Here is a 70,501-nt window from a genome sequence, read left to right on the forward strand (position 1 = left end):
CTCATTCAGTCATCCGGTCTCTTTCCAGGACTGAACGAGCAGACAAGATGGAGACCTCCGGCCGAAGTTCAAATAAGTGTATCGTATGTTTGCAAGCTGATGAATCAACGCAAATGAACTTGACACCATCCAAATCATCCCTAGAAAAACTCAAAGACTTTGCAAAAAAACGCTCTTCTTTGGGGGAAACTACGATTTCTCCTGTTTGGGAAAGGATAGTAAGTCTTACAGATGAACAATATTTTCAGTCTGTTTTTCATTGGGCATGCTACAAACAGATTGTAAATAATGCGAAGTTGAAAAGGGCAGAGAAAAGGGTTCTTGATGCATCATCATCATCATCAAAGACAGCAGTCCAACCAAAGAAAGGACGGCCTTCAAGATCGGTTTCACCGTCATGCAGCAAAGGAGATGTACCAGGGCGACTAAGAAGATCAAGCTCTGCACCGAATGCCAAAAATTGTGTGTTTCAATGCAAAAATGCACATAGTGGTGAACTACATAGAGTAGAAACAGAGTCTATGGGGAGAAGATTAATGTTCATCAAATCAAACACAAAAGATGAAAAATTACGTGTGGCGTTAGCTCATGTTAATGAGCCTACAGATTGTTCTGCATTTGACTTGATGTATCACAGAAATTGTCTAAGGGATCATGAGCGAAAGGTACAGGGCTACTCCAACTCAGAGATGAGGTCCAAATTAAACATTGGCAAACATATTGCTGATATTGACATATTGAATGCTGTGAAATGTTCTTTGAATGAAGGGTTTACTGTGACGATGAATGAAGTTAATGAGTTGTACGTTTCATTCCTTGCTGACAATGACATCGACCCCGGACCTTATCACCACAAAAAACACCTGAAAGCAATAATATCAGAAAACATTGAAGGAGTAAATTTCATAAAATCACATCGTGCCAATGAAAGTGAACTTCTCGTAGGTGAAAAGCTGCTTGGAAAAACTGTTTCTGAACTTCATGAGCAACAAACAGAAGAAGCTGATGTTGAATGTCTTCAGGAAGCAGCTACGATACTAAGAAAGGCACTTGCATCTTCATCTGCTAAATGGAAATTTACAGGTATCCAGTCGATGTCAGAATTTCAGCATCCTCCTCTACTGACCAGTTTCCTTCGTTGGGTTCTCTTTGGCACAAAATGCGTAGGCATTAAGGGAAGACGTAGCCAATCATCAAGAAAAGCAGTCAATCTTATGGCGCAGCAAATGTTGCTTAACTTCAAGACTGACCGTCAAGCAGCATATTCACCAGAATCAGATGCCGAATTCAGAAGGAGGCATGAAACGCCGTTATCAGTAGGATTGGCACTCACAATACACAAGAAGACAAGAAGTAAATATCTAGTTGATCTTCTATCCCATTTGAACATTGGATGCTCGTATGATAAGGTGCTGCAAATTGAAAAGCGGATTGCCAGTGGAGTTGCAGAAAGGATGGAGACATCTGGTGGGTTTTGTTTGCCACCTTTCATTGAGAAAGGAAAGTCTCTATTTTTCGCAGCGGACAATATTGACTTCCTTGAAAACACTGCCGACGGTCAGAACACTCTCCATGGTACCATTCTGGTAATCAATCAGAACCAGGGTGGGGATAGTGACTCAACCACAGGTCTCCCGGTCAGTGAACCACTCCGGATTCCAGACGATGTCAAACCCATTGATGTAGACATCAAACTACAGCATCCACCATCTCTTGAAGTCAAAACAATCACTGCCAGTTCATTTGAGTTTGGCTCCTTTCAGCATGCCATCAGCGAAAATGAGATGTATGACAAGGCGTGGTTCATGGCATCCTTTTCTACAAGGTCAAATACAACTTCAAGTGCAACACACCCTGTAGCTGCAAATGAATCTCTACACATTGATATTTCTCAACTGACTGAGCCTCTTGATAGTCAATCACCGCTTACAGAACAATCAAGTGATGATGAGACTAGCCTCCACGTCCATTCTGATCAGAACAGTGATACACAACCTGAGGACGAGCAATCTTTGGAGTCGGTTACTTCAGGTGCAACTTTTGAACATTACCTTGTTTCGGATATTGAACAGCCTATGGCAATGACAACTCCTAGTCTAGACGATTCAGGTGGGAATTCCAGAGTCCATGGAATTGAACAAAGTGAAGGAAGCACTAAAACTTCTGAAGGACCTGGTGTACACTCATCAGCCAAAGCACTGAAGAAGACAGTAGTGCCAACCTGGGCAGCCACCAATTCCTTACTCGTTCAGGCACAGCAGAAAGGAAATCAATCCTTGACAAAGAGTGCGATTGTTGCTCCTCTGTTACGCCGACCTCCCACTGACTATTCATCTCTCTTTACAATCTTAAGTCTTGCTCAAGGGATATCAGCTGCTGTGGTTGGTCCTCATAAGAAAACAGTCATCACCCTTGATCTTGATTTGTATGAGAGAGCAACCAAACTTCAATCTTCCACAGGGAACAAGAACTGGATTCTTCGAATTGGTGAACTCCATGCCTGCTTCGCATCACTGCACGCAATTGCAAAATATCTTGAGGACAGTGGCTTGGAATCTATTAGCATTGAAGCAGGCCTCTTTTCCCCTTCAACGATCCGCCAAATATTCACTGGAAAGTGGTTCAAACGTGGTATTGAATTCCACATGACCAACATCATGGCGTGCTATGATCTCCTGTTTGAAGCATCAGTACATCATGAGCACTTGGACAGCATGATTAAGAAATGCGAAGAGCTTCGTAAGAAGTTACACGAGAGAGATAGTGACATTAAACAGGTTTTTGAGGAGGTAACTTCGATGATTAAAGAGCACTATCAAACCACAATCATCCAAGAGAATGACGAGATGGCAACATTCTTACTCAACTACATGAAGCAAGTTGAGAGTTTACTGCATGTGATTCGAGCTAGCAGACAGGGGAACTGGGAGCTGCATCTCGCTTCCATGGAAGAGCAGGTCAAGTACTACTTTGCACATGACTTATACAAGTATGCTAGGCTCGTGCCAATCTACCTTCTTCAAATGCATTCGCTGAAGACATCTGATCCTACTACTTGGGATGCACTAAAGGCAGGGGACTTCATGGTCACTAAATCTGGCATCCCATTCACGAACCTATTTGTTGACCAAACATTGGAACAGCTGATCAGGGAAGTGAAAGTAGCTGGCGGCATCACTGGAATAACACAAAATGAAGAAGCACTGGGTAGGTTTTTCCTGATTGCCCCTGAATTGGTCATCCTCATTCAAGACTTCCAAGATGCTTACTGTTGTACCACCAATGACTCTCAAACTACGAAGGAGCACTATCAGCTCAGTGGTTCTGTGGCTCTTCGCATGCACAGAAATTCCTCAACAATCAAGAAAGCAATCATACGACACTGCGAGGGCAATCCATTTGAAATCAGGTCAATGAAGCTGATGAATATGGTATCTAACATGCAAGTTCCTGAAGCTTTCAAGGAGGACATTCTTGAAAGAGATGTAAAGGGAAAGATCATGTTCCAAGAATTTGTATCTGACAGAATAGTTGAGTCATCGGCCAAGAAATCTATCTGGGACCCAATGAGGAAGGCCAAACTGAAGACATTCAGCTCTTGCAGAAAGAAGACACAGTGTAAGATTGGAGCCAAGCTCGTCAAGCTAAGAGAGGATCGCCAACTTCTTGCAAGATTTCTCGTTGTTCAGCAGTCCAGACCTGGAATGATACATTCACTGGGTGACACAATTGGAAAATATGAATTTTCTGTCATTCCTAGGTCGCTATTTACCTCAGATGGCCTTCTCCTTATCCCATCAGACAAAAGCTCTTTCATCCATGCCATAGAAACCTATGGAACTGAACCGAATAGTCAGTCTGAAGACCAGATCAATGAGCAGCAAGATTCACCCAACATAGAGACATCAGGAGAAGACAAGAAAACAGACAAACTGTGCATCATCGATGCCATGGCAGTTGTCCAGGCCATAAAGAAGTCCCCATCAATGGTTGACTGCTCCGACTTTGCTGCTGCTTTTGTTAGGAGCATAAGGAAAATTGCATCCCAGTACGATGAAGCACGTGTTATCTTTGATAGATACATTGATGATTCCCTCAAGGCACAGACTAGAGGGAAAAGGACTGCAGGTATTGAACCAGTGAAGTTTGATATCAAGGACAATACCAACATCAAGCTCGTTTCACTGAAGACTCTTCTGTCTCACAACTACACCAAGTCGCAACTGACAGAATATCTTGGAAAGGCTGTTCTGCATGAGTATACAAATAGTAGCAAGAACGTTGTTGTCGTCTACGGAAATGCTACATATTCCAACAAGCCAGATATGTTTGATCCAGAACTCACCCATCACACACATGAGGAAGCGGATACACTCATCCCATTGCATGTACTGGATGCTACCTCAAAAGCAGCAGAGAACATCATAGATATTGATGTTTATTCTCCAGACACTGACGTCTTTGTATATCTGATGGATCTTTGTTCTACACACAATGTCTTAGGTCGCCTTTGCTTCATCACTGGAAAGGGAAATGCGAAACGTACAATTGACATTGCTGAGAGATGTTCTGCAGTTGGTAGCGAAAAAAGCAAAGGTTTGCTTGGTCTACATGCATTCAGTGGTGCCGATTGGGGTGGTAAATTTGCAGGCATCTCAAAGAGCAGATGGATCAAGCAGTATTTGGGCCTTGACCCAGAATGTGACATAGTTCATGCATTCCAAACATTAGGTGAAGAAGACTTCAACCAGGAAAGTGTGTTATCAGTCTTGGAAGACTTTGTCTGCAAGGTGTATGCTAGAAACAGCAAAGCCACAAAAGTGAGTGACCTTAGATGGGAGTTATTCAGGGCAAAAAATCTTGAGGCAGAAAAGCTCCCACCAACCCTTGGATCCTTGACACCACACATCCAGAGGGCAAACTTCGTAGCCAGAGTCAACAAGGGATACAAAGTTCCAAAACCAAAGCTGCCCCCTCTAGATGGAAATGGATGGGAGCTTTCCCCAGAAGGAACATTCAGTGCAACCAAGTGTTTAGAGCTTCCTGCGCCGAAGGCAGTCATGGAATTGGTCAAATGCTCATGTCGGAAGGAATGCAAAAGCCATTGCTCTTGCAAGAAGAACCATCTGCCTTGCACAGCCCTATGCAAGTGTTGTGACTGTGAAAATACACAGGACTATGATGTGAATGTGAATAGCCCCGATGTTGACTAGGTGAATATAAAATTGTAGATTATAAGAAATTGTTGTTTCAATGTCGCAACTAAACTCACATCCATAAGATTAGTTGTCATTTTAGACACAGTTGTAAGGAGGTACATTTGGTAGACATTTGGTCTTTGAAATCACAATCGCATGATTTATCAGTCTCAGGTTATGCCATGCATTATATGTCATTATTCAATTCAACATATCGCAATATAAAGCAGGAGTTGACTGCCGTGATTGATTCTAGAATCACATGCCTTCCAAAATGATTGATTTCGCATTTTAAGCGCTCCAATACCCAATATGTGTTACAAATCTGAAATACCATATTATGGCGGCCATTTTGAATTTCAAGATGGCGGCTAATTAGAATGGTCATCATTAAACGAAGCATGTATTTCCTTTTAAAGCATGTATATCATCATAATGATGATACTATAACAAGTTTTAACCTTTCCATGCACTTCTAACTTGATATTCAAGTTGAAATAGGCTTAACAATGGCGGCCATTTTGAAATTCAAAATGGCGGCTTATCCGGAACAAAACACAATTTCATGGAAATTTGTATTACTATATCAGACATCAATGCCATGCTTTTTATCCGAAATTTGAACCTTCTATGATGTCTATAATATGAAATAATGCTCAAAATGCAACTATTTATGGCGGCCATTTTGAAATTCAAAATGGCTGCCCAAGACGTGGTCGAAAAAAATGGTACCAAAATTTTTTAGATTCAGCACCCCGAAATTGACAAAGTTAGCCAAAAAAATTAATTTTGGCACGATTATCTCACGGGATTTCATAGTAGCCTCTACTACATTTACAAAATGTGATTTACAAAATTCTATCATGTCTAAAAACAAACGAATATTTTCTCCAATATATCTATTTTTCATAAAACCAGTTTGATCAGAACATATTAAGAGTGGAAGTACCTTTTTTATTCTATTTGCTATTATTTTAGCTAATATTTTATAGTCTGTGTTTAATAAAGAAATTGGACGCCAATTTTTCAAATATAAATTATCTTTTCCTTGTTTAGGGAGTAAAGTAATTATTCCTCTTCTCATTGATGGGCAAAGTTCACCATTTTCAAAACATTTATTAAATACCTGACATAAGTCATCTTTTAACTCTTGCCAGAACACTTTATAAAAATTAGCAGAAAGCCCATCTGATCCGGGCGTTTTATCATTGGGCATAGACATTACTGCTTCAAAACATTCAGCTTCTGTAATAGGACCTTCACATAAAACTGCAGATTCTTCTAAAACGGGTAAGTCATATTCATCCCAACAAAATTCATTGTTTTCCTTTTCCGTTCGTCTAGTTGAATACAGTCTTTCATAAAAATGCTTTTCTTCTAACAAAATATCTTTTGGCTCAATCACTAGTCTCCCATCGACAGATAATCTTGTTATATGTTTTTTATCAAAATTCCGTTTTTCTAAATTAAAAAAACATCGTGTATTCTTTTCCCCTTCAGCTATCCAAGTTGCTCTTGTACGAACCATTACACCTCTTATGTAAATTTCGTGTAAACTAATCAGTTCTGTTTCATAAACATCAATCAATTCTTTCAATTCATCATTTCGAGGATCCAAATTTAAACGTTGTTGTGTTTTTTCGATTCTTTTTCTTAATTCATCTATATTTCGATTATTTTCTTTTTTATTTAATTTAGACAAATAGGTTATTTTTTGCTTTATTTTGAATTTAAAATATTCCCATTTCCTTTCCATTTCTGTTTCCTCAGTTTCATTTAAAAAAGAGACAATGGATAGTCTAATTTCCTCTTTTATCTTTTCATTCATCAATAGAGAAGAATTAAGTTTCCAAAAACCAGGTCCTCTTTTAGGAACTGATCGATTGATTTCAATAGTTATAGCAGAATGGTCACTGCGATAGCCAAACTTGATATCACATTCATTAACAAACTCCCGTAGACTACTAGAAATAAGAAAATAATCGATTCTACTCTGAGAGCCATTATATTGCCAAGTATATTGAATCTTAAATGGGTTTTCAACACGCCAGATATCAATCAAATCATAGTCCTCTTTTAAAATTTCAAGGCAGTCATAGCATTTAGGGTGATATTGTTTTGAAGTTGGGTGTCTATCTAGAAAGGGGTTTTGCACCGTGTTCCAGTCTCCCCCAATAATTAGAGGCTCGGATCCATACGTTCCTAACATATCATGTAATTTGTTAAATACATTACAATCGTCGCTATTGGGACCATATACATTAACAACAGTAAAATGTGTATTATCATGCATTACATTTAATAAAAGAATTCACCCTTGATCATCTCTGTGGATTGAGGAAAATTTCAAATTACTATTTGATTTAAACAAAATACATACTCCTGCGCTGCACGATGTACCATGAGAAAAATAACATTTAAATCCCCATTCACTTGCCCATATTCTCTCCGATTCTTTAACACTATGTGAAGAAACAGTCAATGAAAAGTCGTAGTAGGGTTGACTTGCTAATTTATTCTATGTCAACTAATTCCATCACACTTGCTCCGTGAAAACTGTATGAACAAAACATGATAAAGAAAAAGAACAGATTATAAGTAATTGTTCATACAGGCATTTTCGAATACATGTGTATAAATAATATCATCAGTTCGCCTATTAAATGCAGTGATTAATAACAAATGAATTTCTTCTCTTTGTCTCTTATCATTTGTGTATATGCAATTATCTATAAACAATACCTTCACTCAAGTCACGTGACCAATATTCGTGGTAGATAGTTTGAATCACAAAGACTTATTAGCATAACGCATATCAATGACTGCGTCCTTCTTATAGCGGACACGTCATTCGTATCGTTAATATCGTATACCTATTTACGTGCATACAATTAACATTGCCTTACGTAGCACCCTAGCTTACACTCTATATCGTATATATCGTATACCTGTTTTACGTGCATCTAATTTGCATATATAACGTCCACTACAGCCGTATACGGTATCATACATGTCCGTGCATACACTAATACTACACACACCATTCATTATCACTTAAGCATATTAGATTACATTCATATCATCATTTCTCATTATTTATACTATTTATACTCGTTATACATTAATATATCGAATTAACGAACCTTCTTGCCTCCTTATTGTTGCAAACGGGTTGGCTTCGTATCAATAACAGGTGTAATTTAGGACAAGATTTCGGTGCGAACATCCAATTCGTTGCTACTGCTATGTCGGAATTAGGAAAGCGTAGATGGCGCTATTTCAGCCCATGACGTAAGTCAGAATACTCCTTTTTGTCAGATAAACTAACTCTCATAAACGATCACATTAACATGGCTCCTTTAAATTAATAATTAATTTACCCCTTTTTAGCTTCATAGAAATGACTTGGATTATTTGTTCCTTATCAACATTAATAGTTCAAAATATATCAATATATGTATACATATAGATCTACATCTCAAAATTTCAATTTCTACTTATCTTGAAACGTACATGATCAATTGCGCATGCAGGAAAACAAATCTTTATTCAAGATTTACAGTTCAAATTGTATCGTGAGATTACTTCATCTCTAGTACAGAGCTTGTACCAAGTATCTTATTACAGCATCTGAGTTAAATTAAATTTAACCGCGAGTCTCAAACACTTAGACCTTGCAACTCACCATTTATGACTAGCAATTAGCTGTATTTGCAAGTACTGGATTTAGAAATCGAGAAAATAACCTGGATCAACTCTCAGTTCAAATACTCTGCATGAATTTACGTTGCAAAAGGGGGGTTTCAATTCAGGTTCACATCTAATGCTCATTCATGTATACAATACATACAAGCATAATGATGAAATTGAACTGAAATACCCTTTAAATACATTCTTATAAGTGCAATCACATTGTAATTTTTTGCAAGGTAATTAATGCGATAAAATGAGGTATATCAACTTAATTTCCGTTTTCTACAAATATAGTTGTCATATGCTCGATCTTCCAATTTGATAAGATTACATTTTTTCAAACAGAGAACAAAAAACAAACAGCAATAAAGGTCATTACAGCTCATTCGGAAATGTCGTCAATCCACAAAAAGAGTTCTTGTTGTTGTTCAATCAGATCAATTAGTTCAAGAGTTTACTCAGTTCAATTAGACTTCATTTCAGCTGATGTGCGTCTGTAGTTACAGTTCCAGCCTAGTCTTTGTTATAGACCAATTACAGATATTCTTGGTTCTAAAACTTCAATTAGATTATTTGACTAGTCTTATTCTAGACTTTCAGATTTTGCGGGTAATTCGAATTTTGGATAGTCTTATGTTCAGACTTCTATATTTACTTAAATCTATCAAAACCTATTTGTGAGGGATATTAATTTCCTTACAGTATTCAAGGCTCCTTGGTCGGGAATCCGTCCTGGTCTTCACGCGGAAGCAGCAAAACCAGTTTGTGTATCGGACGCTCTAGTTCTTTCACAGGTCCTTTACGCTTACCGCTGTCGTCAAGTTCGAAGTCACCCTTTACGAGCTTCACTTTACGAATGAGTCCATCGGTAGAAGGAAAGACCTCGCTTATCCTTGCTAGGGACCATTGATTTCGTGGCAAGTTCTCCTCTTTCATGATGACGATATCCCCAATCTTAGCATCCCGTCGGGGCCGAGTCCATTTCTGGCGTGTCTGTAAGTTCTGGAGAAACTCCTTTCTCCAACGATCCCAGAACTCGTTGATCAGATGTTGTACCCTCCTCCAACGCTTTCTGGAGTACAAATCAGCGTCCTGAAAATTGCCTGGTGGAGGAAGTAAGACTTTCGACTTCATGGTTATGAGATGATTTGGCGTAAGAGGAGCCAAATATGTTGGGTCGTTCAGGTCAGTCACAGTCAGCGGCCTGCTATTGACAATTGCAGCCGCTTCATACATCAGTGTTCTCAGTGATTCATCATTGAGTTGTCTACTCGATTGATACAGCAAAGTTTCAAGCACTCTCCTTGCAGATCTTATTTGGCGCTCCCATACTCCACCCATATGGCTTGCCGCGGGAACGTTGAAAGTGAACTGTACGTAGTCACATCCTTCTTTCATTAGAGTGCCTTTGACATGTTCGTGATTCATTTCTGACCACGCTTTCCTTAACTCTGCTTCTGCGCCAACGAAGTTCGTTCCCCTGTCGCATCTCAGTTGACGTATTGGACCCCTCAGAGCAGCAAAGCGACGATATCCCTGAATGAATGAGTCTGTAGTCAGACTATTGAGTGTCTCAATATGCACGGCTCTCGAAGGCATGCATGTGAAGAGGAGTCCATATCGCTTCATCTCCTTTCTACCTTCCTTTATCACCCATGGGCCAAAGCAGTCGATGCCACAGTAAGTGAAAGGTGCTGCAGGTAACACACGGTCAGACGGTAGATCAGACATCTTCTGTAATTGTGCGGGACTACGTAGCCTATTGCATATGACACATTTTCGTATGAAATTGGCCACTCGATTACTGCTTCCAAGAACCCAAAATCCATTCTCTCTTATCTGGTTCAATGTCATGCCTCTTCCTTGATGAGCAGTCAACTCATGACAGTGACGTATCACAAGGTCCGTTACGTGGCTTCTTTGTGGGAGAATCAGGGGATGCTTTCTGTCATATGAGTCGTCTCCCCTTCGAATTCTTCCTCCAACTCTTAGAATTCCTTTTTTATCCAGGAAAGTGTCAAGTCCATGGAGACGACTTTCTTTCTTTATTTGACGTCTTCTCTGCCTGTCATTCAGATCCTGTTTCCTCTGGATTGACTTCAGGATTTCTATTTCTTCCCCAAAGGCTTCACTCTGGACGTGTCTCAGTATCTCAGTTTCTGCCTGTTGTAGATTCTGCACCGAGACTTTGCCTTGGGAAGTTGAGTCATCATTTGCCTGTCTTGTACGTTTTCTTTGACAACGTTGTTTCAGTCTTGTGATGAACAGCAGACAATAAGCCATCGCCCTCTTTGCTCTATACCATGTCGGGAATCGGTCTAGGCGACTCAGATCAAACTTGGAGTCACCCATTACAGTCGCGTTCACCATAGACTTCTTCACCTCGGGGTCACCTGGTGAAACCTCGAATTCCTCCTGATCATCAGCGCGAGGAACCGTCTCTTCCCATAGAAAATCTGGGCCAGTGAACCAGTTCGAAGTGATGAGTTGGTCAACGGTAAACCCTCTGGAAGCTCCATCTGCTGGATTGTCCTGTGTTCGAACGTGCTTCCACTGCGATGATTCTGAGTGTTGTCTGATCTCACAGATCCTATTTGCTACGAACACATGGAACCGCTTCGATTCATTGTTTATGTATCCAAGTACCACATTGCTGTCTGTCCAGTAGATATGCTCAATGTCCTCCAAGGCTAACTCTCGCTGAAGAAATGTGCTCACCCTAATGGAAACAACGGCAGCTGATAGTTCCAAACGGGGTATTGTTACTGCCTTGAGCGGGGCAATCCTGGACTTTGCCATCACCAGGATACAGTGGACTCTTCCCTCTCCATTCTTAATTCTCATGTATGAGCATTGGCCGTATCCCTCGGAACTAGCATCGGAGAAGTGGTGCATCTGCATGGTCGTAACCTCACCGAAGTCTGCAGGTTTGTAGCATCTCTGTATTGATAGGGAGTCAAGATTATGCAGATCAGTTGTCCATTTCTCCCATCTTTCTCTGAGATGATCTGGCAGGGGGTCGTCCCAATCAGCAGACATCTTACACAGCTCTTGCAGAATCTGCTTACCAGGTAAGACAATCGGGGCTAGTAATCCCATAGGGTCATAGATCGACATCACGGTTGACAGTATTCCGCGCCTGGTTAGAGGTCTGTCATCGAGTGTGACTCTGAATTGGAACGTGTCAGATTCCACACACCATTGCACCCCAAGTGCCTTCTGCAAAGGAAGCTTATCCTGTAGGAGATTAGTCTTGGTAGTGCCCTTTGCTCTATCCTCTTCCGGAACTGTTTCCAGCACTTCTTGGGTGTTTGAGATGAATTTGTGCAAGTGGAGGCCTCCTTTCTTGCACATCTCTCTGGTTCTCGAGATCAGATTCTTGGCCTCTTCTTTGGTAGGAACAGATATTAGCCCATCGTCCACGTAGAAGTTATGATGTACAAAGTTCTTTACATCCTCTCCAAATTCAATAGCATGGTCGCTGGCAATCTGTTTCAAACAAAAGTTTGAGCATCCTGGAGACGACGTCGCCCCAAACAAATGGACAGTCATTCTTAGCTCATGGGGCTGTTGCAGAAAGTCTCCATCCTTCCACCACAAATACCGTAGGTATTTCCTATGATCTTCCTTCACCTTGAATTGGTAGAACATCTCACGTATATCGCAACAAAATGCGATTGGTTCCAGTCTGAACCTGCAAAGTACTCCCACTAGTGTGTTAGTCAGATCTGGTCCAGAAAGAAGCTGCTTGTTGAGAGATTCCTTTCCAAATTCTGCACTGCAATCAAACACAACTCGTAACTTGTTGGGTTGTACTACCCCATGATGGGGAATGTACCATGCTTGGCCGTTCTGCTTGTCATATTCTGGTACACTTTCAGCATATCCTTTCTCCAAGAGAGCATCCATCTTTTCCGAGTATTTCTGATGATACTCAGAGTCTCTTTGAAACTTTCTCTTTAGATGACTCAATCTCCTTTCCGCCATGAATCTGTTGTTGGGAAGGTTGACGACATCTTCTTTAAAGGGAAGAGGAGTCTCGTAATGACCATCATCTGTGATATGGACATTCTCCGACATGATTCTCATAAATCTTGTATCATGTTGCGAAAATGGTACCTCACTTCTGCTCTCTGAGAAATCTCTTTCCATCAGCTTCAGAACAGACGAAGGGCTGATCTCTTCTTTGATTGTAACGTTGTGAGTGAACGTTACTCTCTTCTTGATGGACATGTCTCTTTCCGCTAGTTCAGCGGGTATTTCACGTGCTGTCAAGCGATGACTGTGGCCAACGTGATCATCGGGGTTGTAGTGCTGTTCATCTTGACTTGTAACACCCACTATGCTCCATCCCAAGTCAGTTTTCATTCCAAATGGACCGTCATCGTCTTGGGAGGGAATCACATCTCGAGGAGTCAGAGCTCTTCCACAATCATAGCCGATCAACAACCCTATTTCACAGTGCTTCAGAGGCAGAAGTTGGTCAGCAATTGGAACCAAATGTGGGAAAGAGCGAGCTACTTCAGGAGTGGGGATGTGTTCTCTGTTGGCTGGCATTATGTATCTAGTGTATGCAGCTGGAAGGTGTATCACCTTTTCACTGTTAAAGGCTCGAGCTGTGAGTCCTTTAATCTTCTCACTTGGAATCCTTTCGTTCTTGGTCGACATTGTAGACAGAAGAAGGTTGACCCTCAGTCCATGAAGTCCTAAGGCATCCTTTGTAGAATTCAATATGAAGGTGGTATCCGATTGAGTATCTAATAGTGCGTATACGAGCCTCTCTTCCTTCATATTCTCATGAGACAGCCAGACTGGCACGATTGCCGCGCTTTTCGCATAACTTGTGGCGTTAGAATTAACAAGTGTATGTGAATTTGAAGATTGTATTTCTTCCTGGTTCGATGTCCTTTCCCTTTCTTCTGAAGGTCTTCTGTCAAAGTGTAGTGGCGTAGGATGACGCTTGTTGCACTCTCTGCATTTGCTTCTCACTCGACATTTTTTGGTCAGATGACCTCTCTTGAGACACCCGTAACACAAGCCCTTTTCTCTTATGAACTTCTTCCTCTCGGACATAGGCTGATTGACAAAGGCTTGACAATCCTCAAGGTGATGATGATTTCTACAGAATATACAGAATGATTTCCGTTCTGGCCTCTTTGTCTCATCTTGGATGGAGCTGGTTCTCATAGTTAACGCTCTCATGGATTTTCCTCTGTCCTGTTTCGGTTTGTCCTCCTTCAGGCTACCAATGGACGTGATTGGGTCACATGCAATGTTACTCTCTTCCTCAATGAATGATGAGAAGGTACCGAATGAAGGAAATGTACCATGTGACCTCCTATGCTCATAGACTCGTCGGCTCCATTTAGTAACAAGCCAATCGGGAAGTTTTGATAGGAGTTTCCTATTCTCACGTTCGTCATCTAACTGTCGGAGGTTGCCGATCTTTTCTATTGCTGTTTGGCATTGTCGTAGGTAATCAGAGAATCTACGCAGTCCTCTGGAATCCTTTGTAGGTATCTTTGGCCAGTTATCCAGTCGGTCACGAAATGCATTCGAAATGATGAATGGATCACCATATCTCTGTTCTAGTTCACTCGTAGCTCGATTGTATGCCATATCATTGTGTATCAGAGAAAATCCTTGCACGAGTTCGAGAGGTGGGCCACGTAGATACTTCTTTAAGTAGAAGAATCGATCCCTTGCAGGAATACCTTGATGTTCCATTAAGATGTCGTAGGCCTGTTTCCAACTAGGGTATTGCAGTGGATCCCCAGAAAAGATATCTGGTTCTGGCAGTGGCAAGCGACTAATCTGTAGCTGAGTCAGCAAATTTAACAAGGGTTCTTTAGTCGGCAATTCTGTAGTCGGAACATCTTCAGTTGGCACATCTTTGGTCGGCACATCTTTAGTCGGCACATCATCCTGGCTTTCAAACGAGCATTCATTCACCCATTTTTGACAGGATGATAGTCTTTTCGATGAAACTTTAGATTTTCTTGACGATTCTTGTTCGAGGAGGTGTTCTTGTACTCCTTTCATCAGCTCTGAGTGTTCTTGTTCGATGTTGTCGAGCCTTTCATGGCTGTCATCGTCGATTCCTGCCAACTCCAATAGAATCTGAAGGTCTTCTTGAGCGGATATGGCCTTGTCCATCACCTGCTGCAGAGCGTCCCTACCTTGTCGAATAACTTTGACATCACTGATGTCGCTCAAGGTAGCTCTTAACTTATTCGACGCTCTACGCCAAGCACTAATGGATCTCTTAAATTCCTTCCCTTTTGTTTCAGCTTGATACTGCAGACCTTTCTCAGTGAGTTTGACTTCTCGCTTTGACCTTGTGTCCACAGCTTCAGCAACAGGGTTTTCCTTCTCCTTGTCCCCCATCATGTCCACTTCCGACATCTTGTACCAAATCACGTAATCTGAATCACGACGTCATCGCAGGTTGCAAGTCGTAGTGAAGTGAAGTTTTCACTGAAGAAACAGTCAATGAAAAGTCGTAGTAGGGTTGACTTGCTAATTTATTCTATGTCAACTAATTCCATCACACTTGCTCCGTGAAAACTGTATGAACAAAACATGATAAAGAAAAAGAACAGATTATAAGTACTTGTTCATACAGGCATTTTCGAATACATGTGTATAAATAATATCATCAGTTCGCCTATTAAATGCAGTGATTAATAACAAATGAATTTCTTCTCTTTGTCTCTTATCATTTGTGTATATGCAATTATCTATAAACAATACCTTCACTCAAGTCACGTGACCAATATTCGTGGTAGATAGTTTGAATCACAAAGACTTATTAGCATAACGCATATCAATGACTGCGTCCTTCTTATAGCGGACACGTCATTCGTATCGTTAATATCGTATACCTATTTACGTGCATACAATTAACATTGCCTTACGTAGCACCCTAGCTTACACTCTATATCGTATATATCGTATACCTGTTTTACGTGCATCTAATTTGCATATATAACGTCCACTACAGCCGTATACGGTATCATACATGTCCGTGCATACACTAATACTACACACACCATTCATTATCACTTAAGCATATTAGATTACATTCATATCATCATTTCTCATTATTTATACTATTTATACTCGTTATACATTAATATATCGAATTAACGAACCTTCTTGCCTCCTTATTGTTGCAAACGGGTTGGCTTCGTATCAATAACAGGTGTAATTTAGGACAAGATTTCGGTGCGAACATCCAATTCGTTGCTACTGCTATGTCGGAATTAGGAAAGCGTAGATGGCGCTATTTCAGCCCATGACGTAAGTCAGAATACTCCTTTTTGTCAGATAAACTAACTCTCATAAACGATCACATTAACACTATGTGTTTCTTGTAAAAGAAATAAATCAAATTGCATGTTCCTAAACCAATCAAACATGCATCTTCTTTTTAATCTATCTCCTAGACCCCTTACATTGAGAGAACATATTTTAACATGAATTGTATAGTCAGCCATAATCTGTTGATGCATAAATAATTTTACAGTCGAATGAAATTGTTTTAAAGTTAATGAAGCCAATTGACATTATGTAGTACACGAAGAATAAAAACAGCAAAACAAAACGAAATAAGAAATGTTGTGAATTGCTGTCAGGCCTAGACTTATAGGCAAACAAAAATAAACATACAAATCTAACTACCCATGACAAATAAATTAATATAACAGAGAAAGAGGAAAACGGCAGGGCGACCACTTTCCGTCTACCTGACATAGTTGTAAAGCTCAGGAGAGGAGCTATGGATATAAAAATATCATAGTTGTCGGCACATTAATATGACAAGTAATGGTTCTTGTGTGACTTAAAATATGAGGCTATATTTTCATGAAATCATTTCAGTAAATCATTTTCCCGTCACTGTTGTGAAGGTCGGTCAACCTCAGTGTTTTCAAGGGGCCGGGTTGATCCTTGGGGCCATCTTTATATTTGATTACACGGGGCACTGAGTTGGGTATGAACGCGAATTTGTTCTGCGAACGGAGCTCTTTTACTTTCGTCATAAGTCTATTATGGTCGATCCTTGTATCTTTGTGGACGTCATCACTGATACCTATTCGAGACCCACGGATCTTAACATCTTTAAGTTTGCTGCTTTGTTTCAATATCGCTACTCTGTCGGCGAAACGCAGAAGCTTCACGTATATTAGACGGGGTCTTGATTGGGGTTGTTTCTCGCTTCGCTGCTCAGCTCGATGGACTCTTGCAGGTGTTCTGTGAGCACGTTCTATTTCCACATCTTTCATATGCAAATAGGTGTTGAAAAAATTACGTGCGAATGTTACGCAATCACTGTTTTCGCTCGCAACTCCCTCTTCTCCTTCGGAGATGCCATGTAGAATCACGTTGTTTTGTTTACTACGGTTAACTAGGTCGACCACGCCTCTTCTAAGCTCATTTACATATTCATAGCTAGCTTTCGACGCTTGAATATTTTGAACTTCTTCTTTGATTTCTCCCATTTCTGATTCCATATACTCAGTTGCATTCTCCAAATTTTGAATTCTCGTATCCATTCTCTCAAACTTGGTCTCAATTTTACTCATTCTCTCAGATATAGCGTCAATTTTAATATTAATCTCATCTAAGACAGAGACCTTTTCCAGAATGTTACGTAACATCGAGTCGCTACTGGTACCGTATGTAGGTTTACTAGTACGTACCGTACTTTCCGGGTCTCTCGATGATTTGGGCGTGGCAGTCTTGTTGGTAGAATCCATTTCTTCAGCTTCTTCTTCGTTTTTTTCCTCGGAAGTGGCTTGACGTTGTCTTTTAAGTTTATTCTTGCCCATCCTTAGTTGAATTGTCACACTATTTATAGAAAAGACTTGATTATTGCCGAAATTTCATCTTTTAAACTGGAGCTCCATAAAAAACCTACAACTTAGCTCGACATCAAGGGCGCCCTCTCATCGACAATCTTAAAGCAGTCCAATACGTAAATAATTTTCCTGTTGAGTCTAATTGTAATGTTTGTTTATGGAATGCGTATTCTGTCAGGAATAAAGCTACATATGTTACTGAATATGTCAGTGAACATGATATTGATATCATGTTTATTACTGAAACCTGGTTAAATTCACAGGATGATGTGGTAATTGGGGAGTGCACTCCTGTAGGGTATGCTTTTATAAATTCACCAATAATTGCAAGTACGCGCGGGGTGGCATTGGTGTATTGTATAAATCCGCTCTTAAGTTGATGATAAAAAACTCAGTTTTGACTTTTTCCACTTTTGAATGTGCACACATTACCGATTTGTCATGTTCGATCAATGTTTTCATTGTGTATAGACCACCACCTTCTTCAGCAAATATACTTACAGTTTCTGATTTCCTGAAGGAATTTGATGAATATGTAAGTGAGATATCACTATATCCAGGAAAATTGATGTTATTAGGAGACTTTAATGTTCATTGGGAAGATATGACTAAAAATGATGTGCTACAAATGAAGAATATCATTACATCTGCAGGGTTTATCCAACATGTTCAAGGTCCAACACATAACCTGGGTCACACTTTAGACTTAGTTTTTACCCGAGATGATTCAGTGATACTAGGCTGTCATACAGTCGATACATGCATTTCTGATCATTACATGATCTGCTTTTCGCTGGCTAAACAGAAATCAGAGCCAATCTCTATTACTTCTTCCCTACGCAACTATCGCAAGATCGATAAAGTTCAATTCACTAATGCTTTACATGAATTAGTGTCATCTCAACCTGCAGGAACAGATAGTGAATCCTTATTTGATTGGTATGTTTCTGGAGTCACTAAGGTACTTGATACCTATGCTCCATCGGTAACCAAGTCTCGCCCTTTGAAGCTACGTAGACCTTGGTTCAACGAGTCTGTGCTTGTGGCACGCCAACATCGCCGTAAAGCAGAACGGAAATGGCGAAAAACAAGACTGGACTCAGATCGCAAATTGTTCATAGAGGTTAATAAGAATGTATGCCAAGTCATTGATATTGCTAAAGAAGATTTTTTGAAAGATAAGTTGGGTTCATGTACTGTCAAGGAGGTATATCAGATTATCCATTCTCTTTAAAATAAATTTTAAATGAATACAGAAACTCAAGTTTAATATGTATTACGGAAACTTGGCTTCGTTCAGACATTCAATCTAACAACATTGAGATAAATGGTTTCTACTCCATGAGATTGGATCGTTGTTTGGAAGAGACAGGAAAAAAGAAAGGAGGTGGACTCTGCATATATGTTAACAAACAATGGTGTAGCAATATTACGAATAGATCGAGTATTTCGTCCAAAGATATCGAACTGATGTGTGTCTCATTTCGCCCCTTTTATCTGCCAAGAGAATTCCCCCAAGTCAATGTACTCTTAGTTTATATACCTCCGAGCTCAGATAAAGAAATTGCCAAACAAATTATACAGGAACAAGTGAACGAACTCGGAATACAGTCCGCCGATGCCCCCGTTATCATATTAGGCGATTTCAACCATTGTGACCTGGAAACTGTTATGCCCCATTATTACCAATACGTTGATATAGCAACAAGGGGAGAAAACATTTTAGATAAATGTTACTGCTCAGTTAAGGATGCCTACAAGTCTTTTATTCGACCTGGGATTGGTGCTTCAGATCATCACACTGTCCATCTTATGCCAAGGTACAGACAAAAGATTAAACGTGAAAAGCCAAGGAAAAGGGAGATAAACGTGTGGGACAATGAATCGAGTGAAATGCTACAAGCCGCATTTGATATCACTGATTGGGACGTATTTCGTGACGAATGTGATGACATACATGAACTAACGGATACAATAAATAGTTATGTCACTTTCTGTGAAGACTTACACATTCAATCTAAAGAAATCAAAATCTACCCTAATGGCAAGCCCTGGTTTAATGGAAAGATAAAAGCAACCATAAAGGAAAAGAAGAACGAGTTTAAGAATGGAAATCATGATCGGGTGAAAGAACTGACTAGAGAAATAAAAAGACAAGTCAGTGAAGCAAAGCGAAAATATGGAGAAAAGCTGGAAAGGTGCTTCAAGACAAATAATCCAAGGAATGCATGGAAATGCTTAGAAGCAATGACGGACTATTCCAACAAAAAGCATGGAAACACTTTCGAGCACGAAGAGAATGCAAAAGAAAAGGCAAATGAACTTAACTCATTCTTCTGCCGCTTCGAAAACCAAGATCGTCAAGAAGAGCTCAACGAACAACTAACAGCGTTGCGTAACAGAGTAGACGACCGCGAGCCTTTTGTGATCCATGAATCAGATGTTCGCAAACGGTTCAAGCTCATTAACCCTCGAAAAGCATCGGGGCCTGACGGTGTGAATGGACGAGTTCTGAAGACCTGCTCGTCCCAACTCGCCGTCCCATACGCTATGATATTCCAGACGTCGATCTCCGAAAGAGTAGTACCTGCCTGTTGGAAAGCGTCCGTAGTTACGCCAGTACCCAAGAACAATCGCCCCAGCGCGAATGGGGATTTTCGCCCTATCGCACTGACATCGGTTGTTATGAAAAGTCTGGAAAGACTAGTACTTGAAAAGCTGACAAGCTCAGTTCTTCCGCTACTAGATCCAAACCAGTTTGCATATAAAGCGAAGCGTTCCGTTACCGACGCAGTTCTTACCTTGACAAACACGCTGTACGAACACTTAGATAAGGCAAGGTGTTATGCCAGAGCAACTTTCATAGACTTCTCGTCGGCATTTAACACTATAGAACCCCTCATCCTACTACAGAAACTTCAACATCTACAAGTTCAGCCATCTCTTATATTGTGGCTGCAAGACTTCCTACATGAAAGGACACAGAAGGTCAAGGTCAACGGTGTTCTCTCTGACGAACTTATCACAACAATTGGTACCCCACAAGGGTGTGTCCTCTCTGCGACCCTATTTACCCTGTACACCAATGACTGTATATCTAATTCTCCATCTGTTCACATACTTAAATATGCAGATGATACAGTAATAGTAGGATTGATTGAAACTGAAAATGAACTTGATTACAGAGCTACCATTTCCATGTTCGAAAATTGGTGTAGGGAAAACTATTATACTGCTGAACTCAAAGAAAACAAAAGAAATTGTTTTTGACTTTAGGCAAAAGAAAGCTTTTGAACCCATTGATAGACCTGTATACTTTAATGATGATACTATTGAGAATGTTGACAGTTATAGATACCTAGGTACAGAAATCGACAATAAGCTGTCTTGGGAAGACAAGTCAAAGCGCACACTAACAAAATGCAACCAGCGCTTATATTTTCTTAGAAAGTTAAAGTACTTTCATGTGAACGACAGAATTCTGTTTCTCTTTTACCAGTCGATAATCCAGAGTACTATTACATTTGATTCCATTATCTGGTTTAACAATGCAAGGCAAAGTGACAAACAAAAGCTGAGAAGGGTTGTAAAACAAGCCAGCAAAATAATGAACCATACTGTTGACCTAGATGAAGTCTGTAAGGAAAGAGTAGTATCTAAGGCCCTATCCATTATGTCTGATCTTACCCACCCCCTTAATGACCAGTACATACACCTGAGGAGCGGACGAAGATTGAGATCTATTAAAGCAAGAACTAGTCGCCGCATTAATTCATTCATACCACTTTCCATAAGAGTAGTTAATGAAACCCAGTAAAGAATAGAGAATGTGAAAACCATGCAAAATACCCTCATTGACATGTTACACGAATATATATATTGTTTTAGTATACTTACTTTACCTACTTTAGATTAGAGCATATAAGAATTTAAAAAATGGAGGGTATGTAAGAAGAAAGAGAAGAAGAAGAAGAAGAAGAAGAAGAAGAAAGAGTATTTAAATGTATATTCATCATGACCATGTATATTATATCAAATGTATACTAAAACAGGGCCCTATGAATGTCAATTATATGTTGTTCCTATGTTCATTTATATGTTGAAGCAAGATTGTTCATGTGCATATAAACAATTATCCTATATGGACTCAATAAAGAAATGAAATGAAATGAAATAAGAAGTCAAGCCAACTCCCCTTGTGTGATTCTGCATCCAGATTGGCTAATCAGTTTTCTTCATTTTTTGTCGGTAAGATAAGAAAGATAAGATATGAAATAGATACTTGAAATGTACCTGTTGATAATAGTGACACTCTAAATGAAAAAATTCCTCTTTTTGAAAATTTTCAGTTGCTTACACAATCAGATTTGTCCAGAATCATCATGTCATCTGCTACTTAATCCTGTCGACTTGATCCCATCCCAACATGGCTACTGAAAGAGAACTCTGATAATTTATTACCATTGCTTACAAACATAGTCAATCAATCTCTTTCCACAGGTACTTTCCCCAACGGAGCACACTCAGCAATAATTAGACCACTTTTGAAGAAACCAGGCTTGAACCAAAATGACCTTAGAAATTATAGACCAGTGTCAAACTTAACATAATTATTTAGGTAAACTCATCGAGAAAGCAGCATGTACACAATTAGTTCATCACATTGAATCTAACTATCTTTCTGATTCTTTTCAATCTGCTTATAGGTCATGTCACAGTACCGAGTCAGCTCTAATTAAAGTAAAAAACGACATAATGTTTGCTCTTGATTCAAACCAGGTAGTTCTAATGGCACTGTTAGATCTATCAGCCGCATTCGATACGATCGATCATCAAATATTTATATCCCGTTTATTCAAAAGAACAGGTGTTAGGTCAACAGTTTTGTCCTGGTTTCAGTCATACCTCTCTGGATGGTCTTCCCAAGTTGACATAGCCGGCAAATTTTCAAACCTCACAACCATAGAATTTGGACTCCCCCAGGGTTCAATAGTAGGACCCATAGGATACTCAATTTATACTCGTCCTATTGGAGATATCGTCCGACATCATAGTATTAATTATCATCTCTATGCTGATGACATACAGTTATATGTTTCCTTTAATCCTAAGACTCCAGGAGCTCTTGATAGCGCACTTATCAAACTTCAAATTTGTATTTCAGATATAAGCCAATGGAGGGTAGTAAATAAGTTAAAATTAAATGATTCAAAGACTGAATTTTTTGTTGCTGCTTCAGGTCACAATCTGCGCAGTCTTCCAAATGTTCAGTTGGATGTTGGTGGCACACTCATTAGCCCTTCAAAAACAATAAGAAACCTTGGCGTTGTATTTGATTCTTGCATGTCGATGTCTCACCATATTTCCCACATCTGTAGTATGGCTACGTTTTATTTAAGGAATATTGCTAGAATCAGAAGGTTTATTGACCAGTCTGCCTGTCATAACGCTGTGCGTTCTTTAGTTCTATCCCGTATTTATTATTGTAATGGGCTTCTCTCTACCATTCCCTCAACTAAATTGATTCGTGTGCAACGGTTACAAAATTTGGCAGCCCGATTGATATTTCAGGTTTTTAGGGACCATCCATCTCAGCCACTCTTGAGATCATTACACTGGCTTTCATTGAAACAAAGAATAATTTTTAAATTACTCTTGTTTGTATTCAAAATATTCAATAATCAAGCTGCACAAAATTTACATACCTGTTTGATTTTTATACACCTGCCAGGGCATTGAGGTCAGCCAGTGATCCTCTCCGTCTCACATATTCAGTTACCCGCACATTAGCCGGTGATAGAACATTTACTGTATCTGCTTCACAATGTTGGAATGATTTACCACTTAGAATCAGGCAGTCTCCATCAGTTCTTACCTTCAGAAAGGCCTTTTTTGCAATTTGTAGTTTTTGTATTTATGTAATTTTTATTTTCATTCACTGTAAGCGCTTTGGGCCTTATGGGAAAAGCGCGGTATAAGTAATAATAATAATAATATTGGCCAGTAAATATGAAGTATAGGGAGCACTATCTTTAAAAAAAAAAATGCACTGGAATGTTATCGTGACTTCAAGCCTTTTGGTATTAATTATCAAAACTTGACTTCTGACTTCAGCTGGAGTTATTGGTTTTCAAAAAAGAGATTGATCTAAATTCTGCCCCAAATAATCACCATTTGTTTCTTCATTACATAGCTATACGTACTGTTTACTTTATCATCCTTGTTCTTTTCTTCATTTAATTATTTTGTTTTAATAATGTAGTAATTACTGTCTGGAGTAAGCTATACAGTGTTGTTAATTAGTGGTGTAGGGGGGGGGGGGAGGGCAAGTACATGTTTCCAACATTATTTGAATAGACAATGGAAATCCTGGCACCATACCCTACCCGACCCAAATTATCTAAGCAAATATCCATAAGCTCATGGAATATAAATTGACTTGTTGAAAGACTGAACGGAACAAGACAATGTAAACTGGATGTTCCTATATTTGGGGAGAAACTAGCACTAGCGCATCGACTTGATTTTGAACCCGGGTCACCGAAAAACGAGACTCTTAGTTTCTTTAAAAAGGGGGTGGGTTATTTCTCTCTCTCTTTGGAATCCTGAGAAATGTAAAAAGGTGGTCATAAAATATGTTGAATTTCATAGAAAAATTGATCAAATCCCGGGATCAAATTCCTGAAATTCCTGCTAGCTTTGAAAGCTCATTCAGGATAATTTCATTTTAAAATGAAATGCTTTTTAATACATGTAAAACTTGCAATGTAATTTAGCTTTCGGGCTACCATTTTGAAGTTGTCTAATAAAAACCATTCTACTACAAAAAGTAAAAACATTGGCCCCCAGTCGCCCTCGATCGACTAGAGCTCACCTGATTTTTTTTTGGTTTTATTTATTTATTTTTTTTTTTTTTTTTTTTTTTTTTTTTTTTTTAAATTTATTTATTTATTTATTTATTTATTTATTTATTTATTTATTTTTTTTTTTTTTTTTTATTTTTTTTTTTTTTTTTGGGGGGGGGGGTGTGGTACATTTAGCACTGTCCCGGATTCGGGGGGGGAGGGGTGGGTCTCCAAGGCAGGAAAAGCCAGGGAAAAGCCGGCGAAAGGGGATTCAGAAATGTTGGCAGTCCTGAGATAGGGTGGGGGGGGGGGGGGTGCTCTCACAGGGAGGGAACGAGCATACGCGTACCCTAAATAACACCTAATGGGGAGGGGGTGGGCGGGTGTCGGGCATCTACTGTACATGATTGCACTTTTTAAGCGCTCGCGTGCTGGCGCACTTTACGTCTGGGCTATAATAATAATACCTTTCAAAATAACGAAAAACTATTCTGAAGTTTATGAAGTGCTTGTTCGCGCACGTCGCGCAACTACTCTTAATGATCGTGACATATTGTATACGTGTAGGCTTTACAGTTATACATACATACAAAAAAAATAACACATTTCGCATGCATTAAGCTGAAATTGAAACAATCCCTCTTTTTTTTTTCCTTCTTCTTCTTCCTTTTTTTTCTCTTTTTTGTTGTAATCTCAGGGGGGATATTTGTACAGGCCATTCCGCCCTCCTTCGAGCCAGGGGCGGGGGGGGGGGGTGCATCCCCGACCCCCATCCCCCCCCCCCGGGATTTACGCCCCTGCGTCACGGTTACCTATTGTCCCCCTGTCTCCCCTAGATCGCGCTGGCGGGAAAAATGTTCTGCTTTGCTAGCGCGAGAGAGCGGAGCATGTATGCGGTGCAATATGCAGAAGACTGCGTGGCCGGCCGGGGCACGGCCTAATGCATTTTATGTATATAGTGGGATTCTTATTATTCTGAAGTTTATGAAGTGCTTGTTTGCGCACGTCGCGCAACTATTCTTAATGATAGTGACATACTGTATACGTGTAGGCTATACAGTTATACATACATAAAAAAAGAACTCATTTCTAATGCATTATGCTGAAATTGAAACAATCACATTTTTTCCTTCTTCTTCTTCTTCCTTTTATTTCTCTTTTTTTTTTGTTGTAATATCAGCGGGGGGGGGGGATGATTGTACAGGCCATCTCCCCCGGGATTTACGCCCCTGCTGCAGTGAATATTATGTGGCTAAAGGTCAGTCATACATTTTCGGCTTCAGAAATGCCTAATATATACATTTAAAACTGTTAATTCATCACACACATTGAGAACTGGAATAAATATAGAGATATTGGGAAACCTCGAAATAAAAGAAATAAATTTGGAACGAAAAAGGAACAGTTATTATTATGGGATACCTCAATGTCCATATTAATCATAGAGATATATACTTAATAAGGCTAGAGAGCGGACTCGTCATACGCGCCCGTTCAAAGCTCTGTGCGCGCATGGAGCTCGGTCCGCCATTACTAAGGAGGGCAAAACTTCGAGAAATACCCGGATGTTCCTTCGAAACTTTGCTACTGATATGCAATATGAAGCTTCATATTTGTGGTTGATTTTTCAGTTTTCGAGTATGAAACGTTATAATTGTGGTATTTTGCATAATGCATGAACCCTACACATGCCTCAGTCATGGTATCTGGTGCAGGTCAAGATTAATTACGGGTGTTATGGTGAGGTAAAAGGGACACAAAAAGCTATTTATATTTCAGTATATCTTCAATTTTTCTTCCTCTTTGTCAATATAAAACTGTGATATAATGACATTAAATATTACTTGGCTTTCAAACAATCAGAATCAAGCATTTGGGACTTGTATTTGATATCTATGTCATGATATTAAACAAAGTTGTATGCTATAGGGCCAATGTCTTTCTAATTCAGTTATTAAGAGAGCCAATCATTCATTCAATTATTCATCCATACATTATTTTTCTTCTTCTCTCACTCATTTTATATCAAATTCACACCTTCTGTCCTTCACCTATTCTCTAGAAAATCTCTATATGTCTGAAAGAATAATTCAATTCTTTACAGTTCACTAGAAATTAATATTCTTTAAAAACAGCTGATCATTGATGTAATAATTATTTATTCATACCACTTTTTTTCTCCATAAATAATATTCTCCTTGATACAGTATATTTTTTTATTTTCTTCATCAACCAGTTTTTAGAGAATATACTTATGATAATTTGATTTGAAAAAAAAAATGAATAAATGAACCTTTTATTACCACACGTGTGTTGAATATTCTACAGCATAGACATTTAAGTTTTGACACTTTATTGGACATATATACTGCTATAATACATCACAATTGAAAGGATAGACATTGCAAAAACAACATCTCAGATTTTAGCCCCAAATTTACTTATTACAAAGACATTTCATCGAATAATAAAAAAAATAAATGCAAACCAGAAATAGTAATTGAACATATATATTCCAAGTTACCTGTATTGCTATGAAGAACTATAATTGAAGTCACTTACATCTCAGGATACTGCAATACACCATTCAGTGAAACCTCATAGTAACAAGGTCTTTTGAGTTTGACATCATTATTCATCAGGGAAAAATAATAGTTTTGAAACTGATTACCCTCAAATTTACACAGTAGATATACTAGATAGCAAAATAGTGCACAATCTTATGTGTTTACATCTAGTGACATTATTCCATATAATTGTTCTGTTATCAAATCTCTTCAAAAGCAGTTTTCCATTTTGGGCCAAAAGTCAAACCTATGTACAAAAAAGATCTATGGGTGTGTATAAGGTGTGCAACTGTGCATTACACAAAGCTTTTCAATTGCCACACATCTGTGAATTCTCCTCGTTCACCGTATCGAAAACGTGGCTCACTTGATGTGAATTTCTTGCTTTTCATCGTTAATGATGCAAATGACTTGGTTGAGAGCAATCCAGACAATGTTATAAAAAAGGTCTACATGTTTATCTCAGGTTATCTAAACCTGCAGAATCAAAGCACATGTAGAGTGCAAATAATTTGTGTAATTTCGTGGACGTCCTGCAAGAGAGTCCTGGTTTTTCCATCTCTCCTGTTTACCTTCTGTTTCACCACTTGAAGCTGTTTATTGGCATCCTGCAGTTGCTGTCTGGTTATCTTCAGTTTCTGATCAACTCAGACAGAAAAGAATAGTCATGTTCTTTTGTAATGTCATAGGGTTTCTTTGGAGGCACGGGAACACTTTTGGATGTTGTACATGGTTTTGCTGGGAGTCTTGAGCCATGGGTCTGTTTACAGGAAGGATGTCCAGGGAAGACAGTAGGCACAGCACTAGGACGGGGTGGTGTGTAACATCCTTTTCCTCCCTTGGGTGTATTTCTGCATTACAATAAAAGCAAATGGAAACAATAATGAGTTTTTTTCTCATAACATGACAATTGTTCTACTATTCATGCTATTTCATATGATTTTTAAAGCTAAAGACCAGTTATGGTCATGCGATTGCATTGTGAAAGCAACGTTGTGAAATCGATCAGAAAAGGTTGATCATCTAGCATAGATGTACTGCAAGGTTCTGGAATCATCAAAATGATAAGAAATTTGGCCCATTCTTCGTAAAGTTACAAGCACTATACACAGAAAGATGTATATGGGACTACACACACGTGCGCGACACGTGCATTTGTATCTCTCAACAGGCAAGAGATACGGTACACTAATTTACCAAATATATCAACTAGTAGGCGGTTTCCCGTCAAAATTGTTATCATCATGTAATATTCAAAACATATTCTTTCACATGATTGGTAATAAGAGCTTCCATTTCATTTTTTTGAAATTGGGGCGTTTCCAATACTGGTCTTTACCTTAAAGACTGAAACTGAAAGCAGCTTCCAGCCAATCGCGAAGCAGTATTTAATAATGATGTCAGCAAGTCATAAGCAAATTTGATAGAAATAGTGTAGTGTGCGGTGGGCTTTTTAGGCTAGCCTAGCCTAGTTGGATAACTCCTGTGGTGTGAAATATGGCAGGCTAGCCTAGCTTTGCCTTTCGGGCTTTAGAAATTAGAGTATTTAGATCTAGATCTAGAGTCTAGATCTAGATCTATAGTTAAAATATAAAGAAGTTGACATTTGATTTTTATCTTGAAATTAGATAAGATAAAGTTAATTATATATTCTAAACTTTTCGTTAATAGAATCAAGCTCCGAGTTGGACTCTCTGACTCTTGGAGTTGCTACTCCAGCGCAGCAGAATTTTCCCATCACCGTCCCCAGAACCTTGACCCATCCCTGCGCCAGCCCGGCGGGCGTGGACTGGCGCGCTCCGCTGAGCTGAGCACTGCAGGAACGTTAGCTGCGCTGCACTGCAGTGGCTTGTCATGAGACAATACCCGCATAAACTAAATTTTTAGCTCTAAAATCTCCTTATTTAATCAACATAACATTAAGAAGAACTTACTTGTCAAATATTATGCAGTTCCCTTTCTTTCTTCGGTTCGAACAACCAAATGCAACGCGCGAAACTGGCTTCTTCAAATTGTTCACGTATGTTGTGCACAGTATCTTGTTGGGTCGTTCGTTTTTCTGCCCTCCTTAGTAATGGCGGCCAACGCTCCGGCTCGGAACAGCAATTTGAGCGAGTACGCCCTCTAGTGTTAGTAGTATATATATCTATGATATTAATCAAGATAAATTTGACTACATCAGACTTGGTTCATTTGATCATTAGTACACTCTCTACATAGTGCTTACATTTCAGAGACAACCACCTCAACGTCGAAACTTGTCGATACAGCAAGTCACTACTAATTACGGAAAACAAAATCTGGATCTATCCGCATAACTGCTCAACTCTGAAGATTATTCGGTTAGACAATGGAAACAACAACTCTCTATAATACAAGAGGTGTCTCAATCGATGATTACTGTGTATGTAGTGCCTCACTAGTAACTATGCTGTATTTATTGAATTTGGATAGTTTTTCCCTCCATTATCCGATCATTGTCAAATGAAGTTGACCCTTCAATAATTTGTATTCGCCAATTACAGCCATGCAAATGAACCCAAACGTTTGAAGGTCAATTCTTAACGAAATTAAACAAATTCTATTTAGATATGTTGAAAATCTTATTAAATGATTTAAACAAAAGAAGAATAACCAAAAAAGAATAAATTTCGGGCATCTGCTCACGCGGTCTCGCTCCGCGGTCTACAACACGTGAAATCGTCTTTGAAAATGCGCTAAGTATGCAAAGAAATGCTCCTACAAGGAAAACAAACTTTGAATTCACACCATCTCGGGTGGAAATCACATATTCAAATACTGTTCTTTCCACTGATACCAATTTCGAACTGATTAGTAGACTGGAAAATAGGGCCTTTTCGTCTTCAATAATGGACAACAATGATTCAATTTGTGATTTCTCTATGGAGGTCACAGGAAAATTCGGCTTTTTCACTGGGGTTGTGTAGGCCTACTTCAACGAGATAATGCTCGTAACTGCGACTTGTTATTGGGCCATCTCGGGCGCAAAAACAGAGGATATGTAATCCCCTACCGTCTGATGTAACACATAATTTGATTGGCTGTCGAGAAAGTAGGGCCAATTTGAATCCAATAAAAAATAGCTTTTACAAACCTACACATCGACCTCTATTATATGTGCGTAAGCGAAGTTTTTACACAGCGGACAATGAGGCTTACACAATCTGATAGCAACTGGTCAAGTCCCTTGCACATGGTTCCGAAGAAGACACCAGGGGACTGGCGACCTTGTGGAGATTATCGCATGCTTAATGCTCGTACTATTCCTGATAGATACCCTATTCCTCATTTGCAAGATTTCTCTGCGTCACTTAGTGGCAAGACAATCTTTTCCAAGATTGATCTCATCAGGGCATATCATCAGATCCCAGTCGAGCCTAGCGATATCCACAAGACAGCTATAACCACCCCTTTTGGATTATTCGAGTTTGTTAGGATGCCGTTTGGCCTTCGCAATGCAGCTCAGACATTCCAAAGATTGATGGATGATGTCACTCGCGGTCTTCCTTTCGTCTATGTTTATCTAGACGATATTCTTGTAGCTAGTACTACCAAAGACGAACACGAGACACATCTCCGTTTACTCTTTGACCGCCTGCAAGAGTATGGAATCATTCTCAACCCCGCTAAGTGTCAGTTCGGAGTACCTTTACTGTCCTTTCTAGGGCATAAAGTTGACTCGGAAGGAATACAGCCACTTAGTGACAAGGTGAAGATCATCCGTGATTTTCCGATACCTACATCACTTACCAAGCTACGAGAGTTCCTCGGGCTGATCAATTTCTACAGACGGTTCATTCCGCGGTGTGCAGAAGTACTCCAGCCTCTCACGGATCTGTTGAAAAATAGATTGAAGAAGAACCAACCAATCACCCTAGGTGAACAAGAACTTTCTGCTTTCAATCAGGCTAAAGATCAGTTAGCTAACGCTGCAGTTTTAGTTCATCCTAGAATTGATGTTCCTCTATGCCTGTTGGTTGATGCATCTGATGTGGGAGTTGGGGGAACTATCCAACAGCTGGTAGATGGTATTTGGCAACCGTTGGCTTTCTTTTCTAAGAGACTACAGCCTGCCGAGACTAAGTACAGCACTTTCGGTCGGGAACTGTTAGCAGCCTACCTCGTTGTAAAGCATTTTCGACATCTACTTGAAGGTCGCACATTTACCATCTACACGGATCACAAACCTCTCACCCATGCTTTGAATTCAAAGCCTGACCGACACTCACCTCGTGAAATCCGCCAGCTTGATTTCATATCCCAATACACATCTGAGATACACCACATAGCAGGAAGGGAGAACACAGCAGGAGACGCTCTCTCCCGTCTGTGTATCGACAGAGTTGATTCATCCTCGGTCATAGATTTTGCAGCCATTGCGAAAGATCAAGAGGATGATAGTGAGGTACAGGACTCCTCGCTTCAGCTCAAGTCTATATCGCTTCCTGGTTCTCTTACTACCTTGCTATGTGATGTTTCGACAGGTGTTGCTAGACCCCTTGTTCCAGTCAAACACAGACGAGCTATTTTTGACGCCCTCCACGGACTATCCCATCCTGGGATCAGGGCCACTCAAAAGCTCATCACGGAACGTTTCGTTTGGCCTGGTATTAATCATGATATCAGGAAATGGGCCAGAACATGTCTTGAATGCCAGAGATGCAAGGTGCATAAACACACAAAAGTTCCACTTGGCACTTTTACCTCACCTGATGCGCGTTTCTCTCATGTGCACATCGATCTTGTAGGCCCACTTCCTACTTCAAAGGGTAACACGTACCTTCTTACTTGTGTGGATCGTTACACCAGATGGCCAGAAGCTATACCTATCCCAGATATCACTGCGGATACTGTAGCACGTACTTTTGTGGCCAGATGGGTAGCGGTGTTTGGTGCTCCAACTACTCTTACTACAGACAGGGGTAGACAATTTGAGTCAGCACTCTTCCTTGCTCTCACTAATCTTCTTGGCACTAAACGCATTCGCACAACAGCATACCATCCAGCAGCCAATGGGCTTGTTGAGCGTTTTCACAGGCAACTCAAAGCCTCTCTCAAGGCGCATAACACAGTCCGTTGGACTGAGGTCCTTCCCTTGGTATTGCTGGGTATACGTACAGCTATCAAGTCTGATCTGGGATGTTCCGCAGCAGAACTCGTTTTTGGTACTACGGTCATGCTACCGGCCCAATTTGTGTCTCCTTCACAGACTGACTCTGCTGGCGATCCAGCTAATTACGCCCACAGACTGAAGAGACTGATGCGTGAATTACATCCCACCCCTACTCGCAAACAACGAGCTACCCCTACACAGGTACACCCGGAGTTGCATTCCTCATCCCACGTCTTTTTGAGGGTTGATGCAGTCAAGGGGCCCCTTCAACCTCCTTACAGGGGGCCTTTTCGAGTCCTTCAACGCTCTGACAAGTTTTTTACTATCGATTACAATGGTAAACGTGAAACTGTCAGTGTTGAGAGACTTAAACCAGCTTTCATGGAGCAAGATCTTCCTGCTCAATCTAAGAAGGGTCAAGATCCACCTATCCAAGTCCCTCGGCAATCCAACTCCGCAGACTTAGCACTAGATCCTGCTCCGTTAGCACTGGATCCTGCTCCGTTAGCACTGGATCCTGCTCCGTTAGCACTGGATCCTGCACCGTTAGCACTGGATCCTGCACCGTTAGCATTGGATCCTGCACTGAAGCAGAACACTCCTGAGATTCGAAAGACCAGGTCTGGTCGTCAAGTTAGATGGCCAGTGAGGTTCGTGGATTTTTTCGAAGTCGGGTGAAGCATATTCAACTTACTGTGTTTCAACAGTATTACCATATTTTCGTATTTTCAAGTCAACATGCATGTAGGTCTATATTTCCTCATCGATTTGTTGCTACTTTTCATTCGACAACAAATCTAGAGGGGAGCTACTGTAGTGACTTGTCCTTTGGAGAACTTTGCATTTGTAAATATTATTGTCTTGTCTTTATTGTGTGGCTTGAAGTCTAGCCTTTTATTCCATTGTCACTCATTTCTTTAGTGACACCTGTTGCATTACTAGAGTGCCACAAATACTTACTCTGGCAAGCACATTCCATACCCTATGGGTTGGGATGTGCAACCACCTAATGTACTGGTATAGCTTATACTGTACAGGGACATTACACTTGCTTGCTTTATTTGCCACACCTATTTTTATCACTTCTCCTGAGCTGTTCATATAGAGCACACCTATTCTAGAGAGTCGATCGATCAACAGCAAAGCTAATTGAGCTTCATCTTAATTCTTGTCCTATTTCTTCGCTTGTTTCTCTACTTGGTTCTGAGGCCTTATTACTTTATAGAGATTATAAGTTTCTTCTTCTTTACTTAATTCGCGAAGAAGCGTCATTACTTTGTACATGGTCTTACATATTCTTTCTACGGGTGCTGTGCAATATTTGAACTACTACTTGTGATATAATATATGTTCCAAGTATCTGTACTCAACAGGTGTTTCTACGAGACAAGGTAGGAAAGAAATCTATTTCTATTTCTTTTATTTAGGTGATTAAATTCCCTAAAGGACTAATATGCATTGTGATGTGCATCTGTATCTACTAGACATACATATATATTTTCCTGATTTGTTTTCCTTTTTTGGGAGAAGAAGAGGGGAGAGAGAAACAGAGAGAAAGAGAAGGAGAGTGTTGACAAGTCACGCACGCACAGCGGTGTTGACATTCACACTATCACCAGTTTTTATACGACAAACCCCTATTTCATAAAAATCGACGAGTCCGGTACCTTGGTGTTACGCTCTAGTGCACTCGAACGTTCGTCGTCTGTGTGGGAGGTACACAAACTGACTCATTGATCTTTTGGCCGAATGTGGGTCAAATTTGTTCATATGGACATCTTTACTCAAAGGTCGCTGCTGGCGTTTTCGTAAAACAAAAGATGAGAGTTAAGGTCAAGCAAAAGGGGAAAAATCATTGTTTTATTCGATATATAGATTCAAGCTACAACTGATTTTTCAATTTTTTTTGTAGAGATCTGAGAAAAACACCGTGGAATAACGTATTATGGCTAACAAGTTCATGCGAACAGAAACTCCTTCGGAGAATAACAAGTAATAATCACAGAGCGCGCAACAAACTTGTGCTTGATAAATTACTCTAGCTAGATAACAGAGATTTTCCATCTTTTGGGGAACTTGTGGACAAAATAAAAGAAATTATACACAGATAATGCATCCATTGATATTACAGCGAAAGAATGGTACGTTTATCTCAAAAGACTATGAACAAAGATTACAAACTTAAATTTGATACTGAAAAAGACTCAAAAACAAACAAGCTTGGATACACAACAACTTAATTATACTATCACAGTCAAAGAAATCTTGCATGCGATTAATACTCTCAGAAGAAAGAAATCGGGCTCTAGTTATAATTAATCTCATAAAACCAATATCCAAAGAAGGAGACAATAAGGACCCCTCCAATTATTTAGGGATAACCCTAACAAGCTCCCTTGCAGAATTGTTTTCAAGAATACTCTACAATACATTTCAAACATACTTTTAAGAAAACAACATAATGACCGCTGATCAAATAAGTTTTGCAAAAGGTTGCAGGACTAGTGAACATTTATTCATTCCAAAAAAAATATGGTAGATAAATGTTTTAAAATAAGAAATATGTGTACGTGTGCTTTGTAGACTTCTTTAAAGCGTTTGATTTTTTTTTTAACATAAATGCTCTTCTCTTCAAATAAAAATACACACAATATAACCAGTCTATTCTACGTTATTATCAAAAATATGTACGCAGATGCACGACTTTCTGTTTTACTGCAAAACAAAATAACTCAATCTTTCCCCACTTTGGTAACTGTGTATTAGGCCCAACACTTTTTTGTTATAATTAAATGATATTATAGATTCATTGTCACATCCGTGAGAAACAAAATTAATTTATTTTGTATCTGAAACGGGGTTTGGACTTTAAAAAGCATTAAACCACTTTAATATTAAATACATTAAAACAGGAAAGACAAATAAAAGTGTTTAATAAGGCAGGGAGAATTTTGAATAGAAAGATGTTTTTTTTTATAACACTGGCAAAGAAACAAAGGGAAACAAATATTTAGGAATTATCTTCAAAGAATCAGGCACATTTACAAACGCTATACCAAACCTTATCGACAAAGCGAAGAACCGCCATATTTAGCCAACGAAACATTTCCCCCATAGACCAAATATCGTTATTACCATACCTAAAACTTTTCAATAACTGTATAAAACCAATACCTCTTTATAATTCTGAAATATGGGCTCTCGAATACTTGATACATGATACGAAAGAATTTTAAAAAAAATGCCACAAAATACTTCACCCCATATCGCTACAATTAATTTGTTTAAAGCTCTCATTGGTACCAACTTATCAGCAATGAATAGCGCCATCCTAGCTCAAACCAGACGAATTTGAATTTATTGCGAGAGAGAGAGAGAGAGAGAGAGAGATACGGGAGGGAGGGAGGCGGTATGGCCCGCGGTTAAGATTCAGCTATCTGTCATAGTAGGGACTTTTAGATTCTGCGGACTGCCCTGCAATGTGACGTTACTACCAGTGCCTTAAAAGGGCAGTCCACGTTCTCGTCGTGCAGAATCTAAAAGTCCCTATTATTAAGCATTGTACTGGTAATTTTATCTGCCATGTGACAACCATGGGACGGTTTCTTATGAATAGTACCGCAATGTTTATTGTCAACAAAACATTCAAATAGTACAGCGACGATGAACGTGCACTCCGAACAGTGGAATCAACCAAGCGGACTCAACTGTAAAATGAATTAGTATGAGTCATACTTGAAAGAATAAATTGCCACTTCATGGTTTTATTAAATGGTGAACGATTGCTGCTAAAATTCAGCAAGGAATGTTGCTGAGATTGATTAACCCTTAATGTAAACATTTTATTTGTACATGTTATTCATTTTGTACCAAATAACCAAATACATTTTGGGAAAGATGCAAATTAGGGTTTACTTGAATACAATAATTTATAAAATATTGTTAACAGATTCGGTAACTTTGTCTCAGATTCTGAAAACAAATTCTGGATTAAGCTCATGGTGCAATGATAATTATAAACCTTTAGGTCAGTCAGGAAACCCATGACTATTACAAGCCGATCTCATGTTTGAATCAATATATTTACACTGTATGATTGGAAATCAAAATCAAATTTCGGGTTTTCCTAACGGTTTTCCTAACAGTACAGTCCATTGGGGAAAACGATTATGGTATTAAAAACCGGTCACTTAAACAGATTTTTTTATACTTTTTTGAGGCACTTCATGATCATTTTAAGCTCATTTGTTTAGGGCGTCAATATTAAAACATTTCAAAATCACTGATGACACGGAAGGCCCTGCATATAGTTCAAAAGAAAATTCCGTAATTTTACGTAGAAATCTTAAAGGCATGGGAAACGAATAGATACTGCACTACAGTGAAAGATGTTTGAACCAGTTAAAGTTTCAGAACAGATTATTTGGCACAACAAACATGTGGGCCCGAATTCACAAAGCAAGGTTTGAGCTCAGACCAAGGTTTGAGCTCAAACCTCCTTTTGTTTCGCCAAACCTCCTTTTGTTCTTTACAAACCGGGTTTGTAAAAAACGCGTAAAACGCGTCATATGACATACGAAAACCAAAGTTTGTCGACAAACCTCCTTTGTGAATTCGGGCCGTGGTGTCTGATAATCAGTCGCTCTTTTATAAAGGCTGGTATGCGGTAGTTTTGAATTTTTAGGAGACCTTCTTACGAGAGATGGCTTTCGGTCAACATATTATATTAAATCGCAGGTGCATTCCAAACGAAAGTGCAATGCAATGTTTGACTATGCAAGACTTAAACGAGCGATACCACCTGTATGGGTCAATAGTTTAAAAGAAGAATTTATGCATGATTATACTAGACAAGAAAATGAAAAAAAAGTTCTATATCTGTTGATGGCAAATAAGGTAAAACATGTTACTGATATAAGTAGCAATCGTTTCTATAAACTCATTCCTTCGAGAACTGTATTATTAAACTAACACATGTTGCCTTTATTGGGATTGAAGTATTTGTTTTCCAACTTTTCGCGACATTGTTGAACAGTCAAGGATTCCGAGATCTTCTCACTCTAAATATTTGAAAGAATCAAGCAAATAAGACTAAAGGTCTTATCGCACTCCCACATACTCAGCCCTTCCCACTCCGACCTAATAGGGTTCCGTAATGGCCCTGTCCCACTGGCCGATGGACACAGCACGTATGCATAAAGGACACAGCGGACGAGCAAAATTTCGCGGGTGGCTCCATTCGTTTTCATCCGCTCCAGAAATGAACATAATTGGCGAAAATTTGCGAAAACAGAACGGAAAATAACGGACGTGGGTAGTATGGAGCAGGGATGTTAAACGGATGTTCATCGGAAGCCTAGCGGATGAAAGCGGATGGAAGTGGATGACAGCTTTGAATACTTTATATACGAGATGCATATTTTCTATCCTTTCTATTTCCGTGCTACTTACGGTGTATAGCCGTTCCGTGTACCTTATCTTTCCTCCCTCTTTCTGTTTTTAGCTGCAGCGGATGTAAGTTGCGAGGATGCCCAGAGGATGCAGAGAGGAAACAACGGACGTTTAACGGATGATAACGGACATAGAACGTTTGTTGCTCGTATTTGTCGCGGATTTACATCGTACACGGCGGAAGTTCATCCGTTCTAAAAGTTTTGTGCAGCTCAAAACTTTTTGCGCGGATGAAATCATGGTGGACGGATGCTCGATGGATAGAGCGTATGAAACACGTATGCAATGAGTACACAACGGATGCATAGCGTTTTCCAACCGATGGCAAGATTTGTTTACGCTTACATCCTCTTTGCATCCGTAAGTGCAGTGGGACCGGGCCTTTACTTCTTTCTTGTTCAAATACATAAAGTTTCTTTGTTTCAACGCTTTTCACCTTCCCCTTGAAGTTGCTCTGACACAAAGCAGACTAACATAGATAAAGAGATTGGTAAATGTTTGAAAGGAATCGGACAAACAACAAAAGCCCTTTTTTAGTTTTTAAAATGTGCAATCACTATACGTACATAACGTAAGGGATTTCAAACTGGCCGAATCGGCAATGTTACTGTGATGTATAGTGGAGTACAACTCTCCCATTTGTTCCAACACACGGAATTGCACACGGATCTTCCCGTTTCTAAAGGATATATAAGTATATGCTATCTTTAATACATTTTGAGTAATGCCACAAGGGATAATTTGCGGTTCTAGGGCAGTTAATCCCTGAACATTCACCCCCTGCCAACTACCAGCGAGGCAATTACCCCCAATGAGATTACCCCCTGGAAAATTAGGACTCTAGGACAACCGCCCCCCTCCCCCGAGGACTATTCCCCCGGAAATCACACCATATGACAATTACCATCAGGAAATTACCCTCTAGGATAATCCCCCTGTGTGTGTGCGTGTGTGAAAGAAGAAAAAAAAGCATTTTTAAGTATAGGGATGAGGAAAAGAAAATAGCAATTAAAATGGGAAAGCTAGGATCACATTTCTTGAAGTGGGAGCAGCTTAAGATTAATTAAGATTTGCTTTCTTCTCCACCGTGAGCCTGTTAAAAGTGTAACTCGATTTTGCGGCCTGGATAACTTATTTAGTATATTTTTCTTGAGTTGAGAATGTTGGCAGACATCCACTGAGTGAGTACTTTGTGTGTGTGTAGGGGGGGGGTGGGTGGGTGGGTGGGTGAGTATGTGTGTGGGTGGGTGAGTATGTTTGTGTGATAGAGGGTGAGTATGTTTGTGTGATGGAGGGGGCAGGGAGGGGGCAGGATCGTTTCAGTAAAATTGCCTCCAGATTTGTTTAAGTTTTTTTTTGTAATATATAAGTAAATAACATTTACAATTGACATATTATGTTTAGGTACTTTTACGTTTACTTTGTTGCTAAGTTATATTATACTGCAAATAAGTTTGTGTTTAATTATGTTTATGTAAAAGCATCAATATTGAACACGTTTATTTTATTCAATTGTATGTCATGGTTTGTATTACACATCTGGAGAAATAAAACAAAATTGTTTTTAAAAAAAAGTGTGCACGTGTGCGCGTGTGTGTGTGTGTGCGTGCGTTGTGTAGGGGGAGTCATGATGTATTGACTTTTGGCAATCGTCTTAAGGGGTAATTGTCCTGGGGGGGGGGGTTGTCATCGGGGGCGATTTTCCTTGGGCAAGCCTAATCATTATCCATATTATTTCTTCTTTTTTCTTTTCATTTCTAAATTTCTAACTATCCTCTTCTACTTTTTTTTAATTTGTATTTTCTCTTTGCTAACAATTATTTGTTATTTTTTTTTAATGCTGTCTTTTTTTTAATACGAAAATGCTCAAGGCAGTTTTCTTATCATCGTTTTGAAATGATTTTGAATTCATGATCTGTTAAAGTTTACATTTGTTTAAAGCCAATCAAAAACAAGTGCAAAATGTTTAATAGCGTAAATGGAGAAAAAATGAGACTCTCTTACAGAAGTCTGACAGAAATCGGATAAGTCATTTGAACTTTCGCAAGGTTAGATTACAACTGTAGGCCTAATATATGTGAATCTCAAATCGGTGAGTTTGTCATTCGAATTAGACATTCAAATATAACTAATATATCATTAATATTCGTTTGTCTTCAAAATAAAATAGGGACTATGATTAAGTTATCGTTTTGATGGAATATTCTTTTATCCCCCCTTTCCATGAAGAAGACTCGCATTTTTAATGCAATCATACCTGAGCTATTGTGCAGTGGAGTCGCCTCTTGATCACGTGGGTCCTGCTGCTTTGGGAGATATTCACCTACAGGAAATGTACACAAATTCATTTATAATGTTAGTTATGTATCCATGGCTCGAGAGGATCGAACATCAAAACATATTTTTATATTTAGTTACGAATAATATTCACATTTCAGACATCAAACAGTACATCTAAATACAGCTAGACTGCTACACTGATCCAATTCACTTTGAATTCATAACAAAATCAAACATTATAGATATTAATTCAGTTGCACTTAAGGTCGATTAAAGGGACTATTTACCTTTGGACAATTTCTTTCCCAATCCACCAAGATTCACTGCATGAAGCTTAGTCGCCAGGATCAATCGTGATTGGCTTCTCTCTGCTTTTCCAGTATTCCACTTCATCAGGATATCCACCATTGCCTTATTGTATTCTTTGAGATGAGTTAAGAAATTTGATTGACTGAATTCATAGGAGTACCCCAAAGTGTCGCACAGTTCTGTGTAACTAGTATGAGGTATGTCTCTGGCAAGATGTATAAGCTCGACTTGTTGTAAACATGGTAAAGGCTCCATCGTTCTGTGAAAGGCATAACAAAAAAATGCATTACACGGGTCAACATGGTGAATACATCAAACCAAGGAGTTGCTAGGCGATCAAACATGTGTTAAACAGGTAATTATCAAATAGTCATAATTATTTCAAAAAAGCGAAATATTTCACAGGGTTGAGATAAACTACTTGAATTGTTTCCTAAATTATATATCCGAAGGTTACTCGAGATACTTTTGACCTGAAGAATGGTCGATCATGATTACTGGGAAAAAAAACTTTAACAAAAATAAAAAAGGCCAAACTTTGTCATGATGCAAAGAGTCTTTACTGTTCCAAGGGGAATAACCGTAGTTAACACTTTGGTGGTACCAAAATTGAATCATTTATTGCTTTCACTTCTAGAACCAAACTCGCAAAACAATGAAAGACACGAATCGTTCTTTTTAAAAATTTATATAGGGTAGCAAATCTGACAAAATCAGTAGGTAATTTGAGGAAAAATTACTCTCAGTCGCTTTATATTAGACGGACATGTTAAAGAGGCTATGATTTCTCCGTTGTTTCGGGGGAGATGAGGAGTTATGAAGGGTTATAAAAAAAAATCGTCGAAGCACGTATACTTGCTGCACACTGTGTAAGTGACAATGTGATATATAGGTCAAACAGGGTCCTTATCAAAGGGCAGTCATAAAGAAAGGAAAAGGGACACTTTTCAATAACAACAAAAAAAGGAGAATTTGTCATATTTGAATGGGCACTTACATGTATTGGAAACAATAATTTTGTTCGTGCAGGTAAATCAGCTGAGATTACGGTGCAATGATCACGTAATTTGAAACTGTAATCGGCAATTAAAATTACGCACTTCATCATGAAAAATATTAAATACAAACATAAGGAATAGAATAAAGCATACTTTTATGAGAACGTTTTCCATTTGTTTTCCTTCCCATGTTAATTGCCCGGCAACAAACTAAGGGGCAAATTTGACTGTTTATAGCAAAAGTCAAAATATTGTCGTTAAATTATCCGGATCATACTACTGTGTCCAGATAAAAAGTAATAGAGAGAAAGTGAAAGCAAGAAAGAAAAAGAAATATTGTGAGTCCCGGCTGCCAAGAGTAAAGTGCCACGTCATAGTTTTATTATAGCAATGGCAAACGATTGTATTATCTTGAAAACATTCAGAAAAAAAATTATAAATAGAATGAATAAGACAGAAATATGATCATGTAAGCAAAATATTTGTTTTCACGTTAATTCTTAAGCCCTAACTAACCAAGTGAAACTCGGGAAAGATGAACAATAAGGGTACATTATTATTATAAGGGTACAGTTGAAGAAATTTAATTTAAATAAACAAAAAGCTAAGCCCAGAAGATAATAATAAGATTGTTGGGCCCTCAAGGAGAGAACAATATTAACAACGTTGACGCTACTGTGTGTAAACCAAACAGTATTAGTTATTATCATCATTACATACTTGAATTATGCAAACATCCATGTTGAAAATATCTTATTTTCATCAACACTGTGGCAAATCATGTGAAAAGGTTACCATAAAAAAGTATTTACTCAATCATCCTCTTTTCTGTCGACACCTTTACTCAAACCTTAAAGGTCGATGCTGGCATTTTCGTAAAACAAAAGACGAGAGTTAAGGTCAAGAAGAAAAAAAAAACACTGTTGTATTCGATATATAGATTAAAGTTACAACTGATAACACACAAAACGATGTTAATGCACATATGCTAATTTGATGATTATGCTAATTAGGCTTATAAAAAAAGTGACCAAGGTTGCCAAGATGGCAACCAAGCTAAATTTACCTCCAAACCCATCTAGAACATGAATCAACACAAAAACCTTGTACTATTCAACTTTTCCAGGTTTTGTACATGGTCAGGCGCGTACACAGGGGGGGGGGGGGGTAAATTCCCCCCGTAAGTTTTTGCATGTGTGTATTTTTTTTAGCAAAATCCCCCCCTTTTTTTTGTGTAATAAAAAAAAAGAAAAAAAGAAGAAGCTATGCCAATGGCCGACCTAAACAATTGACCTTACCCCCCCCCCCCCCTACTGTCACGGAACAAAATGTCAAATTGTCAAATTTCGAGACCGAAAAACAAAAAAAGGTGTCCTCTTACCCCGCCCCCCCCCCCCCCCCGCTTATTCAGCGGCTGGCTGAGTCGTTGCGATTTTGGGGGGACCAACACAAATATAAAATATGTCCTCTTACCCCCCACCCCCCCCCCCCCTCCGCTAATTCAGCGGCTGGCTGAGTCGTTGCGTAATTTTTGGCCCGATTTCAAAATGTTAACCCCCCCCCCCCCTTGAACAAAAATTCTGCGTACGCCACTGTACATGGTAAATGGTACCGTCTACTGGACTAGTATGAGAGAGAAAGAGAGAGAGAAGGGCCGGGATACAGACAAAAAAAAAGAGAATGACTGAATGGATTGCTGAAGGAGTGAGAGAGAGAGAGAGATTAATTGTCATTGGATACCAGTTTTTATGTTTGCCAAAAGCGAAATAAATTGAAATAAGTCATGGCTTGAATGGCTATGAAAACGAGTGTCAATATAAAGTATTATTAGTACGTCACTACACTACACAAGGAATCAATTATGCGTGAACTATTTGAAGAGCTATCCTTTAACGGGATATTGCTGCTTTTACATTTTTTCCAAACTAAGGCCAAGTAAAAATGATTCGTAATTTCTCGTCCCCTCAAAAATTGTTTTGGCACTTGCCTCCTTCTTGGTGTGGTTTCTTGTTATTTTATATTTCTAGTTCAGTGATATTTTAGAAGTAAGATCAAAATAATTTTAAAAGAAAAGGCATAGTACTGATAATGTAAAAACAAAAATCATATTTTTATCTATAAATACTTTAAAAGAAAAGGCATAATACTAATAATGTTAAAAAAATATTTCATATCTAATTTAATGTATTAAAATACCATTTTAAAGTGTATTTAAAGGTACTATGTGCCATTTGTAGGCCCCACAAATGGAAAGGTTAAAGTCCAACGGCATTTGAAAGATAACACTAATTGATAAACTGAGTTTATCATTGATAAACACAGTTTTTCTGAGAAAAACAGAGTTTTTCTGGTTTTTACACAAAGGGCTTGCCATATACGCGCGCTGCATGAAACAGTCGTCACACTACATATCTCGCCATGACGACATATACTTTTTGGGAAGTCGACTTGGTGAGATAATTTATGTCGCTATTACGAGATGAACTTTTTGTGAAGTCGACTTGGCAAGATAATACATGTCGCCATGGCGACATGAACTTTTTGTGAAGTCGACTTGGCAAGATAATTTATTTCGCCATGTCGACATTACTTTTTGGGTAGTCGACTTGGTAAGATAATATATGTCGCCATGACGACATGTATTTTTTTAGAAGTCGACTTGGTAAGATAACTTATGTCGCCATGACGACATGAACTTTTTGTGAAGTCGACTTGGCAAGATAATTTATGTCGCCATGTCGACTAATAAAAGTTGATAAGTCGACATGGTAGATTAAATATCTTTACATGTCGACATGATATGGATATTAAGTCGACTTGACAAGATGAAATGTCTCGTCATGTCGTCAATTAGAATGGCACTTAAACGCTTCCGTACCAAACATAGCCCTGAACTATATATCAAAGTGTTGTGTGAAAGTCCACAAAAAGTTCATGTCGTCATGAGTTTTTCTGATAAACTGTGTTTATCTGTTGATAAACTCTGTTTATCTGATGATAAACTCTGTTTATCTGTTGATAAACTGAGTTTATCATTGATAAACACAGTTTTTTTGAGAAAAACAGAGTTTTTCTGGTTTTTACACAAAGGGCTTGCCATATACGCGCGCTGCATGAAACAGTCGTCACACTACATATCTCGCCATGACGACATATACTTTTTGGGCACTTTAACGCTTCCGTATAAGACACAGCCTGAGCAAGTGTATTTGAACGCGATCAGGTTCAGTAAATAAAATATATCTAAAGATACCTCGCTCGCATGGATTAACATCATAGATATGTGCATTCGTGACGGTTTACAGAGTTGAGCTGTCTCTCCCTTTGAATTTTGTTTTTGTGTGTGGGGTTTTATTTTTTTTCTTCAAAAACTGATTTATATAATTATTTTCTTTGGTTCCAATTGTGATGGAAGGCAAAGTTCTCCCTACTGTTCGGTAAAAGCCAGTCATAGTAACGATAATGATGACGATGATTATAATAATACTAATTATAATGATGAGAAGATTAATCTTAATAAAAGTGTCTTGTTTGCATAGGGAAGACTCATCAGTATTGATGCCGTTCTCCCTGAGGCTGGAGCCCTGCAACCACATAGGTCGGCTTTAATTTAAAAAAATAAAAAAGTATCTATATACTCTGTTATGCTTAGGCGGCAATTACCATGGACTTTTTTTTAGGGAGGAAACAGTCTGTATTTTACTAATTCAGTTGACCCCAACCCTGGATCAATGATAACGTTGGTAAAGGAGAGACTTTAAATGTCAGACTAACTTCCTTTGTTAAACGAGATTTTGGACAAAAGCTTGAACCCAGCTTGGGGTTTAATAGGGTTGACTTTGACATACACCCACAGCAAAAAGTGAGTCATTTGACACATTTAAGCATAATTGTCGTGAGTCAGGTGTAAATTGACTCATTAGTAACAACCAATGAGTCTCTATTGACTCATTTATATTTCACCAGTGTGTCAATCATGAGCTGACGCATTTGCAAAATGCTTCGACTGACTCACATGGTCGTAAAAAATGAGTCAAGATCGACATAAGAGCATTTTAGAAGAAAAAAGTGAGTCAACTTGAAAGTGAGGCTGTATGCATGCGCGCGCATGCTTTCGTGACGTCATCCAAAATGCGCATTCTCGAGCCATATTTGAATTCCCGATCGACGACGCGACGTCGCCATCTTATATCTTGGATTCAGAAGAGTTTTGACTGCAGCTAGTGAAAAATTGGTACGCATAATTATTCATATGGTTTTAAACGATGATTTTTATGACTGGATTCGTGGGCTGAATCTTCTGATTATTATACAAATGATGCATGCGTTCATTTTACGATATCCGCACTCGAGTTGATGAGGCTGTGTGTAACTTAACTATCACTATGAACATGACTGACAATGAGAGCGGACAAAATATACAGTTCCTCAGGTAGACAAAGGAACATCACTGCTATTATGTAAAAATGTGTAGAACAGGTGTCACATGCATATTCACCTATTTACATAATAGCTGTGAAGGGATGTTCCTTTGTCTACCTGAGGAACTGTATATTTTGTCCGCTCTCATTGTCAGTCATGTTCATAGTGTATAGATTCTACTGTATCGCACGAAGCCGTGTCGAATGAAAACATGCATGATCTTGCATCATTGTTTTATACAACGAAACTCCTAGATCCTTGTTATTTGATGTAAAACGAATTAATTCAAGATTGCTTCGTGACAGTATGGGTGACAAATAAATCTCAAGTTAAGGCTTAATTTAGTGCGTACAAAGTAGATTTTTCAGATTCGGGTAGCGGGACCACCGATTACATCGCTAAAATGTGATATTTTAGGATATATTTTCCATTGCAAATGTGGACAGTGACTCTGGCATGGTATGGTATGTGTGTGATAGGCCTAGGGAGTAGGGGGGTCTATGTCATGATGCACCCACAACAAAAAGTGAGTCACCCTTACTCAAATTGATGAGTCACTGGTTTGTCCGTACAGCGAAACACTTGAAGGATCATGTGAGTCACTATGACTCGATACAAATGAGTCTCTTAGATAAATAAGACTCATTTGTATCGAGTCATAGTGACTCACATGATCCTTCAAGTGTTTCGCTGTACGGACAAACCAGTGACTCATCAATTTGAGTAAGGGTGACTCACTTTTTGTTGTGGGTGTACATGTAAGTTCCCTGGTTGAAGTTTTGCATTTGAGTATGGTAAAGACCGTGTAACAAAAGAGTACCAGAAAGTCACGTCTAGACAGAAGTAACCGTCTAGTATGGGAAAGTCTTTAATACAATTGACACGTGTCAACCTTCCCCATACACAGCGATCAGTAGAGCAGGACTGTCTCAGCGGAACAACTGTCAATATCAGATACTAAAGCTTTCGGTGTATGTGCCGACATACTGGCTAAGTTGTAAAATTTGCTTGTTCCAAACAGTTAATGTGTTAACAGTTAAGTGATGCTCACAGCAGCCACAAACACTGAATTTGCTTTGCTCCAGCCCGTTGCTTGAATGATGTCTTGTTGAACGTGTGGGGGCTCTGTTGTTTAGAACCAGTATTAAACCTGGACAGCAACCAAATATGGCGTAAGCTTTTCAGTACTCTATTGTCGTCAGGGCACGAGTCGTATACAACAGTTGAGCCCATATGAAGCCTCAGATACACTTTCAGAAAGCCAGCAAGACCGACATTGTTAGGTTCATTGGCCATCAACACATACAAACCTATAGTCCAGAATCTTGCCGATTTCATTTTTCAAACAATGTCAACCAAGGTAATAAATCGATCTTTCTCTACTTTCGGCAAGCCGAAAATTTTGGGTTTTGCGTGATCCCCAAAACCTCTACACCCGGCGTACCATCGATGATTACGGATTCGTGGATCAAGTCCAGAGGCGGCCCTTCCGGAAGCGGGGGGGGGGGGGTCACAGTGCCCTTCAACTTTTTCAAGCACTCAAAAAGTGCCCCTTTAACATAGGAATAGTGCCCCTTTTACTTTCACAAGTGCCCTTATTAATTTGTAAAAGTGACCCTTCCCCTTTTCAACTCTGATAAGTGCCCCTTTTATTTGGACACGTGCCCTTTTTACTTCGACAAGTTCCCATTTTCCTTGCAATAAATGTCCATTTTCCATTCTCATAAGTGCCTCTTTTCACTTTTGATAAGTGCCCCCTTCACCTTTGATAATTGCCCTATTCAAATCTGAGAGGTGCCTCTTTTACTTTGACAAGAGTCCCTTTTCCTTTGTAAGAAGGGCCCCTTTCCCTTTTAATAACTACCCCCATTTTGACTCGGATAAGCGCACCTTATATTTTCATATGTGCCTCTTTTCCTTTATAAGTGCCCCTTTTCCTAAGGATAAGTGCCCCATATAATTAGCCCCTTACCCTTTTCAAAAGTGCCCCTTCTCTTGTAAATTATCCTTTTCAAGTACGAGAAAATACTTCTTTTCACTTCAGATAAGTGCTCCCTTTACCTCCGATAAATGCCCCCTTTAAAATCTGATCGGTACCCATTTTCTTTCAACTAATGCATATTTTCCTTTATTATAAGTGCCCCTTTTTCATTTACATAAGTGCCCCGTTTCATATCTGGTCTGACAAAAAAAGGGCACTCTACAGAAAAAAGGGCACCTACATAGGGAAACCAAAAAGCGCAAAAATATGAATTGTAGACAATGGTATATACCCCTACATTGTGATTACATTATCAGGGATGATTTCAATGTTTGTTTCTCTCTTTACATGGTCCAAGATACTGCTTAAGCATCATACATGTACTTAGTAGTTGGGTGTGATGATATGAATAGTTATTTGCGAGTGAACGAAGCAAGCGAGCAAACATTTTGAAATTCGTGTGGTCGCAGTACCAAAAATTACATCTATACATCATATTAAGAGGGGAAAACAATCCTGATGGGATTTTAAGCACAATCTAATCATGAAAGACTGAAAAGATCTTTAATATGAAACATAATTATACGAATGAGCGTAGCGAGCCAGCTTTGGGTGAAATTACAGAAAAACTTGCTCTTAATCGCTTTAAATTAGAAGCCCATTTTATGGGCAAAGGAAAAAGGGCACACATCCAAAGGAAAAAGGTGCACATCCAAAGGGAAAAGAGCGCACATCCAAAGGGAAAAGGAGCACACATCCAAAGGGAAAAGGGGCGCACATCCAAAGGGAAAAGGGGCGCATATCCAAAGGGAAAAGGGGCGCCCATCCAAAGGGAAAGGGCACACATCCGTAGGGAAAAGGGGCGCACATCCAAAGGGAAAAGGGGCGCACATCCTAAGGGAAAAGGGGCGCACATCCAAAGGGAAAAGGGGCACACATCCAAAGGGAAAAGGGGCGCACATCCAAAGGAAAAAGGGGCGCACATACAAAGGGAAAAGGGGCACACATCCAAAGGGAAAAGAGGCACACATCCGAAGGGAAAAGGGGCACACATCCAAGGGAAAAGGGGCACACATCCAAAGGGAAAAGGAGCGCACATCCAATGGGAAAAGGGGCACACATCCAAAGGGAAAAGGGGGGGGGGGACACATCCAAAGGGAAAAGGGGCACACATCCAAATGGAAAAGGGGCGCACATCCAAAGGGAAAAGACGCGCACATCTAAAGGGAAAAGGGGCACACATTCAAAGGGAAAAGGGGCGCACATCCAAAGGGAAAAGAGGCACACATCCAAAGGGAAAAGGGGCACACATCCAAAGGGAAAAGGGGGGCACATTCAAAGGGAAAAGGGGGGCACATCCAAAGGGAAAAGGGGCACACATCCAAATTGAAAAGGACACTCATTTGAAAAGGAGCACAAGTCAAAGTAAAACGGGGAATTACCAGAGGTAAAAAAATGGGCACCCCTCGCACTCAACAGAGTAAAACGGGGACTTATAGCAACGGAAAAGAGAGCCATTGTTGCTCAAATGCAGCAATAAATGCTGCTAAGATTACTTCCCCCAACATATCACGACACTTAAAGCTAAATAAAACTATGAACGACAAGAATTATATTGTCTTGGAAACATTCCGAAAAGTATTGGAAATAGAATGTCAAAGACATGAATATGATCGTGTAAACAAGTCCATTTGTTTTTCATGTTAATCCTATAGTACTTAATCAAAAAGCAAAACTCGTGAAAAATAGAAATAAGGGTATACGATTATTATGACATATTGTCTATTGTAAAGATTTTAATAAAAATACAAACATCCATATTGAACGTATCTCAATTTCTTCATCACACGCCCTTCACTCCCCCTTCCTACGTCACATTACAATATTATCTTAACTTAATTCGGTGTTTTATCAAATTTCCATAAAAACACAACAGTTTACACAAATGTATATGAACATTTGATTCTGACGATTGGATATTGAGCCATTTCAATTATAGCCCTAAAGAGTAAAATAATTCTGATTGATGAGGTAAATGCACTTCTTTGAAATGAACAGAATTGTTGTCACTTCATTGGACGTATGCAAATGACCGGGATAAACTTTTGCGCGAATGGCATCCAATGTTTCGGACGCTTTAGCCTACATGGACATCACATCCGTTCCGTACCGTCAAGGAAAAAGTTTTGAACCACTGCTCTACACTACCGATATCATTAATGGTATGAAAGCATAATCATGATAATCCCACTAAAGGTAACATATGACACTGACTACATTTTGAATGTTATTGAACGGGTTATAAATAAAGAAAATTAACTCCACAATATGTAATTTGGAAGATTAATATAAAGAAAAAGGGTTTGGCTTTTATTGATGGTTAATATATGCTCAAAGAGCTGGAGTCATGCGTTTTTTACTTTGTGTATTAGGGGCCTGTTCCATTTGAAAATGAAACTATTATATGAGGTGCTTTGCCTTTAATGGTAGCCAGGCAACCAGACAATTGAATACATATCTCTTGCCTAGTGAGACGGAGAATGCATTATGTTTATCGCAAATCAGACATTTGGCATGGGAATATTAGAGAAGTATTTATGATACTGGTGAGTGTATGAGAGAGTGTGCATGGTCATGAACAACAGTGTGAAAGAGAAGGTGTGTGTGTGTCTGAGGGAGAGAGAGAGCGACAAAGAGAGAACCAAAAAAGGAAAGAGGACAGTAATCGAGAGAGAGAGAGAGATGGAGAGAGAGAGAAATAGAGAGAAAGAGATAGATAGAGAGAGAGAGAGAGAGAGATAGAGAGAGAAAGAGAGAGATAGAGAGAGAGAGACAGTAATCGAGAGAGAGAGAGAGAAAGAGAAAGAGAAAGAGAGAGAGATAAAGAGATAGAGAAAGAGAGAGAGATAGAGAGATAGAGAGAGAGAGAGAGAGGGAGAGATATAGAGAAAGAGAGTGGTTGGGGCTCTGCCTGGAAATGCTTTCTTTACAAATGGTAAATCGTGCACTTTTAAAGAACAGCAAATTAAAAACATGGGAAAAGGTAGCTATACAAAGTATTTTCTGCATCATTCTTGTTTCTTTCATGTTTTAATGGTAAGACTTAATCTTTGGAATAAACTAGATAAAGATATAAGTCAGTGGCATAGCTCCAAGAGGGATGGGGGAACGTGCATCATTTTTTCCATTACATTTAGAGAGAGAGAGAGACAGAGAGAGATAGACACAGAGAGAGATAGAGAGAAAGAGAGAGGGGGTAGTGGTATGGCTTGGGTTCAAATTCAGTTTCCTTTCAAATTATTCAACCTGGTACTAAGGCATTTATCTGACATGCGATTGCATTGTGACGGCAAATGAAAAATAGTACCACAATGTCGTTTATTGTCATAACAATATTTTTCGAATAGCATTGAAAAGACGATGAAGAAATAAGAATAATAAAACATTGTGGGTAATCGTGAGAATATTCTTCTTTCTCTCTCTGCTAAATCCCCCGAACAGTTGAATCAGTGGAGTAGAATTAACTGTGACGTGAATTATTAGATGTCCCAGCTGAAAGAGTGAATTGCAACGTCATGGTTGTTATATAGAGCAGCACTGGCGAACGATTGTTGCTCAAATTCATCAACAATCCGAATATTGACTTAAGCTCACGCACGCCAGCCATTCTCCACTCCTGACGACGGATAGTCAACCTGTTCGAAACGTGAAGCCACTCATCCTCTCCAAGCGCTATAGTTCTCCTGAGAACTATATGCTAAGAAAGATAACAAACAGTCCTTTTCAGGACTACACTCCTCCAAGAAAGATTACCGAGTCAGAGTCCTTTTCAGGACTCCTCAAACCTCTCTCTCTCTCTCTCACACACATGGTGCAACCGCAAACCTACTGTATATCTACATCACCATGCAAGCCGACACTTACAAGCAGCATCTAATCCGAATATTGCTTTTCCCTAGAAGCATTCCTATGAGACATTGGGCTTTACCCCTTACAGTCAAACAAAGTCTTTTGGTACAAATAAGTTCAGAAAACAAAACAAAGCCAAAATTATGAATAAAATATTAGGATCGACACTTAAAACCTAATAAGTCTTAACAACGTCTTACAATATACAAACTGTTAATATGTAATCGAATGTTTATAAATCTAGGTAATTTATCCCAAATTCACTGCCCACAAAAGACAATGTAAATAAACATTGTGTCGTTATTAACGTTGAAAGACGTAATTGTAAACCTTCTTTTTTCTTCAGAGCAATCTATTAGAATATGAGGCAAATTGCTATTAAGTAGATCAAATACAAAAGTAGAAATTGATAAATCAAGAAAATTGAATACATTAATTATTCGCAAGCTTTTCAATCGTGGAGTTGCATGAGTTCTCCATTCACTAAATGTTATAGTACAAATGCCCTTTTCTGCACATTATGCTTCGTAGGCTAGTCTTATGCTTCCCAACATCTCTATTCCGCAAGAAATGTGGGATTTAAAAATGCCTTATATAATATCAAAGTACGTCTAGGAACACAATCTGGAAATCTAAATATTACTCCAACTTCCTTTCCCATACACTGATTTACAAAACGAATATGTCAATTCAAAGGAAGATGTCCATCAATATCAATCTCAACAAAAAGGGCAACATCAACCTTTTTAATTTCCTCTTCATCGATTTTCAGTTTACTATTTATACTTATTGTTTTCTTCATATTACTTTAATATCAACATGAAATTCGCCTTCATCGATTGAAATGTCAAGTTTGATACCAATGCCCTATTTTGTATTATCTTTTGTTGTTATTCACTCTATATACATCAATTTTGCCCTAGTCATCTGGTAAAGTACGAAAATAAGTTGGAATCATCCGCAAACAGCCAAAACGAAATTAATTAGTAAGTGATGGCAGACCATTTATATGGATACAATCAGGGTTTGCCCTAATACGGATCACTGTGGAAAACCACATCTTATCTTCTTCCTTTCAGAAAACGTTTAACCACATTGAACAAACATAAATCGGTTACTAAGATGATCCGTAAACCATTTAAGATGTAACCCTCGAATGAACTAATCAGACAGTTAACCTATTTATACATATTATGATCAATTGCGTCAAATGCTTTCTTGAAATCGTTTAAGATACCAAAAGTAAATTTCAAAGTTAAATTTATCAAGTTGATGATAGACAACTTAGAACTATATTACTTTCGAAATCCATGTTGATGGTTTTAGAATGCATCATTTGTTTTTAGAAATTTGATGATTCTGAAAATTATCAATTTGTTAACCTTTAAAGTGACTCGGTAACATTGTTGAAGGTTAATGAAAAAACTGCATAATTTATTGTTGTATCAAATGTTACTTATTATATTCCTTTTACTGTACTAACCCTCTAACATGCAAGGAATCCTGAAAAATTATTAAACCACAATGATATTTATGGTTTTCTCTGAAGGTGTCACTCTGCGACACCCTCTAACAGTAAACTCTCCTAAACATTTTTTTCAAATTTTCCAACCGTTTTTCCATGAAAATAAGACATAGAACAGTTTTTTTTCAGAATCTGTCAACACTTAAATGTCTGGAATGGTATATAGAGCCGATTCGTTGCTTTGTGACGATTTACATTCACCAAAAAGGTAATTAAATTGTAATAATATACTTGGGAAAATTGAGGAATCGATCAGATTAGTTTGTCCCAATTGTTATCATTAATAATGGTCTGTTTTCACTCAAACTTTAAGATTATTTTTAATTGTACATTTAGCATTGAAGTCATTACCTAAGTACCACTTTCTCTCATCTGAACAATGCTACCAAGTCTCTTTAACAGTGATAAAGATAGAAAGTTAAGAGTGGAGAAATCAAAATTAGATGATAGAAAAAATAGAAGGGAAATAAAGGGATATAATAATATGTAGAGAGAAAATGTAAAAAATGACATATGAATAAAGTGAGGAATAAAAACTTAATAGGAGGGAAAATATAAAAAGAGAAGATCGTACTTTGTGGTCATCTTCCTTTTCCACTTCGGCTTAAAACTTCTTTCTTTCTTTTTTTCTGTTGTTTTATTACGGTAGGCCCAATGCCTTAACTTAAATCTTTATTAGTGAATTTTCCCGTTGTACGGGATTGGAAGACACGATTTAAAGTGTTTCAAAAATGTCGATAATTTCAAATCTCTTCTTCAATAGATTTTGCCCCTTATAAAGCCGATTTGAAGACACCATTAACAATAATTGGCCTAACTAGACGTGACCCTAGTGTTTTCCAGCGCGCGTTGGCGACGACTCGCCCTCTGCTTTGGCTGTATAAGGCGTGCGTAAGAGGGCATCCAGAACTGTTCAAGTCTCTTGCTTTTTGTTAGGGTATAGAAACTACATGGCAAGTGAATAGTAACTGTATATGTAGGCCTACCGTTTGGTGTTGAATGATATAGAGTGCAGATTTATTCAAGATATTGTGTTACTTTTTCGAAAATACATACTTTCGAGCAACCAGTATTGTAACAATAACACCACCAAAAAGACACATTTGAGAACTTGACATGTATATGGACATTACGAGCATGTTTGGTTCTCAATTGCAATGTTTTGATTTCCTCACATTCATTAAAACACTACCGCCTCCCAAAACCACATGTACAAACCCACTCTCACATTAACACACAAACATTAAATAGCAATAACAAAGCCCTCTAAATAATATTTAGGTGAAAAGGGCACTTCTTATACCTAAAAATATATCATAATAAAAACAGTATGAAATACTCACTCTATTTGTATGATCAATCATTAGGCCTTTAAGAGCAGGTCAATGACGTCATTCACTGCCTTTAGTTGAGGTACAAGATGAGTTGTTTTCGATGTAAAGATACTTCAGTAATAAATGAACTATACACATTTGGTTACGACTTCGAAGGATGGTTTCCGTGATAATCATCCGTGTACTAAAGGCCCCGCCTAACGCGTACGACGTTCTTTTAACGGCTCAAATAGGTGTAACGTGTGAGAACGAAGAAAACTTAAACAAGAGTCTTCCGAATCACAATTCCAGCCAAATGTTGAAGTGTCCAGTTTTGCTTGCATTGAAATCTCCTCATTCGCCAAATGCGATGTAATTCGCTTTAGTTGAGAAAGTATGTAAAGTATCAAAAGTCGACTCCCTGTTTCGAAGAGACCTACATGAAGCAGCATACGAGGAAGTACTAACATACAGCGTCACCAAGTCTAGTTGAACGCGATCAGGTTGAGGAAAAAAAAACAGAAATTTTGACAATAACGCGCTCGAATGAATAAACATTATAAAGATAATTATTCGTGTCGGGTTTCTACGTTGCACTGCAGGGGTGGCGGAGAGTCTTTCACATTCGGGGTGCACCAACCCCCAAAAAGAGAAGAAGAGGGAACCTATATACAAATGGTAACCTCAACATATCTCAACGTAGGTTTTAGGACATCTACCCCCTAGGACAACCCTCCTCGAGGACGACTACCCACGGGAAAATTACCCTCTGGGTAATAACCCCCTCCCCCAGCTAACTACCCCTAGGGCAACCACCCTCTAGGACAACTACCACCTAACAACTACCCGCAGGTAACAAACCCCTTCGACAACCATCCTCCAGGACAACTACCCCCGGACAACTATCTTAGGATGTATTTGTCTGGGGGTAGTTGTCCGGAAGTAGGTGTTCGGATACGCTCAGCGTAGTTTAAAGATAAACTTGAGTTTGGGTAAAAAAAGAAAATAAATTCTCACAGAATCTAACGAGACTTACACTGAATGTTCAAGATTACAAATAAATGTCATGTGCCAAACAATTTTGGAAGAAAATATATACTGGCTGAGTAATGAGCATAGAAAGATAAGGAAATCTGGGTAGTACTAGCCCCGACACCATGTGTGTTGTCCCATATACATCTTTCTGTGTAAGTGATTGTTACTTTACCAAGACTCGGTCAAATTTATTATGATTTTGTTGACTCCAGAACCTTGCATTACACACCATTACTTACATGCTATATGATCAACTTTTCTGATCCATTCCACACCTTTGCTTTCACAATACAATCGCATTACCAGAACTCAAGTTTATCTTTAAAGGGTAAACATTTAGTGTTAAAAAAGACATACTTCCTATATTAAAACGACTTAAATAGAGAAAGGACATTAAATAGCTTTGAAAACGAGCACTATTATATTATACAAACGGGCTCAGTTCGTACTTTAAGGGCGTTGTGCCTTCTGCCTCCTCGGCTATCCTCGAGGTGGTAGAAAAAGGGTACATTTTACTACACAAATCTACTCCAATTCTTTGGAACTAGATATGGCTCTTTGTATATATGAGCTCCAAAGCACACGTTTTGTAAGCGACAGTGGGAAATATAGAGAAAAAATACGCTTATTAAATGGGATTTATATAGAAAGGAAAAAGATGATTTATCAAAAGTAGGAAGATAAACTTGTTTACATTGATGAAAGGAACACTTAATAGAAAAGGAAATAAAGCACTTATCAGAAGGAAAAAGTCAATCAGAAGGAAAAAGGAGCACGTGTCAAAGTAAAGTGGGCAATTATCAGAGAGGTGAAAATGGACACTTTTGGTACCCGAAATGGGCCCGGGCACTAATTAGTAGGGTAAGGTACATTTATTACAAAGGAAAAGGGACACTTGTCATATCTAAAAGGGACACTCATTAGGAGATGTAAAAGGGCACTTATTAAACGGGTAAAGATGCATTAATAAACAAGGAAGTGGGCATTTATTACAAAGGAAAGAGGCACTTGTCAAGGTAAAAGTGGCACCTATCAGATTTGAATAGAGGCACTTATGAGAAGGGGGCACTTGTCATATTAAAAGGGGCACCTATTAGATTTTGAATAGGGCTCTTACCAGAGGTGAAAAGTGGCACTTGTGAGAAAGAAAAGGGGCGTATCTCAAAGTCATAAGGAAAACATTGGAAATAGAATGTGTAAGACAATAAGCCAATTACAAATCTTGGAAAGGGTAAAAATTAGAAGCATTGACTTCATCATCCTAGTTTTCAGTTTTGTATGTATTGTCTGTGTTAAGGTAGATAAAGTTGTAAATAAGTGGCTTGGGGTAGGGGGCATTTTGAACATGCTGGATCCAACACTATACAAGTTGAATCCAGCATGTTAAAAGTTACAATCTGACATTTTGAAAGAGTGGTCACTCCTCGGCCATTTTAAGTTGAGATTTAACATTTCAGTTTTTAGAATGTAAACCTAACATTATTTTGTTTTCAATATGCAAACGAACAGTAAAAACATCCATATAGAAAAGATCTCTGTTAATCATGGCTTTTATAAATCATGCACTGCACCCAGGCAATCAAAAACCTGAGAAAAAGTAGCCATGAAAGTAATTACTTAATCATTCTTGTTTCTAGTTTATTTATTTTTTAATGGTAAGACACATTCTCTGAGATAGACTAGATAAAATTGGAAGTCAGTGGTGTACAAATGTAGTTCCAAAGGAGGGGGGGGGTGCATGTGCATTTCTTTAATCGTATTGCGAGAGAGAGAGAGATAGAGAGAGGGGATGGAGAGAGAGAGAGAGAGGGAGAGAGAGGGGCGGGGTAAGGGTATGGTATAAATGTATCTGTCATGCGACTGCCATGGGATGGTACGTAACAATAACACCACAATGTCATTTATTGTCATCAAAATATTTCAAATAGCATTGAAATGACGATGAACAAATACGAATAATAACACATCGTGGGTAATACACTGGCACCATGCACGATAAGCTCGATAGGGGCGAAAGAGGGAGAAAGAGAGAGCAAAACGGGAGTGAGTTTTTTTCCCTCTCAATTATTAGGTATAAATAACAGCAAGAGATAAATTGAGAGACAGAAAGTGAAGAAAAACAATTAATGAGCGAATGGGAGAGCGAAAAATAAATAAATAAGTGAGTGGGTGAGAGCGAGAGAGTGATTTACGTGATCAAGTATTTCAAAGAATGTAAGAAAGGGGGGGGGGTAGATACTAAGAGGGAAATTGAAATATTAAGTGAGAGAGAAAGAGAGACAAGGGCAAGGAGACAGAGAGAGAGGAAAAAATGACTAATTGGATGGCTGCAGGAGGGAGAGAGAGAGAGAGAGAACGGCAGGGAGACAGAGAGAGAGAGAGAGAGAGAGAGAGAGAGAGAGGTAGAGAGAGAGAGAGAAGGATTGGGAGACAGAGAGAGACACAGAGAGAGAGAAACAGAAGCATGACTGATTGAATGGCTGAAGAAGGGGTAGAGATATAGGATAATTGTCATTGGGTACCAGTTATGTTGTATGACGAAAGCGAAAGATATTGGCATATGTCAATATTTAATTACCAATATTGATATTGGTAACTATGCTGCATTATTGTAGAGCGCTTTAGAGACTAAGTGATAGGCGCTATATAAGCACTGTAATTATTATTATTATTATTATTATTATTATTATTATTATTATTATTATTATGTCATGTCTGGAATAGTTATGAAAACGAGTTTCAATATAAAGATCGTATCAGTACGTCCCTACACTAAACAAGGAATCCATTATCCGTGAACCATTCAAAGAGATATTCGTTTCAGGGGACATGCGCTGCTGCTTGTGTATTCTTCCACACTAAGGCCAAGTCAAAAATATTCCTAGTTTCTCTTTCCCGCAAGCATTCTTTTGGGGCCCGCCTCCTTGTTTGGTCTTTTCTTTGGTTATTTGATATGTTTAGCTTCAGATACAAATTTAATTCGGTGATATCTTAGATGTAGATGTAAAATAAATTTGTAGTTAACGGGGAACTTCATTAGGGTCTCAAACATGCATGAAAGTTTATCACGGTATCATGAGTGATCAGTCCCATCTGTGTCAAATGGTGTAGTGTCAAGTAGATCAGTCCCATCTGTGTCAAATAATGTAGTGTCAAGTAAATCAGTCCCATCTGTGTCAAATGGTGTAGTGTCAAGTAGATCTCCTACATCTCCATACTGAACCATGTCCATAATTATTATTATTATATATTCATTATTATTTGGCCGGGGGGGGGGGGGGGGTTGTTGTCTAGAGAGTCATTATATAAACCAAAAAGTATACAAACTAGGTATGCGTCCTTCATTAGCCTGAAATTCCTCCATAATTAGTCTTAACAAGTGGTAGAATATCACAACCTTTAGTGCATCGCGTTGCCGACGACTCGCCAGCTGCTTTAGTTGTAGGATGTGCGCAAGAGATTGATTTATATATCGTAGCTACTCATTTATAAAAAAAAAGTACTATATTGTAGTGTTGTTATTATGATTTGCTTACTTTTTGTAACATTTTACAGACTATCTAAGAACTACTCGACTAGATATATTATTTAAAAAAATCAATTATTTATGTGTACGCTATATAGATGTACTGAATTAAACAAATATTTAATAAACTTTGGTTTCCTTATTTATTTTTTTTACCCCAAATATTTTGCCGTAGACTTCTATAAGAACAAGTGAATATGGAGTCATGCCTAAATCCATTTGTCCATCTTATCAGAATATCAAGTGTGAACAAAATATGCAAACACCCACGCCTCATTTTCGACCAAAAAACGGATGAGAAACTAGGTTTCGATTTGACATAGCCTATAACAAATAGACCAGATTCTTGTTGTTGTGATTTGCTTTCCTTTGATCGAGTGCATGCCACATGAATTCACCTACCAGAAAAAAAGGCGATTCTACGGAGTCGTATTTGTAATTGTAGGTATTATTACTAATTGCGCTACTACACGTCAATAATTATTATTCTCTGATTCCAGAGAACAACAACGATGCAAAAAGGGCAGTTATGATAATGAAAGGGGGGCATTTACCAGGGCTGAAAGGGGGCATTTATGGAAAGGGGCACTGTTAAGAAGGCAAAAGGGTATAATTATATTAGAAATATAAATGGGCCACGTGTCAAAATGAAAGGGGCTCTTATTAGAGGTGAAAAAGGGTATAAATGTGAAAGGGATAGAGCTATTATGAAAAAGGATACGTAGAGCAGTAACGTATGCCGACGTATGTGATTTTTCACCAACACGCTAGTGCACGTTGACATAAGTGAGGGTAGGTCTGGTATAAGTTGTATACGTTAAAAGCAAGCTGGTATAAGCTGGCATACGTTGTTGTACGCAGAGGCCGAAATAAATCTGTGTGCAGGCTCAAAAATGTTGGGCGTATGCCAACGTCCTCTTCATAGGTTAGATATACGTTAGGCATACGTTACACATAAGCTAGACACACGTCAAATACGTTAGAGGTAGGTAATTCATACGTCGACATAGGTTGGCACGAAGGTATACCGTACAGCTAACTTATTGATAACCTATGAGTAACTTACTTTTAGCCTATATCTAAACCTATATCTGACGTATCTGCAACGCATATAGGGCACTCTCCGGAAAAAAGGGCACCTACATAGGGAAAACCAAAAAGCGAAAAAATATGAATGGTAGACAATGGTATATACCCCTACATTGTCATTACATTATCAGGGATGATTTCAATGTTTGTTTCTCTCTTAACATGGTCCAAGATACTGCTTAAGCATGTAGTTGGGTGTGATGATATGAATATTTATTTGCGAGTGAACGAAGCAAGCGAGCAAACATTTTGAAATTCGTGTGGTCGCAGTGCCAAAAATTACATCTATACATCATATTAAGATGGGGAAAACAATCCTGATGGGATTTTAAGCACAATCTAATCATGAAAGACTGAAAAGATCTTTAATAAGAAACATATTTATGTAATAATACGAACGAACGTAGCGAGCCAGCTTTGGGTGAAATTACAGAAAAACTTGCTCTTAATCGCTTTATATTAGAAGCCCATTTTATGAGCAAAGAAAAAAGGGCACACATCCAAAGGAAAAAGGTGCACATCCAAAGGGAAAAGGGCGAACATCCAAAGGGAAAAAGGGCACACATACAAAGGAAAAAGGTGCACATCCAAAGGGAAAAGGGCGAACATCCAAAGGGAAAAAGGGCACACATACAAAGGAAAAAGGGGCGCACATCCAAAGGAAAAAGGGGCGCAATTCCTAAGGGAAAAGGGGCGCCCATCCAAAGGGAAAAGGGCACACATCCAAAGGGAAAAGGGGCGCACATCAAAAGGGAAAAAGGGCGCACATCCAAAGGGAAAAGGGGCGCACATCCAAAGGGAAAAGGGGCGCACATCCAAAGGGAAAAGGGACGCACATCCTAAGGGAAAAGGGGCACACATCCAAAGGGAAAAGGGGCGCACATCCAAAGGGAAAAGGGGCGCACATCCAAAGGGAAAAGGGGCACACATCCAAAGGTTAAAGGGGCACACATCCAAAGGGAAAAGGGGAAAATATCCAAAGGGAAAAGGGGAAAACATCCAAAGGGAAAAGGGGCGCACATCCAAAGGGAAAAGGGGCACACATCCAAAGGGAAAAGGGGCACACATCCAAAGGGAAAAGGGGCACACATCCGAAGGGAAAAGGGGCACACATCCAAAGGTTAAAGGGGCACACATCCAAAGGGAAAAGGGGAAAATATCCAAAGGGAAAAGGGGAAAACATCCAAAGGGAAAAGGGGCACACATCCAAAGGGAAAAGGGGCACCAAACCAAAGGAAAAAGGGGCACACATCCAAATGGAAAAGGGGCGCACATCCAAAGGGAAAAGGGGCGTACATCCAAAGGGAAAAGGGGCACACATCCAAATGGAAAAGGGGCGCACATCCAAAAGGCCAAGGCGCGCACATCTAAAGGAAAAAGGGGCACACATTCAAAGGAAAAAAGGGCACACATCCAAAGGGAAAGGGGCACACATGCAAAGGGAAAAGGGGCGCACATCCAAAGGGAAAAGAGGCACACATCCAAAGGGAAAAGGGGCACACATCCAATGGGAAAAGGGGGCACATCCAAAGGGAAAAAGGGGGCACATCCAAAGGGAAAAGGGGCACACATCCAAACGGAAAAGGACACTCATTTGAAAAGGAGCACAAGTCAAAGTAAAAAAGGGAATTACCAGAGGTAAAAATTGGGCACCCCTCGCACTCAACAGAGTAAAACTGGGACTTATAGCAACGGAAGAGAGAGCGATTATTGCTCAGATGCAGCAATAAATGCTGCTAAGATCACTTTCCCCAACATATCACGACACTTAAAGCTAAATAAAACTATGAACGACAAGAATTATATTGTCTTGGAAACATTCCGAAAAGTATTGGAAATAGAATGTCAAAGACATGAATATGATCGTGTAAACAAGTCCATAAGTTAATTGTTTTTCATGTTAATCCTATAGTACTGAATCAAAAAACAAAACTCGGAAAAAATGGAAATAAGGGTATACGATTATTATGACATATTGTCTATTGTTAAGATTTTCATCAAAATACAAACATCCATATTGAACGTATCTCAATTTCTTCATCACACGTCCTTCACTCCCCCTTCCTACGTCACGTTACAATATTATCTTAACTTAATTCGGTGTTTTATCAAATTTCCATAAAAACACAACATCTTACACAAATGTATATGAACATTTGATTCTGACAATTGGATATTGAGCCATTTCAATTATAGCCCTAAAGAGTAAAATAATTCTGATTGATAAGGTAAATGCACTTCTTTGAAATGAACAGAATTGTTGTCACTTCATTGGACGTATGCAAATGACCGGGATAAACTTTTGCGCGTATGGCATCCAATGTTTCGGACCCTTTAGCCTACATGGACATCACATCCGTTCCGTACCGTCAAGGAAACAGTTTTGAACCACTGCTCTACACTACCGATATCATTAATGGTATGAAAGCATAATCATGATAATCCCACTAAAGGTAACATATGAAACTGACTAGATTTTGAATGTTATTGAACGGGTTAAAAATAAAGAAAATGAACTCCACAATATGTAATTTGGAAGATTAATATAAAGAAAAAGGGTTTGGCTTTTATTGATGGTTAATATATGCTCAAAGAGCTGGAGTCATGCGTTTGTTATGTTGTGTATTGGGGGCCTGTTCCATTTGAAAATGAAACTATTATATAAGGTGCTTTGACTTTAATGGTAGCCAGGCGACCAGATAATTGAATACATATCTCTTGCCTAGCGAGACGGAGAAGGCGTTATGATTATCGCAAATCAGACATTTGGCATGGGAATATTAGAGAAGTATTTATGAAACTGGTGAGTGTATGAGAGAGTGTGCATGGTCATGAACAACAGTGTGAAAGTACGTCTTGGCTGGTCTACTTTTATAGATATGTATTCTGTTTCTCAGTTGTATATATGTTTTTAGTGATTTGTATATATGTTTTTAGTGTATATATTTTTTTTTTTGTATATATCTTTTTCTTTTCTACTTGAAAAGAGGGCAAATTTCAAAGTCATATCCACGAGCAGATAGACGAAAGGTGTACCCCCCCCACACACACACACATACACATAAACAGACGCACGAACGGAGGGTGCGAGGTGTATGCGTGTCATACAATGTGTATATGAGGGGTGCAATCATATTTTCTGGGCAGCCCACATTGGCGCAACCACTGCCATGACTACAAGTTTCGTAGATCATTTCCACTGCATCTTCATTTATTTATTTTTTATTGGGGGGGGGGGGTGAAGGGCTGGGGCGGCGGGGTGTACGTCGGCACCATGCACGATAAGCTGTATGGGGGCGAATGAAGAGAGGGATTAACTGAGGGGGAAGCGGGAATGATTTTGTTGAATTAGTAGATATGAATAACAGAAGGAGATCTATTGAGGGAGAAAGAGTGAGATAGAAATAGAATGAGCGAGTGGGACAGCGAAAAAGAAAATAAGTGAAATAGTAAATAAGTGATAGAGTTTTTGATTGAATGTGAGTGAGAAAAAGGGAGAGAAAGGGACATTGAAGTATTAAGTGTGTGTATGATCGAGGGCAAGAGAGAGAGAGAGAGAAAGAGAGGAAGCCCGGGAGACATAGAGAAAGAGAATAACTTAATGGATGAATGAAGAAGGGACAGAGAGATAGATTAATTGTCATTGTGTACCAGTTATTATGTATGCCAAAAGCGAAAGAAATTGAAATAAGTCATGTCTGGAATAGCTATAAAAACGAGTGTCGATATAAAGTATTATCAGGACGTCACTACACTACACAAGGAATCAATTATGCGTGAACCATTTGAAGAGCTATTCTTTTCAGGGGATACTGCTGCTTTTCCATTCTTCCAAACTAAAACCAAGTAAAAAAATTATTCGTAGTTTCTCGTCCCCGCAACCATCCTTTTGGCGCCCGCCTCCTTCTTTTTGTGGTTTCTTGTTATTTTATATTTCTAGTTCAGTGATATTTTAGAAGTAAGATCAAAATACTTTTAAAAGAAAAGGCATAGTACTGATAATGTAGACAAAATACTTCATATTTTATTTTATGTATTAAAATACGATTTTATAGTGTATTTAAAGGTACTATGTGCCATTTGCAGACCCGAAAAATGAAAAAGGTTAAATTCCAACGGCATTAGAAAGATAATACTAATTTAGAACTTCCCTTGAAAAAAGGGCTTGAAAATGTCTTTAAGTGGGAAAATAACGACCATTAGTTGTTGAATTGACTTAAGTGATTGAAATCCAGTTCGTAATAATTTGGTTTTCAGACCCTTGTACTGAATCGTCGTACGTTTTGTGCTTTGTAAAGAATCAATCAGTAAAATTTTGGCCATTACAAGAAGTGGGTTATTGATGTAGACAAATGCTCATGTACCCTTTTCAGCTCATTTCTGTATGTTATTATCAAAGAAGAAAAAAGTCAGTCAGTCAATGTCTGACAGTGAAGTCTAGAAAGCAAACGGGTTTCCTTGCATTATTTGAATATTAGGACACTGCTAACGTTTAAATAAGCGAGTTCGTAAATAGCTCTGGACCGCATGACCCCAAAATACACGATGGATACTTCCCACCTGTGCATTTTAGAATAATCACTGCCAAAGTGATGGAGGTGCTTCATAAATACCTTTTGTTTGCCTCTTGAGAAGAATACTTCCACCTGTTTATCAGATAAATTTACTGTTGGTGCATACATTAATACTGATTACATAACTTGCATGAGCACGATCCGAGTATTCGTCTCAATGGTTTTACAATTTGGGTACGAATGAACTTTATCTGCCCATGCGCAAATCCTAACAACGAACTCGCTTTAATATTTCACGGGTATGACAAACATGTACGTGACATAATGCATAATTCCTGCAAAGTTCTACAGACATAGTACCTTTAACGGGGAACTTAATTAAAGGGTCACTAAATCACAAATTCATGTTGACTTTTGTTGATCTGTAATACTGTATACATCACATATGTTTAGACTTTTTTATGTACATTTATGTCATATGTTTCATATTATTTTGTTTATGTCACTTTTGTTCTACCTGCTAAGTCCCGCCCCTACAAAAAAACCTCCATAAGTAAGGACTTGTGTGATATCATCATGCCAGTCATTCATCAGTCAGCTAGATGAACACAAGGCAGTGGTGTGTCCCTTCCCATCAACTGACCACCTGTTCACAATAGCATTGCGTGATTTTATACAATGCCCACTCACATTGTAAGCAGTTGCTATGTCAGAAATCCCCAAACAACACCATGAAAAGAAGGGTTTCAATGGGCTATTATATGACAGAATGCAATGCTTATGCATACGGTACTCAGTGGATGAGGACATACCACTGCCTTTTGACATAAATTTACGTCAAAGAGTCTAAAGATATGTGATCTATACAGTATTACAGATCAACAGAAGTCAACATGAATTTTGTAATTTAGTGACCCTTTAACGTATCCAAACATGCATGAAGTTTAACACGATATCATGAGTAGTCGGTCACATCTGGTTCCAATGGTGTATTATTTTCGCTTTGTTTTCTTGGGGGGGGGGAATTTTGGTCTTAAGTGTCATACCTCAAACCAAACAAACGATCCACACTAGGTATATGATCTTAATTAGCCTGAATTTCCTCCATAATTAGTCTATTAAGTATATTAAGAAATTGCAAACTATCCAAAATCGCACGGGCAGAATAATAATGAAATTTAATCCATATGAACACTCTAAAGGCCCGGTCACACAGTGGACGCATGGGGAACGCACGGCCAGCGCATAGGAAATTTGCAATTTTGGCCAGTGCGTTGTCGTGCGCCCAACCTTTGTCGAAGCTACAGCGAGCTGACACCAAATGCATAGCGTGTTGCAGCGCGCTGAGCGCATACAGGGCGCATACAGTGCGCATACAGACCGTACACAGAGCGCACATGATAACAACTTCCACGAATGCACAGCGTGTTGCTAGCGCGCTGGACGAATGGTCCACGCATGCACCGCGTTCTCAACAGAGGTGGTCACACATAGACGACGCACGGCCCGCGCATTGGCAATCGGAAAAGGCCGTGTGCCTAACTTTTGTCATGATTTTTGAAAATCTAGCGAGCTGACACAAAATGCACAGCGTGTAGCTAGCGCTCTGTGCGTATACAGGGCGTGTGCTCCGCGTATGTCTGGCGCTGGTCTAGCGCGCTCCACGCATGTCTTGCGTGCCTTTGGCGTGTACATTCATGCGTCAAGCTTCGCGCACACTTTTGAGCATGCTCAAAAAATTCTGACGCACACAGCGAATGACGACGAATGCATAGCGTGGGTCCACGCGCTCGACGAACGAGTAACGAATGATGACGCACGCCTAGCGAACGACTACGCACTGGCCCAAATTGCAAATTTCCAATGCGCTGGCCGTGCGTCCCCCATGCGTCCCCTCTGTATGACCGGGCCTTTACGTACAAATGCATTCACTTTTAAAATGATCATCTCTCGAATCCAGGCGTAAGAAAAATGTAAATGTATTTGTCTATAAATCAGTCCATAATATGTTATCTCAAAGTATGAATGAAATGTTTCAACCCCCTTCTCATATTTATTCCCTCCGCAATTCCGGTAACTTTGTTCTCCCTAAACCTAGAACTGAATATTGTCGCAGAACTACCCAATATAGAAGCTCAATTCAATATAATACTCTTCCTCTTAATACCACTAAATTACTTCTAACTGTTCACACATTCAAAAAGTATTTAAACAATACTATTCCAGACTTCTTGTAGCTGTATCTTTTTTTGTTTTTATAAATGATTTACTTGTCTAGCTTCCTCTCTTGTATATATATCGTAAATATTTCTCTCCTGTTTCTTGTTTTAATCGAATTTACTCTTATCATTATTGTAAGTTCTTATTTTGCTGTAAGTTTTCCTTACTTTTGTAATATCTATTTTCATGTTTTCTGTGTCTATAGGGACCCCTCTGTAAACCAGCATTGTTATGTTAACAACGCTGAGTAGGGCCATCCCTCCGTCTTCCTTTTGTTATAAGTGTGTCTTTATGATTGTAAATATATATATATATATATATATATATATATATATATATATATATGTTGATGTATTTTTAAATGACGGAAAATAGTACATATACTTGCGTATATGGGACTACACTAACATGTGGGATGTATTACTGGTCTATAACCTTTAGTTAAAACTTGTCTTATTAAAATATGAGGGTGTCCTTAAGAGCCATCCTTTTATTCAGGGGACTTTTTTATACGATACTCTTTCACTCAAACATGAAATGAATAAAAAAAAAAAGCTCACAAATAAATTTCACCTGTTGCTGAACCCTACCTTCTCTTTCAAATTATACAGCTGTAATGAAGAATGACTGTAGTATGAAAGCATTCGAGCATGATTGACGATTACTGCGATGAAAGTTATTGACGTGATTATGGCTTTAGTCCAACATGAAGGTTGTAATGGTTGTAAGAGCAGGGGGAAAAGAGGGAAAATCTAGGGAGCCTACACAATAGACATGGACAATCCTATCATTATTATAGATATCCATAACTCATTTATAAATTCGAGGACCAACTCAAAGTTGCCGCCACTCCACCAATGTTGAATCGTTTTTTTGAGCCAGCCACGGTACTGTCTGGTTAATTTATTATGTATGTCTCCTTTGCCGAAAGTCTAAAAATGGTTGGGTACAATTTGACCAATATTGACAATGTATACCCCGCCCCTCTCTGTCTCTCACCCTCTCTCTCTCTCTCTCTTTCTCTCTCGATCTCAATATATATATATTTTATCTCCTCCTATCCCTCTCTTCTTCTTACTCTACCTCTCTATCTTACTCTTTATTCTTTCTCTTTCACTTTTGCCCCCATCCACCCTCTATCTCTCTCTCTCTCTCTCTCTCTCTCTCTCTTTCTTTCTCTATCCTCTCCCGTCCTCCCCTCTCTATTCCCTATTTCTGTCTCTCTCTATCTTTTTCTTTTCCTGTAACATGTAATGGTGATCCAAAAATCATGTATCAAGTACCACTTGTCACACTTGGAAATTAACGTATCTTTCTTAATTTTGGAGGAATTGAAACCATACTCATATCAAATGGTAGGGCTTTATAAGCTTCAACAGGACATACAAAAAATACATAACCAAAACGTGGGTCTTTTTTTTTTCTTTTTGGAAAATATGTAGTTGTCTGATCTAATGCACGTTAACATTTAATATATAATTTCTCGGTTAATTTCGTAAGCTTTTCATTCGTTTTGATACAGAGTTCATTCAAATTCGCGAAATAAAGCTGCCGGAGTGTAAATTTCATTCAAAGTAACACCTGTTTTCATTTGATTTACTTATTCGGTCAATGGATTTAGCACTTGTTTCATTCAATTTAACAACCGCTTTATACAAATGCGCAGTTTGCATTCATTTTCATCAACAATGGCAAATCGGACGTCCGTACCATTCAATTTCATTTTGGATCATTCTAAATAACGAAGTTTTCATTCATATTCGCCTATCTTTACAAACCTATGGTATACATGGTATATGCACATGTTTCTCATTTAATTAAACAAATGAGTTATATAACATGTATTGTAATTCTTGGTCAATATCCGGTGATGTGTTTTTATAATTTGTTAACGATTTTGTAGCGTGATTGTGCTTGTTATTGTATGTGATCGTGATCGTGATTTTAATCGAGATGGTGATTACGATTGTGACTGAGATGGTAATTGTAACTGTGATCACGATCGTGATTGTGAATCAGTGTGATGGTGGTTCAGATTTTGATGTGATTATGATTGTGATTGAACTAATACTCATAGATTGTTCTTAACATGTTCAATACAGACTAAATATAATTTACACAAATATAAAGGGCTTCAAAAAGATTACGAACATCGAATATTTTTTCCCAAAAAACAAAAAACATAACATAACAAATAAATCAATGTATACAGTATTGAGGCACTGTTTTTTTTTTAAACATATACCAAATGTGTCCACAAAAGAGTCAAAAATAAAATTATGTTTACTTACTTCAAACGTTAATTTTCAGGATCAGGACTATTCATATTTTTGAGAAATGCAATTTGTGGAGATTAATCTATCTCCGTATTTATTCACCATATACGAATACTATGAGTTCTTACAATTGTATTGTGAACTATAGCATATCTAATAATTGTGATATAAAACTCATTTGCCATTAACTACACCTTTAAACATGTTGGGTCTTAAAGAATATGTTTCAGAGATTATTCATGCAAATTGTTGAGTTTCTATCTTGAACAATACAGATTTTATATCCCTTGAAAGTGAAAAATAGCTCTAAATGTGGGTTTTGACAATAACAAGTTTTAATTTTAATATGTAAATGCTTTTTTCTTAGATCGAACTTAGTTTATTATAGCAACTGGTGATATAAGGTAAATACATACAAAAATTGGGAACCAGTGCATTGCCTAATAATTATCATTTGTTCACATCACTGGTATTTCGGACGTTACACACTGTTAACATCATAACTTTATTCAAGTTAATTGCTTTTCTTTAGGTATTATTGACCTAAGTTACATTAATTGTTTGCAGAAAAATTATTCTGTGACATTTATGGAAAAAAATGTGCAGTTTTAATTAGTTAGCACATACGTGTACATGTATACATAGTTTGTCTTCATCGACCACTCAATTTATGTAAGGTAAAATATTCATTTCAAGAACGTGTACCGGTACCGGTAGTTAAAATGCTTATGTGATCTAACAGAGTGAAATATGAAGCTAATAGCAATTAATAATAATAGCATAAAAAGACACTCTTGCTTAGTTCCATGATAATTCTATATTGATGTGGCTAGGTTATATATACTTAACACGTGATCGTTCAGTTGCTAAATAGTGATGATTTAGTGGGTATACACCCCCTAGTGCGGACAAATAACATGTTTGTTGCTTACCAACCCATACAATTTGAAATGGATTTAGCATGGATTTAAGCTTGCGGGGTTCTATATATATATATTATGATCCTACTGGGTAAGATTCACATGTTTAATTTGTCTGCAAACCGTGTGAAACTGTATGGAAAAAAACGAATTTGAATTCACGGAAGACGCTATTACGTAATCGCGAATTGTCTCGCTTTAAATTGAACGAAATTTTTACGAAAAAGGAAAGAAAATGAAATTTTTTGAATGATCGTTTTAGGAATTTAAATGCTAAACAACGAATTTGAACGAAAAATAACAGCTGCGATGACAGATTCGTCGAAATTGAATGAACATAACATTAATTTGCGTGGCCAACTTACGAAAGTGACCGAGAAATCCTATACTATCTGGATTCCAGATATTGTGAGGCAGCGTGCACAACATTATATT

The 70,501-nt window shown here is 38.6% G+C and overlaps 1 protein-coding gene and 3 long non-coding RNA genes across 4 annotated transcripts; all 4 read right to left on the reverse strand.

The window, feature by feature from the left end:
* Positions 1–7,664: 7,664 nt before the first annotated feature.
* Positions 7,665–9,397, reverse strand: LOC115927517. The gene is made up of 2 exons (XR_004065696.1): positions 8,342–9,397; positions 7,665–7,754 (listed from the first exon to the last, which is right to left on the reverse strand). It is a non-coding gene; the product is annotated as an uncharacterized LOC115927517 (long non-coding RNA).
* Positions 9,398–9,596: 199 nt separating this feature from the next.
* On the reverse strand, positions 9,597–15,296 carry LOC115927770. The gene has a single exon (XM_030994033.1). The coding sequence runs from the start codon at positions 15,294–15,296 to the stop codon at positions 9,597–9,599; it is 5,700 nt and encodes a 1,899-aa protein (XP_030849893.1).
* Positions 15,297–15,369: 73 nt separating this feature from the next.
* Positions 15,370–16,257, reverse strand: LOC115927516. The gene is made up of 2 exons (XR_004065695.1): positions 16,046–16,257; positions 15,370–15,458 (listed from the first exon to the last, which is right to left on the reverse strand). It is a non-coding gene; the product is annotated as an uncharacterized LOC115927516 (long non-coding RNA).
* Positions 16,258–27,311: 11,054 nt separating this feature from the next.
* LOC115927518 lies at positions 27,312–29,275 on the reverse strand. Its single transcript, XR_004065697.1, has 2 exons — positions 29,099–29,275; positions 27,312–28,015 (listed from the first exon to the last, which is right to left on the reverse strand). It is a non-coding gene; the product is annotated as an uncharacterized LOC115927518 (long non-coding RNA).
* Between the last annotated feature and the right edge of the window lie 41,226 nt (positions 29,276–70,501).

The sequence above is a fragment of the Strongylocentrotus purpuratus genome, unplaced genomic scaffold (assembly GCF_000002235.5).
Source record: "Strongylocentrotus purpuratus isolate Spur 01 unplaced genomic scaffold, Spur_5.0 spur5_scaffold_20, whole genome shotgun sequence".
NCBI lineage: Eukaryota > Metazoa > Echinodermata > Echinoidea > Camarodonta > Strongylocentrotidae > Strongylocentrotus > Strongylocentrotus purpuratus.

Bases quoted from the DNA above. Each gene is read 5' to 3' on its own strand.
- LOC115927770 (XM_030994033.1), bottom strand. From the start codon at position 15,296: ATGTCGGAAGTGGACATGATGGGGGACAAGGAGAAGGAAAACCCTGTT.